The 66,839-nt window shown below is 53.0% G+C and overlaps 5 protein-coding genes and 3 long non-coding RNA genes across 16 annotated transcripts in view; 3 read left to right on the top strand and 5 right to left on the bottom strand.

The window, feature by feature from the left end:
* Positions 1-2,567, top strand: part of TTYH1 (tweety family member 1) — an 8,961-nt gene extending 6,394 nt beyond the window's left edge. The window contains exons 11-14 of one of the 3 annotated variants that reach the window (XM_074307366.1): positions 1-101; positions 410-455; positions 684-764; positions 2,235-2,567. The exon at positions 1-101 is cut by the window's left edge and continues 42 nt beyond it. In XM_074307366.1, the coding sequence (XP_074163467.1) occupies positions 1-101; positions 410-455; positions 684-725 (189 nt within the window). In that variant the 3' untranslated portion in view covers positions 726-764; positions 2,235-2,567. The remainder of the gene's footprint in view (positions 102-409; positions 456-683; positions 765-2,234) is intronic. The other 2 variants (XM_074307367.1, XM_074307365.1) reach the window with 2 other exon arrangements.
* Positions 2,568-10,742: 8,175 nt separating this feature from the next.
* LENG8 (leukocyte receptor cluster member 8) lies at positions 10,743-22,313 on the top strand. Of its 4 annotated transcripts, XM_074307358.1 has the most exons (16): positions 10,744-10,979; positions 11,488-11,575; positions 11,772-11,946; positions 12,061-12,162; positions 12,249-12,362; positions 13,279-13,531; positions 13,698-13,839; positions 13,931-14,134; positions 14,322-14,603; positions 14,716-14,856; positions 14,999-15,287; positions 15,407-15,508; positions 15,595-15,663; positions 15,771-15,900; positions 15,978-16,185; positions 20,898-22,313. In XM_074307358.1, exons 1-16 carry the CDS (start codon positions 10,850-10,852, stop codon positions 21,058-21,060), a joined length of 2,592 nt encoding a protein of 863 aa, XP_074163459.1. In that variant the 5' UTR covers positions 10,744-10,849; the 3' UTR covers positions 21,061-22,313. The 4 variants fall into 4 exon arrangements, with proteins under 4 accessions (XP_074163458.1, XP_074163459.1, XP_074163461.1 ...); XM_074307357.1 differs by lacking the exon at positions 20,898-22,313 and having other exon boundaries at positions 10,743-10,979; positions 15,978-20,679; XM_074307359.1 differs by lacking the exons at positions 10,744-10,979; positions 20,898-22,313 and adding an exon at positions 10,984-11,038 and having other exon boundaries at positions 15,978-20,679.
* Positions 22,314-22,418: 105 nt separating this feature from the next.
* On the bottom strand, positions 22,419-23,863 carry LENG9 (leukocyte receptor cluster member 9). The gene has a single exon (XM_074307369.1). It carries the CDS (start codon positions 23,656-23,658, stop codon positions 22,468-22,470), a length of 1,191 nt encoding a protein of 396 aa, XP_074163470.1. The 5' UTR covers positions 23,659-23,863; the 3' UTR covers positions 22,419-22,467.
* Positions 23,864-23,968: 105 nt separating this feature from the next.
* On the bottom strand, positions 23,969-25,481 carry CDC42EP5 (CDC42 effector protein 5). 2 transcript variants are annotated; one of them, XM_074307374.1, is made up of 2 exons: positions 25,359-25,481; positions 23,969-24,638 (listed from the first exon to the last, which is right to left on the bottom strand). In XM_074307374.1, exon 2 carries the CDS (start codon positions 24,636-24,638, stop codon positions 24,138-24,140), a length of 501 nt encoding a protein of 166 aa, XP_074163475.1. In that variant the 5' UTR covers positions 25,359-25,481; the 3' UTR covers positions 23,969-24,137. The 2 variants fall into 2 exon arrangements, with proteins under 2 accessions (XP_074163475.1, XP_074163474.1); XM_074307373.1 differs by lacking the exon at positions 25,359-25,481 and adding an exon at positions 25,113-25,223.
* A 1,298-nt stretch (positions 25,482-26,779) lies between these two features.
* On the bottom strand, positions 26,780-31,355 carry LOC141564644 (platelet glycoprotein VI-like). Its single transcript, XM_074307370.1, is given in 10 exon segments — positions 26,780-27,069; positions 27,393-27,443; positions 27,832-27,876; positions 28,218-28,262; positions 28,710-28,758; positions 28,760-28,995; positions 30,021-30,308; positions 30,414-30,449; positions 30,829-30,939; positions 31,034-31,355. Coding segments are annotated over 9 exon segments (957 nt in total). The 5' UTR covers positions 30,863-30,939; positions 31,034-31,355; the 3' UTR covers positions 26,780-26,896.
* Positions 31,356-34,560: 3,205 nt separating this feature from the next.
* On the top strand, positions 34,561-50,447 carry LOC141564649 (uncharacterized). The gene is made up of 3 exons (XR_012488676.1): positions 34,561-34,806; positions 47,623-48,713; positions 50,309-50,447. It is a non-coding gene; the product is annotated as an uncharacterized LOC141564649 (long non-coding RNA).
* On the bottom strand, positions 48,168-51,551 carry LOC141564648 (uncharacterized). 3 transcript variants are annotated; one of them, XR_012488674.1, is made up of 3 exons: positions 51,252-51,551; positions 49,787-50,445; positions 48,168-49,024 (listed from the first exon to the last, which is right to left on the bottom strand). It is a non-coding gene; the product is annotated as an uncharacterized LOC141564648 (long non-coding RNA). The 3 variants fall into 3 exon arrangements; XR_012488675.1 differs by having other exon boundaries at positions 48,168-49,075; positions 49,838-50,445; XR_012488673.1 differs by having other exon boundaries at positions 48,168-49,177; positions 49,940-50,445.
* Positions 51,552-58,079: 6,528 nt separating this feature from the next.
* Positions 58,080-59,094, bottom strand: LOC141564647 (uncharacterized). The gene is made up of 2 exons (XR_012488672.1): positions 58,829-59,094; positions 58,080-58,376 (listed from the first exon to the last, which is right to left on the bottom strand). It is a non-coding gene; the product is annotated as an uncharacterized LOC141564647 (long non-coding RNA).
* Between the last annotated feature and the right edge of the window lie 7,745 nt (positions 59,095-66,839).

The raw sequence follows: 66,839 nt of genomic DNA, 5'->3' as shown, positions 1-66,839 counted from the left end.
GAGGGCCTCCTCTTCCTGCTCCTCTTCTCCCTGCTGTCCGCCCTGGCTCTGGCCACGGCTTTGTGCAGCCTGCCTGGTGCCTGGGCCCACTTCCCACCCAGGTAAGCCACTGGAAGTGGGAGACTGGGAGAGGGTAGCCCAGTTGGGTAGGTTCCCCAAGTGCAGTACCATGGACAGAGCCCCAACCATTCCCCACTAGGTGCAAAAGAGCCAGTTTAAGATGGTTCCCCTGAAGGAGGATGGGGGAAATTAGGGATGCATAGGACCCCTACCAGATCACCAGACAATGATGAGGAGGGCGCACAGGATCTGGAAGGGGCACACAGTATTCTAGGGGTCCCCATCTATCAGAAGGGGAGGGAACTTCCCCTCCTGCCACCTTCCCAGCTCTGTGCCCCGCTCCCCCCAGCGACGACTACGACGACCCAGAAGATGATGATCCCTTCAACCCTCAGGCATGTGGGGCACTTGGACACCTGGGTTCCCAGGCGGGCATGGACTATGGGGGCGAAGGGGGAAGACGGGGATCAGATGCATGCCTATGTCTGAGGGGCCAGAGACTGAGGGCTATACCCCTGCTCTATTCCCAAGGGGCAGGGGCTAAGGGCTGGACTTGTAAACCATGGGATGGGGAGAGCATCACCTGGAACACCTTCTTAACTTTCTCCCCTTTTGTGGATCAGCAGGAATCCAAACGTTTTGTCCAGTGGCAGTCATCCATCTGAGACTCCTTCCTCGGGCTGGGTCTGCTATCCCCACCTCTGGTGAGCTTCAGTCCACTCACTTCTATGCTTCAGGTCCCATTTAGCCCTGGACTGCTTCTAGAGTGCATCTCTGTGCCCATTCTGTCACCAAGGCTCTCTGTTTATCTTCCGCCCCTAAATCTTTATCAGCTTCTCTATCCATCCATCTTGACATTCTCTCCAAACATTATCCTATTACTGTTTCTGACCTTTGCACAGTCTCTTGGCCTTTCCTCTCATCCTGTCATCAAGGCTGTTTATCTTCCACTCCTAATCTTTATCAGCTTCTCTATCCATCCTTCTGTCCATCTCTCTAGCCATTCTCTCCAAATATTATCCTATTACTGTTTCTGTCCTTTGCTCAGATTCTTGGCCTTTCCTCTCATCCTTCTGTCACCAAGGCTGTTTATCTTCCATACTAAATATCAGTTTCTATATCCATCCTTCTGTCCATCTCTCTAGCCATTCTCTCCAAATATCTTATTGCTGTTTCTGTTCTTTGCTAAGTCTCTTGGCCTTTCCTCTTATCCTGTCACCAATGCTGTTTATCTTTCACCCCTAAATCTTTATCAGCTTCTCTATCCATCCTTCTGTCCATCTCTCTAAATATTATCCTATTGCTGTTTCTGTTCTTTGCTAAGTCTCTTGGCCTTTCCTCTTATCCTGTCACCAATGCTGTTTATCTTTCACCCCTAAATCTTTATCTGCTTCTCTATCCATCCTTCTGTCCATCTCTCTAGCCATTCTCTCCAGATATTATCCTATTACTGTTTCTGTCCTTTGCTCAGTCTCTTGGCCTTTCCTCCCATCCTTCTGTCACCAAGGCTGTTTATTTTCCACTCCTAAATCTTTATTAGTTTCTATATCCATCCTTCTATCCATCTCTCTAGTCATTCTGTCCAAACCTTACTCTGTACTGTTTCTGTGTATTGCTGTCTCTTGGCCTTTCCTCCTATCCTTCTGACACCAAGGCTGTTTATCTTTCACCCCTAAATATCAGCTTCTCTTATCCATCCTTCTGTCCATCTCTCTAGCCATTCTCTCCAAATATTACTTTATTATTGTTTGTCTTTTACTAAGTCTCTTGGCTTTTCCTCTTATCCTGTCACCAATGCTGTTTATCTTTCACCCCTAAATCTTTATCTGCTTCTCTATCCATCCTTCTGTCCATCTCTCTAGCCATTCTCTCCAGATATTATCCTATTACTGTTTCTGTCCTTTGCTCAGTCTCTTGGCCTTTCCTCCCATCCTTCTTTCACCAAGGCTGTTTATTTTCCACTCCTAAATCTTTATCAGTTTCTATATCCATCCTTCCCTCTCTCTCTCTAGTCATTCTGTCCAAACCTTACTCTGTACTGTTTCTGTGTATTGCTGTCTCTTGGCCTTTCCTCCTATCCTTCTATCTCTGAAGTTCATTCTCCGGCATGCATCCATTGTCTGTGTTTCCTCTATGCCTCAATTCTTATGCTCTCTGTCTCTCATCATCCTTAGGAACCGCCCACCCACCAGAGAAGTTTCCCCTTCCCTACCAGGATTCTTCTAGCTATGACTAACACTGCCATACTCTGCCTGGCTCAGGAGAGTCTGAGTCCTTTCTGCCCTGAGGAAGTGACCAGAAGATAGTTCCCTGTCCTCCCTAACCAACATTCAAGGCTTGGGCCCAGGGATCCCAGCCAGGGTGCCAGGTCACACAGGGCCCTCCTGGGAGCAGTTGCCCTGGAGAACCTCCCCTTGGCCCATTCCTTCCAGCCCCCTGGGCCCAGAGCTCCTTGTGCTTAGAACCAGCACCACTAACTCAGATTTGAAATAAAAAAGACGACTTTATTTTATATGTGTCTGGAGCTGTTTTTTGGTTTCTGTCCACTATCAAGGCCCAACTCCAATTCCACCTTCTCTAGGAAGTCCGAATAGAGAGCAGCATTTATCCTCAAGTGGCATTCAAACACTGGCTGCCAGGGGCCCTACATGGTAATGGGATCCTTCAAAGTGCATTCTAGGGTAAATGCAATTGGAATTGGAGGCAGAAAGCATGGGCTGTAATTAAGTATTAATTTTTGACCACAGGCAAACTTTTGAAATAAATTGGGTCTTTCTCCACCTGCAAAATGAAAGTAAAATAAGACTCTTTGGGTCTTTCAAGTTCCAAGTGTCATCATCAGTGCCCAAGGCCACCCATCCTATTCAGGTATTACACCTAGTCTTTAAGAAGCCCTACTCGGAACTCCCTTGCTGGCTCCCAATGGTCAAAGCTCCATTCCTCAGCCTTGGCCATTGTCTGTGTCCTCAACGTCCAGCGTCTCTCCTTCCATCCTTCCTACTCCACCCTCAGTGCCCAGCATAAAGAGGTGCCAAATCTTCTTCCTTTCTGTCCCTTCAATAGCCAGCACATGACTTGGGTCTCTGTTTCATGCCCAGGACTATATCCAGATCTCTTTCTGCTCAGGACAAAAGACAGTGTCTCAATCTCTTCCATTGTTCCTTTTGAGCTTCTTCCATTAGGCCTATTGCTCTAGTCTGGGGACAGAAAGGACTCGGCATGGAACTAATAGAATTCCTCCTTCTTGAGGACAAGGAGCCTTTGGGTTTGCATTTATTTCTTTAGCATCTAGGTGCCTAATGGGGGCCACCTTGCAGACTCTGAAGTTGGAAGAACAAATCTTTCTGTCCCTACCAGCCATTTCTCTTCCCTTGACATAGAGGTTCTTACCTATTCCAAAACTGTGACCCATAGGAAATATTTCCAGTACTAAGTAAAGTGTCCAGTAGATGTTCAGTGTTTAATTGATCAACTGAAATAATATTTTAAAATACCTATCTTTTTTAAGGTCCTGTGCTAGGATTGGGGATTGAAATCAGTGGGACAAATAGTCCTGCCCTCAAGGAGATTATTACCACTTTCTGGGGGACAATCCATAACAGGAAAATTTAAGGAGGAAGACAGTTGAGCCCTCAGAAGGACCAGGTATGACTTTACAGAAGTGAAGGATTCCAAAAGACTTCTAGAATGCAAGTCCAATCATGTTACATACACCCCACTCAATAAGCTCCAGTTTGTGGTGGGGAGAAAGGGCCTTCTGCAAGAGTTGGCACAAAGAAGTGACAGGCCTTGGCAAAAGATTGAATATGGGGGATAAGAGTGAGAAGTCCAGGATGATTCCTAGATTGTGAGTCTGAGCAACCGGGAGGATGATGTTGCCCTCTACGGTAACAGGGAAGATAAGAGGGAGGCAGGGTTTTGGGGAAAAGATGAGTTCTGCTTTGGACAAATTGAGTTTAAAATGTCTACTGAACCTCCACTGCAAGATGTCTGAAAGGTATATTTGGAGATATGAGACTGGAGGTCAGCAAAGAGATCGGGACATGGATAGATTTGATGGTCATCAGCATAGAGATGGCCATTACATCCATGCTTTCTGAGGATATCCCCAAATGAAGTTGCACTATATAGAGAAAGTGCAGAACAGAATCCTAAGGGCTACCTATGCTTAGAGGGTATGATCTGGAAGAATATGTAGACAAAGAATGAAAAATTAGAGAGGTGGGAGAATCAGGAGATAGGAGTGATCTGAAAACCTAGAGAGAAGGGTATCAAGGAGGAGAGAGTGGTCAACAATGTCAAAGACTGCAGAGAAGTCAGAGAGATTGGAGTTTGAGAAAGTCATTAGCTTTAGCAATTGAGATTGAGGAGCCAATCTATTAATTGCAACTCTGCTCATATAACCAGTCTAAATCCACCTTATTGGGGCTATAATTTAGCTTGTATCTCCATTGTATTCATAAGAATACACTATTTTAAATGTGGTGCTGAAATCCATGCTAGGTATCTGATCCAAGCTAGGGTAGTTAAAGGAGAGAAAGGCCCTTATTGTGCATAACCTTTTCAAGGAGCTAGTCACAAAGGGCAGAAAAGATAAAGGATGGGTTAGTGGGGAATGGAAGGATCAAGTGGGAGTTTTTTCCAGGATGGATATGGGCATGCTTATAGACAATAGGATATGAGCAGCCAGTAAAGGAGGAGAAATCAGATAAGTGAAATAGGTGTGACACATGGGAAGATCTATTGGAGATCAGGTGGATTACCAGAAGTAGGGGGGTCAACCTTGATAAGGAGTAAGGTGACTATCACGTGAGAAAAGGGTCAAAGAAAACAGTGGCAGAAGGCCCTCGAGTGATAGATAAGAAGGGAAGAAAGGGAGTTCATGACCTCAATTTTTTTCCAGTAAAACAAGACAAAATCCTCAGCTGATAGAGTGTAGGGAGGAAGTGCCATAGGAGGCTTGAAAAATTTTGTATGAGCTGAGTTTAATAAGGACAGCATAGTAACATTGCTAAGTGGCAGTGAAGGTCCAACTGAGGTTATGTAACCTAAATCTGTAGTGGATCCAGTCAGGTTTTCTTCATCTTTGTTCAGCATGTGTGTAAAGTCAACTACTGGTGAGAATGATCCATGGCATAGCTGGGCATGATTGGAAATATGATAAAGGAGGTAGAATTCAAGAGAGGAGAATAGTATAGAAGTGAATTGGTTCAAAGGAGTCAAGATGGGGTAAAGAATGACTAAGGCAGGGAAGATATCTTAGAAAAAAATTGAAGGGTCAAGGGATTAGAGGCATGAAGATGAAAAAATGAGTTATGTAAGGAAGACAAGAGTCGAAAAGCTAATTAGATTATGGTTGGATAAGTGGATTTCTGAATTCCTGTGTGTAGATTTGGTACATTTGTGGGTGATGGCAAGATCAAGGCGTACCCATCTTTGTGTGGAGCTGAGATGGTGTAGCAGGGTAGCTCATGAAGAGTTGACTGGTCAGGGTAGTTGAAAGAGAATCCCCTAAGTGGAATTAGGAATGGGGTTTGGATGATGACATGTAAGAGATCAGTGGGGTTGTGAAGGATATGACCAGGTATGAGAATTTTCCTCACATTTTTTGCTTTGGGGGCAGCTGAAAGATGCTGGCCTAATTCCACCCAGACATTCTATTGTGTGCTCTAGAATGTTGGTTCCATAAGCAACAAACTCCCCTCAAATCTGCTTTTTCCCTTTTCTTTCCATGTACTGGCTCCAATCCCCAGGAAAACTATCTAGTCATGTGTGCTCCTTCTGATGAAGCTTTATTTTTAACCGAAGCATCAGAATTTACATCAATTCCTTTTATATTTCATCTGAGTAGTTTCAGCTCTGCCTTCTTACCTTGGGAAGTTTTTTTAGATATGGATTCACTCATCTGATGGACTAACTCTCCCTTTTCCATGTAGTTAGCAAGCATTCCAATTTGTACTAGGGTAAGCATGTTAACTAAATCACTGATAACAATGTTTGAGAATAGGGATTAGTCCCTGTGACCTTTTTCCAAGTTGGCATTGAACACTTACTGCTACTCTCTGGGTCTAGCTGACCAACCAGTCATCTTACTCATATACATCATCTATCTTATTCATAATAATAGCTGAGAGATTTTGAAAGATTCCTCCCTAAAATGTAGGCGAATGCTTTCTCCAGCTCTGACAGATTAGTAGCCCTGTCAAAAAAAAAAGATTTTAGGCTGGTAGGATCTGTTTTTGAGAAGCCATGCTGAACTACTACAATCACTACTTCCTTTACTGTTTTTTTTTAAATTAGTAATTCATTGTAGAAGCTAACCAGGAATCAAAGTCCAATTACAGATTCAATTGTCTTTTTCTTCCTGGAAAACTGGGGCATTTTTCTTCCTCATTCTTTCAGGACCATACCCATTCTCCATCAGCTTTCAAAAATAGTTACCAATTTGTTCAGGATCCCAACTTTTACTTCATTTGGCCTAATGACCAGAACTTAACAAGGATGGCCAGGGACTCTAGGTCTGTCCTTTCTTGTCCTTGGGAGGAAATATCCCTGACAAAGAACTGAATATCTCTTTCTTCACTCCATCTTCAATTACCATCAAGTCTTCCATTTACACAATAGAGCTATCCTTCCTTTGACCTCCTTCCTGCCCCACCCCATGCTCACTACTGCTAAAGACAAACCTTTTTCTTAAGCTACTTGACTCTCATTCTGCTTTCTGACATGCCTGACTGGACATACTTATCAGACTCTGCCCCACAGTTAGAATCCACACTCCATACTTAATCTTCCACACATATTTTTAAGATCCAAATTTGTGGGCCAGTTCCTTTTGCAGCCAAATTGGTGTATTCAGAAAGCACTCCCTTTTCCTTTTTACTATGATTGTTTCTCTTCATGGAACTTCATTCTGAAGAGATTTCTCTGATTCAACCTAATCTAACCACACCAAGATTTTAGTTCTGAGCATCCTCTTATTTCCCAGGACCACTGAAAACCTCTTCCCTAAATCTAAGGTGTCCTGCAGACTGTGTCTGGCTTTCCTCTCCTTTTCTAACAAATTTCTAAAATTTCCCAAAAGGTTCCCATCTTTCCCAAACCACTGACCACTTTCCTTCACTGTGGTGACAGAACAGAATGGAGGCTCCCTCATCAATTTGTTCCTTTCTCAAAGGATGAAATGACGTAGGTAGGCTAAAAAGTCACGGCCTACTTTGTTTTGCAGAGAAAGTGTTCCGATAGGTGTAAGGAGAGCTGATGTCCCCAGGGTACCACTCTATCAAGCCCCTGTATAAGCCAGTGAAGTCAGAGAGCCTCAGATATTAAAAGGTCCAACCCTTACTCATACAGACTTCACTTGAAGACCTCCACTGATGGCCAATCAATTTCTTCCCAAGGCAGTCTTGCTTCTCAATGATAGGAAGGTTTTTCAAATTCTTTTCTGACTTATAGCCTAAATTTTCCCTCTGCCTTCTGGGGACAAAGAGAAATTTCTAACTGTTCCTTCACACAAAAGTCCTTCAAATATTAGCAGGCAGCTCTCAGGCCTTTCCTGAGTCTTTTCCTTTGGATAAACCAACTTTCACCTAATGTCTCTGCTTTAAATTGCTTTGTATTTACTTGTATATCTATTATAGTTTAATAAAATGGAAGGTCTGTGAAAAAAAATCCCTAGGACCTAGCGCACTGCTTCAAACATAGGAGGCACCAGCTGCTTGCTGAGGTGCCCATCATTCTAGTTGTGTTACCTCGATCTCTCCAAATCAGAGTCCTTCCTGAGAGGAGATGTGCAGAACTGAATGTAAGACTCCCTGACAAATGACAGGAATTTTCTCTCCTTAGAGACACTGATCAGGGGATACAGAAGTCCAGCTTGGACTCGAGATTTCAGGGGTCTAAATCCAGCCCTGGATTCTGAATCTCTCTGGCCATCACTTTTGTGACTGGATGGCTCCTGAGATCCCTTCCACTTGTCATTTCTGGATGCTGTCTGCTTTAATGCATTCTAGGATTGGACTTCCTTGGCTGCTACAACTCCTTGTTGACATAAATCCAGTTCACAATCACTAAGACCCCCAGCTCTTTTTCAGGTGGATTGCTGCCTAATTATGGCGCAGCATATGGCTCATGAAACTTGGAGTAGGAAGACAAATTCAAATCTTGCTTCATGAGTAGCACCAAGAGAACAATGTACATGGCAACAGCAAGATTATATGATCAATTCTGATGGATGTAGCTCTTTTCAACAGCGAGAAGATTCAGGCCAGTTCCAATGGCCATGTGATGGAGAGAGCCATCTTCACCTAGAGGACTGAGTATGGATCACTACAGAGTATTTTCACTTAGTTGTTGTTTGCTTTCATTTTGTTTTCTTTCTCGGTTTTTTCTTTTTTAATCTGATTTTTCTTCTGCAGCATGATAATTATGGAAATATGTATAGCAGAACTGTCCATGTTTAACATATATTGGATTACTTATGGGGGAAGGAGGGAAAAATTTGGAACACAAGGTTTTTCAAGGGTGAATGTTGAAAATTACCTATGCATATGTTTTAAAAATAAAAAAAGCTTAAATAAAAAAAAGTTATAAAGCCCAAATCTTGCTTCAGTCATTTTCTAGATGTGTGATCCTAGTAATCACTTAAATTCTCTGTGCTTCAATTTACCTGAAAAATAGGAACAGTGACCACACCTGCCTCATGGGGTTGTTGTGAAGATCCAATGAGAAAACATTTATAGCTAATCTTAACATGCTAATAAACTTTAATTACGACTTTCTTATACGCATGAAGGTTTAAAAAAAATCAAAACGTTAAGATATTACTTTATCTCTCAAATTTGGCCTTATTAGACTTTGTCTGGTGCTCAGCCATGTCAAGGTTTTGTAGAATCTCGTCTCCAGAATTTTCTTTTATTTTACAAGTTTAATTGGAAACCTTGGTTTTATATCATTTTTGGACATAACACGCTGTTTTCTTCTCCATCCTCATTAAACTACGCTTTGTAATGAAAAACATTCAAATGAAACAACTGATACAGTGACAGCATCTGACCGCGGGTGAAACCTCCGGCCCTCTTGGCTCAGGAGGGAGGGATCCGGAGGTCTGACTAGTCTGTTCTCTGGAATCACAATTAGTTTTTCAGCTACTCCGCCTGGGTATTGCTATCACGGGACAGGGTAGTAGGGGCTCTCACTTATCAGTTTCTAAATGATCTACATCATCTCCCCAGCGGAGGAGGGGCCACTTTTCCGGTTCTCTGGTAATGTTTCAGAGCTGCTGTGAATTTGGTTATGCACGGGGGTTCCTCTGTCTGATCTCTGGAGGACACATTTCTGCATCACCAGGTTTCATAAGGAACCATGCAGGCCCATATTCAGTTACAAGCCCGGATTAACCACCAGATTCGGGAGCGCGCCTGTGGATAAAAGGGGGCGGGCCCCGAGCTCAGGGAGAAAGCAGCCTAGGGAAGGAAGATACACGTAAATCCTACCTGTCCACGTGACACATACAAAAGTAGCCTCCCAAGGAAGGCCCGGCCAGTGGGGACTGGGGAGGCATCGGAGAGGACTCCTGCAGAGGGAAGGCAGGCGGGGAGAAGATTCCAGTATGGGGAGAGAAAGGGCCCCAGACGGGGCTGGAGGTTGTGTGCCCGCCCTCCCTGGAGCCAGCTGACAAGCTAAGGAGGCCGGCTTTGGGGAGTCCCGGCACCGGCCAAACCGCCCTGGAACCAGCCTCTCCGTCTCTACCTTTTCTACAAGAGAAGGGAAGAAAACAATTAAGCCCCGTCCTGTGCTAAGCGCTTGAGATATTGGGAGGTGGTGGCGGCGGGTCTATTGATATCCCCATTTTGCAGATGAGGAAACTGATCTGCCCAGTCTCTGGTGGGTTCCATCTGGATTTAGTTCCTGTCCAGGGCTGGATCCGCTGCGCCCCCTGGTGGCCTCGGGTTGGCTTTGCCCACCGATTTCCCAGAGGGCGGGGCGGCAGGGGAGGGGGCTTCTTCTCATTATCCCTTCTACAAGCTGCTCCGAAAAACGGCCGCTGCCGCCTCAGCGGTCCCCTCCGGCAGCTCTGCCCGTGCCCAAGGCCGCCCGTTCCAGGACTGACCCAGGGCAGCAGGTGCCCCTTCTAGAGCTTACAAGAAGGCGAGGTTTTTGACGCGCCTTTGCCACTCACCTCTCCCTGCCCCTTTCTGTGCCAGCTCACAGCGGCGTCTCTCCTCTGTACTCCAGCTCAGAGCCCAGCCCCGCCCGCGGCCCCTCCTCTATACCACTTTAGTGCCCAGCTCAGGGCCTGGCTCTCTGTGTCTCCCCCCGCCCCCCCCGTGCCCGGGTCTCTTGTGTCTGTGCCCCGCCCCCCCGTGCCCGGGTCTCCTCAGTGCCAACCACCCCCTGAGCTCCGGTGCAGATCCGGAGTGCCTTCCTGCTGTTCCTGCTCTCCCCCCTCTGCACTCTTCCTCCCTCCTTCACTCCCACTCTTCCGGCTAAAAACTTGGCGCCCCGCCTATTCTTCCGCCCCGACCCAGTAGAGGTGTGGCTTACCCCGGGGGCGGGCCCATTGAAGCCCTCTAACTCTCATTGGCTGAGACTTCCTGTTTTCCCTCCCCTTTTTGGCCTCCCGGAAAGGAGGGCCTACCAGAATGGGGCCTTAGAAGGCGGGAAGAGTGAGATCACTGGCTCTCTTCTCATTGGTCCTTCTCGTCATTCCGAGTCCTTTAAAGCTTCGGACGGGGGAGGGGAGCCTTCGGGAGCTGGCCTGGTTCGGAATGTCCCATTGGCCCTTGCGATGGCTAAGGGGCGGGGCGCGCGGCGGCGTGCTGACGTTGTGCGCGTGCGCTTCCTCGCCACGTCCCTTCCTCCTCTGCTGCCGTCTCTCGCGCATAGGATTCAGCGCCGGAGGAAGAAGCCGTCGTCAGGTGAGGAAGCCTTTGGTGCCGCCATCTTGGGCTTGGCCGGGCCGGGCGGCGGGCGCAAGGTGCGAGAGTTGGGGTCCTGCGGCGGTGCTTCCGTGCGTCTACAGGGTTCCGCCGGGGCTCGAGACCCCGTCCGCCCTCGCGGCCCGGGCCAACGGCCCGGACGCTCGCCTCAACGGCGGGGTGGCGGCGCCACCGCGCATGCGCGATTTCCGCCACTTGGGCGTTTGGGTCTCGGTGGGGACGTGGCGCATGCGCGGACTCCGCCCTCTCCGGGCAGTTTAGACCCCGAGGTCTGGAGGCGCGCGCCCGTGGCGGGGGCGGTGCGGGGGGAGGGGGGAAGAAGGCCAGCCTGGCCCCGGTGCGCAGGCGCAGAGGCGGGGTGGCGGCCCGCCGGCCCTTCGCCTCCGGAACCACAGCCCTGCCTCCCGGCCTTAGTGTGGGCGGGCCGGGGGCGCCCCCGCCGTCCCACTCTCCGCGCCCCCTCCTCACCTCCGCCCTCTCCCCGCAGTGAGCAGGGGGCCGCGGTCCTGGGCCCCCCGCGCCCAGCCCGAGGTCCGGATGGCCGCCAATGTGGGGGACCAGCGCGGTGCCGAGTGGTGAGTGGGGCGGGGGCGGGGGCGGGGGGGGGGGGGGGGGAGGGGGGCGGCCCGACCTGCCTTGGGTCCGGGGGAAGGGGCCGCGCGGAGGCGGGGCCCGGAAGAGGGAGGGGTCACCGGGCCCCGCCCTGGCCCAGCTCGGGGTTCCCCCCCTCGGAGTTCCATGAGTCTATGAGGTCACGTCCTGTGTCCGCAGGGCAGCCCAGTACAGCCTGGGCAGCGGGCCAGCCCGGGAGAGCAGCATGGAGGCGCCGATGCACGAGAATCCCGAGTGGGAGAAGGCTCGCCAGGCCCTGGCCAGCATCAGCAAAGCCAGCGCCACGGGCAGCTCGGCCAAGACCAGCAGCAACGGCCAGGTGGCCACGGCCCAGGTGAGGCTCCGGCCGGCCCGCTTCTCCTGGGGGGGGGGGGGGGGCGCCCACCCGAGGCCGGGAGGGGAGCGGAGCGCCCGTGTCCCTCACTCTGTGCCCCCTGCCTCCCTCCAGTACGTGGCTCAGGCCGACGCGGCGGCGCTCCAGCAGCAGCAGTATTACCAGTGGTACCAGCAGTACAACTACGCCTATCCCTACAACTACTACTACCCCATGGTGAGGGCGGGGCCGGAGGGGGCGGGGCCAGGAGGGGGCGGGGCGGCAGCGGGACTGACCCCCCACTGACCCGGCCTGTCTCCTAGAACATGTACCAAAGCTACGGCTCCCCAGGCCAGTACAGCCTGACCGCCACCTATGCCACAGCAGCCCCGCAGCAGGCGGCGACCCCGGGCCAGCACCAGGGAGGCCTCACCCAGGTAAGAACCGGCCTCTTGTCCAGATCCCCTCCCTGGTCCCTGGGGGCGCGGTGACTTCCAAGGCTGCTCTCTGAGGAGAGCCCTGGCTCCTTCTTCTCAGCAGAGGGGATTTGGATGTTACTGGGCTGGGGGATCCCAGTAGTCTGAGAGCTAAGGGTCCCACGGCCCGAAGCTCCGCCCCCTCCGGCGCTTACTGGTGCCAGCTCCCAGGGGGTGGCGCTTTGGGGCCTGTTTCCCCCCTCGGGCTGGGTGGCCTCCAAAGTTATTGCTGTGGGACTGAATTTCAGCATGGATAAGTTCTCTGCTGGGGCCCGGGGTGCTCTGGAAGGAAAACCTGCAAGTCTGAAGCCGCCCCCTTGATTGGTGTAGACAGACACCTGGCCGGACTTGCTTCTGGTGGGTGGGGGGAGGCGGGGAGGCCGCTGTCTCGAAGGCCCCGCCCTGCTTTGATTTATGAAACCGGCTGTTGCCTTCCTTTGGCTCTTTTTCAATTCCACCGTCAACAGCAAGGGTTCTTATCTGTGGAGAAACTTTTGGTGATTCTGAATTGGATGGGCAAAAAAGAGGGGGTGCCCTTCGGAAAATCCCCTGAGGAAATGTAGCGTTTTTGTTCAAGGACTTTAAAAAACACCGGCCCAGCAACCTTCTGAGGGGAGTCCCTGGCCTTCAGCAGGGTCCAGAAGTTCTCCTCGCCCCTCACGCTGGCCAAACTTGCAACAGTGGCACCGGACAGAAGCAGATCCGTGGGTCCCGGGTTAACCCAGAAAGGCAGCTGCTTGCCTTCCTGCTCTGTCTCCTTGAAGGTTTCCCGGGGCTTTTCCATCAGTTTCAGGCCGCCCTCACGAGTCGGGGGCCGAGTTTGATGTCTGGTTTAGATGGGGGCTCCCCGCAGTAACCCTGTTTCTCGCCTTGCTAGCCTCCGGTTCCTGGCATGGAAGAAACGATGTCTTATCCGACCCCTCCTCAGCAGTTACCAGCAGCCCAGCCCCCTCAGCCACCCCCACCCCCTCAACATGCAGGCCACACGCTGGGGAGCGGGGCTCAGCCCGGGGCCTCGTCGGCCCAGCATGGCCAAGCCAGCCCGGGCCCCGGCCAGGCCTACGGGCAGCACGGTTACTCCGAACCCCCCAAGCCCAAGAAAGGACAGCAGCTGTGGAACCGCATGAAACGTGAGTGTCTGGCTCCTCGGCCGGTCTGGGCTCGGAAGGCCCCTTAGCGTGGGGGTTGTGGCGATGGGCGGCGTCCTCCTGTGGGAGCCTAACGGGGCATCCTCTCTCCTCCCCTTTGGAGACAGACGACCTCGGCCCTTAGGGTTCTGTTTTCTGCCTTTTCCAGAAGCCCCAGGAGCAGCCAGCGTCAAGTTCAACATCCAGAAACGGCCCTTTGTGGTCACCAGCCAGAACTTTAACTCTGGCTCTGAGGGACAACACGGCGGCTTCGGGGTCCAGGCCAATGTGGAGAAGTCCCAGAGCCACAGGTGCCTCCCCCCTCTCCCCAAGTCTGGGAGTGGGCGAGGGTCGGGGCGGCTGAATTTCCTTGACGCGTGTTTGTCCCCACCTTCCCTCCAGCGGCATGCCCCCAAACCGGAACTTATCGGGGAAGCCCGAGGACTGGCCCCAAGACATGAAGGAGTACGTCCAGCGCTGCTTCACCGCCTGCGAGTCTGAAGAGGACAAGGACCGGACGGAGAAGCTTCTCAAGGAGGTCCTGCAGGCCCGGCTCCAGGACGGCTCGGCCTACACCATCGACTGGAGCCGAGAGCCGCTGCCGGGGTGAGAGCCGGGGGGGAAGGGGCCGGGGCCGCGGGACTCCCCTCGGCAGCAGAGCAGGGCAGGCTCCCACGGGACTGGGCCCGGGCTGGTGTCTGGGGGGGGGGGGGGGCGCTCTCGGTCGTTGGCCGACTCCCCTTGGAGTGCCACGATCCAGAGCTAGAAGGGGTGACTTGTCCTTTCCCTTCAGGCTGAGCCGGGACGCTGTGACAGAGAGCCCCAAGAAGAAGCGGTGGGAAGCCTCCTCCATCCTTCACCCCGCCCGAGGAGCGGGGGGGACACCTCGGGGTGGGGGGACGCAGCCCCAGCGGGGGGCAGGTGGCACCGGGAGTGCTGGCCGGGGGCGCGGCAACAGCTTCGCCACCAAATTTGGGAATCGGAATGTGTTCATGAAGGATAACAGCTCCTCCTCAAGCACAGACTCGCGCTCTCGGTCCTCCTCCCGCTCTCCTTCCCGTCATTTCCGCCGCAGGTAACGGGAAGGGCATCAGGAGGGAGCCCTGGAAGGGGGCCAGCTGACAGAAGCCCTGAGCTTGGCCTGAGCCCTCTTGTTTTCTCCCTCCCTCCCCTGTGTTATCTTGTAGTGACTCGCACTCAGACTCTGATAGTTCCTACTCGGGTGGTGAGTGTCACCCAGGGGGGCGAAGAAACCCACCACCTAAAGGCCGGGGCGGCCGAGGCGCTCACATGGACCGGGGGCGAGGGCGAGTGCAGCGGGGGAAGAGGTGAGGTCTCACCAAGGGGGAGGAAGAGGAGAGCACGGGAAAGGCGGGGCGTCCCCTCCATCTTCCCCAAGAACTTCCTCTCCATCCCCAGCACCTTTGTCCGGCAACCGGCTGCGCGTCTAACGGCCGCCCTCTCGTACAGGCACGACCTCATCCCCGCCAAGCGCAGCCGCAAGAAGCCGGCGGCCGCCATGGAGTGTGAGGACCCCGAGCGGGAGTTGAAGAAACAGAAACGGGCAGCGCGGTTCCAGCACGGGCATTCCCGGCGCCTGCGGCTGGAGCCTTTGGTGCTACAGATGGGCAGCCTGGATGGCGGCAGCACTGACCCTGACTGGAACGAACTCAAGATTGTGGGCACCTGCCCGGACATCACCAAACACTACCTGAGGCTTACCTGTGCGCCAGACCCCTCCACCGTGAGGCCCGTGGCTGTGAGTGCCCTATGAGACCGAGCCCGGGCCCTCCAGGCCTGGGGGGGCCCGTTGGGGGTGGGGTCCTCCCTGCACTCTTCTCCCTAGACCTGGGCTAAGTAGCATCTCTGGCCTTTCAGGTCCTGAAGAAGTCGCTGTCCATGGTGAAGTCTCACTGGAAGGAGAAGCAGGATTACGCCTTTGCCTGTGAGCAGATGAAGTCCATCCGCCAGGACCTGACTGTGAGTCCTGGGGCCTGGGCAGCTGGGGCGGGGGGGGGGGGGGGCAGGCCCCAGGTCGTGCCTCCAAGCTTTCCTTCCTCCTTCAGGTCCAGGGTGTCCGAACTGAGTTCACAGTGGAGGTGTATGAAACACACGCACGCATCGCCCTGGAGAAGGTGAGCAGGGCCAGGGCCCCCTCCCTCCCCGGCAGTACCCTTTGCCCCCCCCCCCCCCCTTGGTCCCTCATGACTGCTGGAGCCTCATCTGCCCTCATCTCCCTTAGGGCGACCATGAGGAATTTAACCAGTGCCAGACACAGCTCAAGTCTCTGTATGCGGAAAACCTGCCGGGCAACGTAGGGGAGTTCACTGCGTACCGCATCCTCTACTACATCTTCACCAAGAACTCGGGGGGTGAGCCCGGGGAAGGGGGCCTGCGGGGTGGGGCGACTGCTTGAAAGGCGCCGCTCACTCCCTCTGCTCTTCCCCAGACATCACCACGGAACTAGCTTACCTGACTCGAGAACTGAAGGCGGACCCCTGTGTCGCACACGCCCTGGCGCTGCGGGCGGCCTGGGCTCTGGGCAACTACCACCGTTTCTTCCAGCTCTACCGAAACGCGCCCTGCATGTCAGGCTACCTTGTGGACAAGTTTGCTGATAGGGAACGGAAGGCTGCTCTCAAGGCCATGATCAAAACGTATGTGAGGGCCGCCCAGTCCCCCCATGTGCTCATTCCTGTGCCTGCCCCTCCCCTCGGCCTGCTCTTCATGTGTCCGCTCCTCACGGGCGGGCCCCTGCTCCTCTCCCGGCCACTCTGTGCTTTCTCTTGTCTCCTGGCCCCTCCTCCGTCCTCCCCCAGCTCCCTGGGAACCTCCTATTTTTGTCCTTTTGTCTCCCCTCTTCCTCCCAACCCCCTGACTCTTTCCTCTCATTCCTCCCAAAGCCTCCATTTATTTGTTTCTGCCCTGTGCTGTTAGCAAGTCACTTTAGAAGTGCCGTTGAGCAGTCCCCAGGCTGAGTCATGTGAGGAGATCCCCCAGCCCGAGGCCCCCTGGGAGCCTCAGAACTTCAGGAGGTCCTCATGAGCCATCTAGCTCAGCCCAGACCCAAGAGGGAACCCTTTTCTGATGTCTCCCAAAGCCGGCAATGTTGCTCTGTTCGCTGCCGCAGCCTGCTCTTCAGCCTCAGGCAGCCCGTCGCTCCCGGGCCCCCCTCCTAAGCCCTCATTCCTGGGACAAGCCCAGGAGGCCTTGCAGCCTGTTCTTCTGCACCCCCCCCCCCATGCTTTCATTTCAGGGTAGGCGTCCTCCCAGCCCCCTTCCCTCTAGTGTGGCTTCCAGGAGTGCTCCCACATGCTCCTTGTAGCTGAGTGTTGTGCCCCAGATTGTTGATGGGGTGTAGGGCCCCCAGAAAGGTGACCAGCAGCCCAGATCGCCTTTTGTGCTGGACCTTGTCCTTGGGGCTTCCGCTGCCTCTTTTCAAAGCCACTGGTGGGATTATTGAGCATCACTGAGTCCCTAAGACTTTCCTAGAGATGGGCAGCCTGGGGCACACCTCAGAGGGCTTGGGTTCAAATTCCACCTCAGACAGTTGTCTGTGGCTGTGACCTTGGGCCACTTACTAAACTCCCTGGGCCTCCGTTTCCTCATCTGTCAGAAACAGCCCAAACACAGAAAGGTTGGACTAGCTAGTCTCGGAGCTCCTTGAGGTGAAGCTCTGGGTGCTTTGAGCCTGCCAGCCACTTGGCAGCCAGGGGGTCTCCTCACGGTCCCAACTAGGCTAACCTGCACCTTTTTTCCTAGTCAACTGTTAAAGGCTCAGTTAGAGTCTAGGTAAGCTAGAGGCAATTTCCCTGATGGACCAGCTTAGGAGCAAAGGGAAAGTTGATGGGACCGGATCTTTTGGGGGAAGCTGCCTGGGCTGCTGGTTCTTGCACCTTCTCCAGCCCGCCAGTGCTCTCGGCGTTCACCGTGACCCTGAGCTCATCCAGCTCAGCAGCCCCCAAAAGGGTGGTGTTCCTGTGGGTCACGGGACGTGGTCTCAAGGACACTCGGGCATCCCTCTCCTGGCTGGGAACGTCCTCTTAAGCAGGAGGCTCTCTGCCCTTGGCAGAGCCCAGAAGTTCAGCCCCTTCCATGCTTCTGTCTGTCTTTGTGTTTGTGCCTCTGTCTCACATTCTCCCTCTTTCTTTTCTTTTTATGTTAATGAGCCCAATCCCTTCCATCCATTCTCAATCCTCTTCTCCACGACACCCGCTGAGTGATCTCCCCATTGGTTGTCTTGTGTGTGTCTCATCATCATCTCCCTCAGCACCTGCTGAGCTTTTCTCATGTCTTAGACAGCCAGCCTGAGATTTCCTGTGGGTCTCAAGGCACTTTGCTCTTGTGTCTTCTGTGTCCTTTGATTTTTTTTGCATTTGGTTTGTTAGAACCAGGGCTTACTCAACTATATAGCCCTTGGGCCTAAGCGGAATTTCTACTTCTTAGTCCTAGTTTTATTTAAAAATTCCAGGAAGGAAGGAAACTTTCTAAGTGCCCACTGTGTGCCAGAGGCTATGCTAAAAACTTTTATCTCATTTGACTCATCTTGATGCTATTGTTTTCTCATTCGACACGTGGAGGAACTGAGGCAGAGATGGCTTGCTCAGGGTTGTGCTGCTAGTAAGTGTTTGAAGATGGATTGGAACTCAGTTCTTTTTGGAATCCTGGCCTGCTGCTCTGTACACTCTGACCCTAAACACTGAAGGAAAACAGCAGTGTGTGCAGCAATGAGATCCTCACTTGCTTTTGAGGCCTTACTATACATGGACCTAGGAGGATCTTGCCTGTTGAAGCCCCTGGTCATCTGCGCAGATTTATTTATTTTTTTAATTCAATAGTGGTTTATTTTTCCAAGATAGTTTTCAGTTTTGTAAGATTTTAAGTTGCAGAGTTTTTTCTCCTTTCCTTCTCCCTGCCCAAGACAACAAGCAAGCTGATATAAGTTATACATGTACATTCATTTTAAATATTTCTATATAAGTCATGTTGCGGGGAAAATCAGAACTAAAGAGAAAAACCATGAGAAAGGGAAAACAAGATGAAAATATTACATCTTTATCCACATTCAGTCTCCATAGTTCTTTCTCTGGATGTGGAAAGCATTTTCACCCCCCAAGTCTCTTGGATTTGCCTTGGAGCATTGCTGAGAAGAACCAAATCTGTCTTAGTGGGACATCGAAGGATCTCGTTCCTGTGTACAATGGTTTTCTGGTTCTTAATGCTTCATTCAGCATCAGTTCCTGTGAATCATCCCAGGCCTTTCTGAAACCTGCCTGCTCATCATTTCTTACAGAACAGTAGTATTTCGTTACATTTATATACCACGACTTGTTCGGCCATTCCCCACTCTTTTTCCATTTCTTTGCCCCCATAAAAAGGGCTGTTAGAAACTTTTTTCTTTTTCCATCTTCTGTGATCTCTGGGAACTGGTAGTGAGACCACGGGATCAAAGGGATGCATAATTTTACAGCCCTTTGGGGCAAATTGTTCTCCAGAATGGTTGGATCAGTCCACAACTTCACCAGTGCGTTAGTGTTCCAGTTTTCCCACCTCTCTGCCAACATTTATCATCCTTTCCTGCCGTCTTAGCTAATCTGAGAGCTATGAGATGATAACCTCGAGTTATTTTAATTTGCATTTCTCTAATGATTTTATAGCATTTTTTCATATGACTATATGGCTTTAATTTCTAATGAAAAATTTCATTTCTTTTTTCTTTTTCATTTCTTTTGACCATTTATCACGTGAGAAAGTGCTTGTGTTACAAATTTGGCTTGTTTCTGTACTTTAGAAGTACGGATGTCATCAGAAACACTTGAGTGTAGCCCAGTTTTTTTCTTCTCTTTTAATCTTGGCTGCATCGGTTTTGTTCATGCAAAAATGTTTAGATTTACTGGAATCAAAGTTGTCTGTTTTGCACGTCAGAATGCTTTCTCTCTCTTGTTTCATCCTAAATTTTTCCTTTCTCCAAAGACATGACTGGTAGACTACCTCTTGCTCTTTGAATTTGCTTTTAGTATCACCTTTTAGGTCTAAATCGGGAACACATTTAGACTATCTTGTTATAAGGTGATCTGTCTCAAATCTCCAAGTGTCCTTCAGGCCATCTCAGCCAATCCCCTGCAGCATTTTAGACGTTTTGTGAGCCTTTGTTGGAGGCGTTGGCAAGCTCCCCAAACCGGATTGGCTCATGGGGCTCCGGAGCAGGTCCTAGCCCCCGAGCCTGCACTGAGGAAGCATCTTTCTCTGTGGTGTGTGGTTCTGAATCCTGATTTTTCTGCCAGCAGTTTCTCTTCATGTAACTGATGCTGCCCCATTAGCTGGTCTGTCTGCTGGAGACGAGGGCAGCCTTTCTGGTCGTGGTTCTCGTGTTAGCGAGGCTCGGGATGCTGGGTGGTCTTCGGTGTGTGCTTCCTCACTTTGGTGGGCATTTGGCTAGTTCTCGAAACTGCTCCTTTCTCTAACTTTGGTGACTGTCTCCTTGGGGAGTCTGGGACATTGAGCCCCTACCTTCGGTTGGTCAGGCCAGTGATTCCTGCAAGCCCCTGGCTGGGCTCCTCCTGTTCTCAGGCTGTAGATGGATGTGGAAAGTTCTTTCCAATGCCAGCTTGTGCCCAAGGAGCACCCGGGCAGAATTGGGCTGCCAGATGAAATCGAGCCTCTTGGCCAAGGTTGCTTCCTTTGGAAGACCATCGGCAAGGCCCGGGTTTGCATTGTAGGTCTCCGGGGAACATCTGGCCTGACGGCCCCTGAAGGGGCTGAAGGTAGATTTGAGCCCAGGTTTTCTGACTGGGGCCTCTCCCAGGTGGAGCTGCACCCCTCTATCTGTGTCCTTCCCTGTGAGTGTGTGCGTTGTCCTCTGGATGGGCGCCTCCTTGTGGCCTGTGTGCTGCGTGTGTCTATCCCGCAGTTCCTGAGCCTGGGGCTTCCTTTTGCTCTCCTGCTGCTGCTCTGTCGGGAGCCTCTCCCCCTCCCTCCGTGCCCTGCCTCCTCCCAGCTCCACAGCCAGAGCTGTGCTCCCCTTCCCGAGGGCCGGGAGCCTCGGACCCCTGGTTCCTCATCTCTGTTCTTGTCTTCCCCCCTCACTTTCCCCTACCTCCCTGCACAGGTAAGTGGGAGTTGGGGTGGGGGGGTCACGGGGGCCGGTGGCCGGGGGAGCTTTTCTCCTCTCCCCGGCCCGAAGTGCTCTGGGGGGGAGGGTGTTGGGGCGGGGGGCCTCCTCCGGGCCTACAATCCTGGCCTTGGATGCATCGGGTCCCTCAGCTGGGACCAGGAGGGAGGGGTTGGGTGATAGTACCAGTTGCCTGGGGGTCCCTGGGCCCCGTCTCTTCCCCCCACCCTTCATCCATGTCTCCTCTTGTCTCCATAGCTTCCGCCCGGCGCTGCCCGTCTCCTTCGTGCAGGGGGAGCTGGCCTTCGAGGGCGAGGCCGCCTGCCGAGCCTTTCTGGCCCCCTTGGGCCTAGGCTACATGGGGCCCGACAACACCAGCATCGACTGCCGGCTCAGCGTGGCGCAGCTGCCCACCTTCTGAGCGCCTGCAGGGGGCGGGTTGGGGCTGGGGCCAGGGCCCGGTCGCCTGCCAGGGCCAGCAGGGGGTTAGGAAGGACAAGACGGGGCTGGTGGAGGTCTCTCGCCGCCCCCGCCCCCCACCCTCAATCAGCGTTTACTGGTTTAAACTGGTTTCTTTGAGCCACAGACTGGGATGTACATATGGGAGAGGCGGGGCCGGAGCCTTTGCCTCCCCTCTCCCCGCCTTTGAAACCCCAGGGATTTTGTACAGAGAATTTTTCTACGTTTTTATTTTCTTGAGTGGGCCTCGGGTGGGAAGTGGGGAGGGTTTGGATAGTGGGTGGTGGGCCGGGGGTCAGTAGGTCTGTCTGCCCTGATCTCGCCCCCCCACTAACACTCTCTCAGTGTTTTCTCTCTTTCTCTCCTGAGCTCGTCCCAGGCGCCCGGCCGGTGCCCCATGCCCCCCCACGCAGGAGGGGGCTGGGGGGAAGAAGGAAGAGGGGGTACCTTCAGCCAGCTCTGGGGGGCAACGACCCTGCCCCCATCCGCCCTGCTCTCACCCCCCACCTTGAAGAGACTCTTGCCGCCCTTTGCCCCGAAGGGGGGGGCTTCATCTTGTCTGGGGCTTGGGGGGGAAGTTGCTCCGGACTGTACACCTGCACCCCCCCACCCCGAAATGCTGCTGTAGTCAAGAGGACGTCACCCCGAATGCCAAGTCACCGCCGCCGCCGTGGGAGCTGCCGGGACCACAAGTCTGATGCATCTCAAGTTGTATTAAGTTGTCTCCATGTCTTACCCCCTCCCCCTTTTTTCCTCCCTTCCCAGTGTCTGTTTTGATTTCTTTCCCCTCCCCCTCTTCCCCCCTCCCCCTTCTGGTTCTGCACAGGTAAAAAGGTCATCCCTCCTTTCCTCCCCCCCCTTGCCTCCATGGGTCACCAGGTCGCATCATTTCTTCCTTTGATATTTTATTTTTTAAATTATTTTCTCCCCCTCTTTCTTTTCACCCCCCCTTCTCCCCCTCCCTTTTCTACCATGTAACTCAATAATGTGCAATGAGATCGAAAACAGCTGGACTGTCAGGCTGCCTCTCCTTTCCAGATGTTCCTGTTTCCTCCGACCCTCCCCCTCCCTTCCCACCGTTCCCTCCCCACCCTCCTTCCTTCCTCCCTCCCTCCTTCCCTGCAACCAAGGAGTGCTGAGCACGGTTTGGGAAAAAAAAAAAAAAAAAGAGAAAGTTAATTAAAGAAAAAAGAAGAGAGAAAGAGAGAGAATGAACCAAGTCTGGACGTGGTTGGCTTTTTTGTTTTGCCTGTTATCCCCCTTCCTGCTTTAGGGGGTGCCCCCCAAGGGCTGCTGCTTGGGGTGGGCGGGCTCGGCCCCCACGGAGGAAGCAGGAGGCAGGAGGTACCTTTGGAGCGGCCGCCTGGGGCTAGTGCAGAGCCCCTGGCAGGGTGGAGGGCGCTAGGGGCACCCGGGCTAATATCGAGGAGCCCCCCTCGGGCCCCTGCGCCCCCCCCACGGAGCACAGCTGGAACTCTTCCACGGATTGGCTGCCGAGCGCGGCCGCCCCCTGGGCCTCGGGCAGCGACAGGCGCCCGGGGCTCCCCCGAGGCAGTTTGGCCAAAGTGAGGTGGGGGCCGAGCGCCTGGCCCGCGGCTTCCAGGACCTGAAGCCCCTGGGCCTCGAGGCCCCGGGCCAGGGTGTGGGCCACACCCTCGAGGCTCGGATTTGGGACGGAGTAAATGAGTCTGTGCTCTAGGCATGCCAGGTTCCCGAAATGCACCGCTCTGGGGTAGTGGAAGCCGGGGCTCCGGACCACGTGTCTCAGGGCCCCCGCGGCCGCGGCCACCTCCCCGGGGCCTGCGAGGCGCAGCAAGACCAAGGTCAGGTGCAGGGCCCCCGGGCTCACGGCCCCGACCAGGCCGGCCTGGGCCCCGGCTACTGCCGCCCGCAGCTGCGGCTCCGTTATCGGAAGGGCTACGAAGTGTGTGGGGCGGAGGCCCTCGGCGGCCCCTCCCCCGCTGTCAGAGCGGCCGCTCGGCCCAGGGGGTTCGCCGTCCTCTTCCGGGGCTCCGGGCCCGCCCTCCTCTCCCCGGCCTTTGAGCTCCGTCCCCGGCCCGCCGTCCTCTTCCGGGGCTCCGGGGCCGCCCCCTTCGCCGGCTGTGGCGAGCCCGTCCAGGATGGTGGTCCCCCGGCCGGCGGCCGAGCCGAAGACGAGGTCGGTGCGGGACGCGCGGTCCCACACGAGGCGGCCGCGGTGTCGGAAGTAGCGGATGCGGTGCTGGGGCACGGCCAGCACCCCGGGGCCCAGCGCAGCCAGGTCCTCGTCCCAGCAGAAGGCGGGGAAGGGCTCCTCCTGCACGCCGCGGAAGCGGTCCAGGTAGCCCACGGAGAAGTCGGCGGGGTCCAGGTGAGGGTCCCAGCGGATGCGGTCGATCACCGCCTGGGCCGTCTTCATGGAGGGCTTCTTGCCCCCGGGGCTCGAGGCCGGCCCCGGCAGAGGCTCGGCGGGAGCCCGGGCCTCGGCGCCGGGGTGGGGGAGCCGGCAGCGCGCCCCGAAGTGGCAGCGCCCCTCCAGGTAGAAGCGGCAGACGGGCTCCGGGGCCCCCCCTTCCTCCATGCCGCCGCCGCGCCCAGGGCCGAGGGCTGGCTCCCGGGACTCCGGTGTCCCCGGCTCTTCCGGCCTCGCCGGGCACGCCCCTTCGGAGTCCGTGCGCCTGGGGTGAGGCTCTTAAAGGGGCTCGCCCGGCCAGCCGGGCCCGGCTCGTTCCCTCTCTCCGCCGGGGAGGGGGCGGGGTTCTCGAGCGGGCCCGAAAGGGCGGAGGTGTGGCTGAAGGAGGGCGTGTCCCGGAGCCCTACCCCTGGGGACCCCGAGGCCCAGAAACAGCTCCCGAACCCCCGGTGCCTGCCAGAAACACGGACGCGCAAAGCAGCGGAAATAAATGATTTTTATATATAAAGACTTCTGGGGGGAGGGGAGCATTGGCCGGAGGGGAAGGGGCAGGGAAGGGGTGCTATACAGGGGGCGTCGTATAAAAACTTGGGGAGCCAGGCGGGGCCGAGGCGGGGGTTCCGGAAGAGGGCCGGCTCCTGGCGGCCCTAGAGCCCGATAACTTCATCCAGGTCCTCCTCGGAGCCGAAGCCCCGCGGCGCCGGCAGCAGCCCTCCGTGGGGGGCCCTCGAGGCGGCCCCCGCCTCCGCGAGGGCCCCGCCTCGATCCATCACGCCCAGCACCTCCTCTAGGAGGGAAGGGCCCAGGTCCAGGTGAAAGGACAGAAACGGGTCTCCGGCGGCCGGCCGGGCCTCGGACTGGCCCTCGGAAGGCCGCGGGGGCTGGGGAGCCGTGGGAGGGGGCAGGGCGGGGCGCGCTGGGGACGGGGCGGCGGAGGGGGCAGGGGACGGGCCCGGGGAGGGGCCGGGGGACGGCCCGGGACCCCCGCCCCCGCCGCCGTGGCGACTCAGGAAGGACGTGTCCCCGAAGGCGTCGCCCCCGCGCCCCACGTGCATGGTGTGCCGAAAGTCGCCCAGGGGGGCCGAGATGGCATCGCGATCCAGGCGCTTTTTGGGCCCGGCCGGGCCCAGCTGTTTCAGGATGGGCATCTGGAGGAGAGGAGAGCGCGGGTTAGCCCGGGAGCCCGCGAGGGGGCGGGAGAGCGGCTTCCCTAGAATCCCAACGGGCCCCTCTGCGGCCAGGCTACCCAGAGTCCTCCCGGGCTCGCCTCCAACGGGAGGAGGGAGCGGCCCCCGGCCGGGCTCCAGGAGCCCATTCTCTCTGCCCCCCCCCCCCCCCCCCCAGCTAGGCCAGCTTCTCCACTCCCTCCAGCTGGCTCACCTCCACGTGTCCCCGGTTACCCCTCCCCCTACAAACATCTCGGGCCCTCCCAGGCGGAAATCACACCCACCTGGATCCCGCTGGACTGGTTCTCCAGTTCCAGGAGAGGCTGGGGGTGGGGAGCCCAGCCCCGTCGGAGCCGGGCCCTCCGCAGCGTCCCCAGGCTCCCTCCACCCCCACCCCGGCCGCCCACGTGGCTTCTTTGCCCCGGGCTGGCCCCCCCACCCCACTGTCCCCCTTACTCTTTAGGGGGATCCTTGCGCCCCGGGAGGGTCCTCAGTCCTGGCCAGCTCCACTCTGCAGGGGCTGGGCCCCCTGGAGTCCGACAACTCCTCAAGCACCCCTCCTTTTACCTGGCAAGGGGAGAGCCAGGAGGGGCCTCAGGGACCCAGGCGTCCGAGCCCCCGGGCCTCGCTCCATCGGGGATCCTGGGGTCCAGCCTGCAGCCCCACCCCCTTGGGGACCCCGAAGCTCCCGTCCCGTCCTACCTGGCCCGGGGGTCAGCCCCAGTTGGAGGGGGCCATGCCAGAAAAGGAGACCGGAGCGGGAGCCCGAGGATCCGGAGCCGACGCCCAATCTGGCCCCTCGCGGGGTGGGGAGGGTTAAGTCCCTGGCCCCTCCTCCCCATCCCTCCCTCTGTCAGCCCCGAAAGTTTGGCTCTGGGATTTAAAGGGCCAGCGGTCCAGGAATTCCCCCCTGGGTGCTGGACCGACCTCAGATTAGGGATAAGGGCGAGAGAGAGGAGGCTGGAATTTCTCCTGGGGCTCCGGAGCTGGAGGAGGCTTTGAGCGGCTGGAGGAGATGCCCGGGAGCCCTGGGACCTGCCCCTCCCCCTGTGCCCCCACTGCTCTGCTTCCTGGCCTGGAATTTCCTGGAGCCTGGCTTGGGAAGAGTAATGGCTTCCAGATTCAGCTGAGGGGGGGGGGGGTGTACTAGACAGGATGGAGTGGGAGGAAGAGGAGCCTGAGGTCCTTCCGCGGCCAGGAGCACAGGCCCCTCGGCCTCCCTCCAGCTGGAGAGGTGCTGCGAGCTCCGCCCCTCACCCACCCTCTGCATCCCCAGCCAGCTCACACTCCCCCTTTCCCAGGCTCAGGGTCCTCCTCCACAAAGGGAGGCCTCCCCGGCTCAAAATGCTGCCGGCCTTTCCCTCCTCCTCGGTGTTCAGGTCCTGGCTCTCCCCTTCTGCGTCTACGGCGCTGTGGGGGGGGCTGGGGGGGGCCCGCCCAGAGGAGAGGGGCTTACACAAACCAGCTCACAGAGCAGCCAGGCCGGGCTCCTCAATTCTGCCCAGGGACCTTGAGCCGTCCGAGCCTCGCTGCGTGCTGGGGTCCCAAGGGTCCCTCCTGGCCAGAGCCACCTCCCGGGCGGCCTCGCCTCACTTTCCTCACTTGTAAGATGGGGATGAGCCCTCTCCCTCCTGCCTGGGCAGAATGGCTGCCATTCCAACCTTAAAGTGTGTGGGGGTGAATCCTCAGTCCCCTTCTCCTCCTGGGGTGCTGGCTGGGGGAGGGGACAGGAAGGGAAGGAGGAAGGGGCCCCGGGCCCAGGATCCAGGTTAGGGCGGCCTGACCGGATGGTGGAAGGCGGGGGCGCCCTGGACTAAGGCGACCTTGGCAGAGCTGGGTTCTGCTGGGGAACCTGGGAGGAAGAGGCTGGGGGGGGGGCTGCCATGGGGCCAGGGGGAATTCCTCGGGTGGAGCAGACGTGTCCATTATTTGGGTAATCTCTTCCCCCCTCTGAAGGCTCCGTCTGTAAAATGGGTGTATAGGTGTCAGCACTGGAGGGTTAGGTGGGGGCTCCCTGAGGAAATGGCTCTGTGCTTCTGTTTGGAGCTGATATCGCCGGCCCCAGCCGGTCTTTGAGGAGGCCTGGACCGGACGCTGACGGACGGATGGACGCACAAAGGGGCTCACCCACACACAGCAGGCTTTATGAAGCTACAGCTGAGGCTCCCAGACTGTTTGCCCCTCCCTCCCCAGTCTCTGGAGCCGCTGCAGGATCCGGGATCACTGTGGAGACAGTCCCTTCACCTGTGGGGCTGCTGGGTCTGGGGCCTGGAAAAGCGGCCCGAAAGCCCGCGGAACTCCCCCCTCCAGGCCAGCCAGGCTTCGACCAGAAGCCCCCCCAGGGCCGTCACCACCACGGCGGCCAGGCCCAAGCGCACAAGGTTGGATACGGTGTAATCCTGGGGGCTGGGACCTGCGGAGAGAAGGGGGTCATGGGCTGGGTGCAGAAGGCTCCGGGAGCGGCCTCCGAACTAGGGCTCTCTCCTCAGATGGGATCTCTGGCGGGGAGAGGGGGTCCTCCCCTTACCTCAGAGCCCTGGCTGAGATCCCAGGCACACCGAGGCAGCCAATGCAAGGGGTGTCTGCCCTGGAAACCAGCCTCTTGGCCCCTAAAACCTGCTCCTCCCAGGTCCCTGGGCCTGGGGGGGGGAGAGTGGGGGGCCCTGACTCAGAAGGGCGTCAAGGCCAGGGAAATGAGGCAGTGCCTCCCGGAGAGGGGAGCTCTGGCTTGCTCACCTGTTGGGACGTCCACCTTCTTTGTGGAAACGTGGAGGGGTATGAGAGCGCCTGGAAATAGGAGAAGAGAATGGAGAGAAGGCCACCTCCCTGTGTCTGCCACCCGCGGGGTGCTCTCCTCCATTCTTGTCTTTAGCAGAGGAAACCCAGGGGTTCCATTTGGAAGGCAAGAGCCACGGACTCCAGGCCCCTCATTTATAAGCCTGGACAGAGGAAGGCTGCCACGCTGGGCACCCTGTGTGACAGCCGTGCTTCAGGATGCTTCTCCCAGGGACCACCAGCCCCTTCTCCAGGCCTTCTCCCTGGAGACCCCCCGGCTCTGACCCCCACCCCTGCCCCAGGGAGCACAGCTGAGGAAAGGTGGGGCCCCCAGTGACAGCTGGGGGTATGGAGGCCCTCCGTGGGGAGCCTTTGCACAGGAGCCTGGAGATGGCCTTACCCGCCGGAGTGTCTGACTTTGTTGGGGAAGGGGCTCGAGGGGCTCCTGGGAATAGAGGAAGTAAAAAGTGTTGTCTTGTGTCCCCTTTTTTTCTTCCCCCTCAGAGCACAGGCTGGTGGGAGCTAGCCCAGCCCCCCTTTTGCAGATGTGCCACAGAATGAAGGGAGCTGCCAGCAAACCCTCAGCTGGCAAGTGGCAGAGCCCCAATTCTGACCCGACACTGGTTCCAAAGCCGGGGCTCTTTCCCCCTCCCCCCACACTGCTACTTGAACCCCACCCTGCTCTCAGGGAGCACAGCTGAGGAAAGGTGGGGCCCCCAGTGACAGCTGGGGGTATGGAGGCCCTCCGTGGGGAGCCTTTGCACAGGAGCCTGGAGATGGCCTTACCCGCCGGAGTGTCTGACTTTGTTGGGGAAAGGGTTCCAGGGGGTCCTGGGAATAGAGGAAGTCAAAGTTATTGTCTTGTGTCCCCTTTTTTCTTCTCCCTCAGAGCACAGGCCGATGGACGCTAGCCCAGCCCCCCTTTTCAGACCCTCCGCCCGCCAGCGGCAGGACCCCAATTCAGATCCAGGTTCCGGATCCAGGGCTCTTTCCCCTCCCCCGCTCTGCTTCTGACGGGTGCCGAGTCTCTGCCCTCAGCTCGGCTCAGTCTCAGTTCAATCATCTCATGTCAGCTCAGCTCAAGGAGCCACAGGGGGTGTGAGGGGTGAGGGGGCTTGCTAGCTTGGGGCAGAAATGTTCCTCCTCCCTGTTCTCCGAGGCTCCCTGCCTCTGTCCCCTGCCTCAGGTTCCCTTGGGAACCACGCGCCTTCTGCACTCTGACCTCTGGGGGCCTGGGCCTAGCGGGAGAGGGCTGGGGACGGCTGGCGGGGGCCGCACCTTTGACCCGGAGCTCCAGCGGTTCACTGGGGAATGTCCACAGGTAGGGGGGAGTGACTGTCAAATCCGTAGCACCGGTAGGTGCCTCCGTGGCCGGCGGTCACCGCAGGGACGGGGAAGTGCACAGGGGACTTCCCCTCCTGGGTCTGCCAGATGCCCGCTCTGCCTTCCTTGACCAATACAAACACGTCAAAGCCCTGTTCCGAGCCGCAGGAGAACGTGACTTTCTCTCCAGGAGACACCTCGGCGCCGGGTAGGATGGAGAAGAGGGGTTTGTCGAACAAGTCTGGGAAAGAGGAGGCAGGATGTTACAGGGGAGCCCCCCTCCAGGGAGCTGTGCGCATTTGTACGGGGAGCCCCCCCTCCGGGGGAGCTGTGCGCATTTGTACGGAGAGCCCCCACTCCCAGGGAGCTGTGCGCATTTGTACGGGGAGCCCCCCCTCCGGGGAACTGTGCGCATTTGTACGGGGAGCCCCCCCTCCGGGGGAGCTGTGCGCATTTGTACGGGGAGCCCCCACTCCGGGGGAGCTGTGCGCATTTGTACGGGGAGCCCCCACTCCGGGGGAGCTGTGCGCATTTGTACGGGGAGCCCCGCTCCTGGGGAACTGTGCGCATTTGTACGGGGAGCCCCCCTCCGGGGAGCTGTGCTATTTGTACGGGGAGCCCCCCCTCCGGGGAGCTGTGCTATTTGTACGGGGAGCCCCCCTCCGGGGGAGCTGTGCGCATTTGTACGGAGAGCCCCCACTCCCAGGGAGCTGTGCGCATTTGTACGGGGAGCCCCCCCCTCCGGGGAACTGTGCGCATTTGTACGGGGAGCCCCCCCTCCGGGGAGCTGTGCGCATTTGTACGGGGAGCCCCCACTCGGGGGAGCTGTGCGCATTTGTACGGGGAGCCCCGCTCCTGGGAACTGTGCGCATTTGTACGGGGAGCCCCCCTCCGGGGAGCTGTGCTATTTGTACGGGGAGCCCCCGTCCGGGGAGCTGTGCTATTTGTACGGGGAGCCCCCCTCCGGGGAGCTGTGCGCATTTGTACGGGGAGCCCTCCTCGGGGGAGCTGTGCGCATTTGTACGGAGAGCCCCCACTCTGGGGGAGCTGTGCGCATTTGTACGGAGAGCCCCCCCTCCGGGGGAGCTGTGCGCATTTGTACGGTGTCTGTCTTATGTGTGCGCCCATACACCCCTGAGCGCTCACCCCAAGGTTCAGTCTCCCTTTTCCTTCCCCATCTGTGATCTCGCTCCCCTGAGCGCCCCTGGCTCCCCCACCCCAGCTCCCGCTTCTTGGCTCCCAGGCTTCCTCAGGGTGTCCCCTCACCTGTCACCACCAGCTCCAGCTTCGTGCTGGGCTGTGACCAGCGGCTCCCAATACTGTAGGAGCATCTGTACTTGCCGGCAATGGTGGCCGATGCGCTTCCCAAGGGAAACCGAGCCTGAGCTCTCGGCCCCGGAGGGCCGGGCTGGTCCTTATATTCTCTGGAGGAGTCCAGTCGCTCCAGGCGGTACATGTCAACTCCAGGGGGACCCTGGCACCACAGGATCACGTCTGTCCCCCAGGCCACCATGGACCTAGGCTTTGCCCAGAGAAGGGGTTTGGAGAGTAATTCTGGAAGAGAATTCGAGTCCTGACTGAGCTCCAGGCCTGTGACTCCCCCTGCTCCTCCCCACCTGCTCTGGGGACGCCTGTCGGTGCTGACCGGGGGACACTCACCTCTTTGCGCTTTGATCCCCAGGCTCAGACCCAGGCCTAGGGGAGAAGATCTGGTGAGAGGCAGGTTTCCCTCCCAGGGGTGCAGAGATGGCCCCGGGGTCTGAATCCTGGCTTTCTCGGGGCCTCCAAGAGTCACCAAATATTTGCTGGAAGGAACCTTAAGATCATGGAGTCTGACCCCCTATTTCACAGAGGGGGAAACTGATGCTCAGAGCAGGGCGATGACTTGCTCAGAAGGGCACAGCTGGGACTCGGCAGCCAGGGCTAGACTGTCCCCTCACTTTCCTGTCCAGCCCCGAGTTTTCCAGCCCCCTCCCCAGTCAGGCTTGCCCCACCCCATCCCACCTGGTTTCCACCCTATCTCCCAGGAGATCCCGTCTCCATGGAGACCCTCTCCCACTTTCCAGGGACTCACCAAATAAAAGTAAGGGAGGGAGGGAGGAGCCCATGGTCCTGATCCGGGCCTCCAGGGTGGGAGGGAGGCAGCTGGAGCTCCTCACACCCCGAGGAGGCTCACCAAACCGGGCTTCTGAGGAGGAGAGCCCTAATCATCTCTGCCTTTGGGAGGAGCATTTATCTCCTGTGGCCAGGGTTACCCCGCTTCCTTCTGGGATGCTCACCAACTTCCTCCTCGGATGTGGCAGCTCCTTCCAAGGAGGACGGCCTCTTCTAGCCTCTCCTCGTGCACTGACCCCCTGCACCCTTGGTGGTGGGGTCCCAGGCCAGACAGCAGGGGGTCTGAGCAACCGTTCTGATTGGCTGCTGCGCCTGGGCAAGGCCGTGACTCCGGGCCTCCGTTTCCCCAAGGCACTTATTTGTTAAAGTCATTTGGATCTGGAAGTCTGATTATCCCCTCAACTTCGGGGAGGGTCTCCTCTCCCTCTCCTTGCACTTCTTTTCTCTCCTCTCCTCTCTTCCTTCTTCCCTTAACTCTTTTCCTCTCCTCCCTCCCCTCCTCCCCTCTCCCTTCACTCCTTTCCTCTCCTCCCCCTCCCTTCACTCCTTTCCTCTCCTCCCCCCTCCCTTCACTCCTTTCCTCTCCTCCCCTCTCCCTTCACTCCTTTCCTCTCCCCCCCCCTCCCTTCACTCCTTTCCTCTCCTCCCCCCTCCCTTCACTCCTTTCCTCTCCTCCCCCCTCCCTTCACTCCTTTCCTCTCCTCCCCCCTCCCTTCACTCCTTTCCTCTCCTCCCTCCCCTCCTCCCCCCTCCCTTCTGCCCTTTCCTCTCCTCCCCCTCCCTTCACTCCTTTCCTCTCCTCCCTCCCCTCCTCCCCTCTCCCTTCACTCCTTTCCTCTCCTCCCTCCCCTCCTCCCCCCTCCCTTCACTCCTTTCCTCTCCTCCCTCCCCTCCTCCCCTCTCCCTTCACTCCTTTCCTCTCCTCCCTCCCCTCCTCCCCCCTCCCTTCACTCCTTTCCTCTCCTCCCCTCTCCCTTCACTCCTTTCCTCTCCTCCCTCCCCTCCTCCCCCCTCCCTTCACTCCTTTCCTCTCCTCCCTTCACTCCTTTCCTCTCCTCCCTCTCCTCCCTCCCCTCCTCCCCCTCCCGTTTTCTCCCTTCTCTTCTCCCGCGCGCACACAGCAGGGGATTTAGCCGGAGAAAGTCCCTTCTGGGGGGGCTTGGAAATGACCCTTTGTTCTTGCCACTAGGGGCGGGAAGCGGCCTCGGGTGTGCGGGGCAGAGCTCGCGGCGGGTTCGGGCCCAGCCGATCCTGGGCCGCAGGGCAGGAGTTGTGGGGTTGGGGGCTCCGGGAGAAGAACCATCTCTCTGTGCCGACTCCGGAGCGGGGATTGGGGGCGCCTGGGCCTCGGGGAGTAAGTGCCAGGCGCGCCCTCTGTGTTTGCCCTCCCGCCGGGACGCTGCCCCCCGTCCCCTCCCCCCAGCTCCATCAGCTCCGCGCCTGCTCTTCGGGGCGGGCGGCGGCCCCTCGCCGGGTGAGCTGCTTTCTCTCTAAGCCTGCCTTGGCTCCCCCCTATTTTATCAGCACTGGCTCCAGCCCCCTCCCCCCCTCCCCTTCCTTCGACAGCTCGAGGAGAGCTCTGCTCCCTCAGGGGCCCCCTCCCCCCGGGACCGGCCCCGCCCGGTTCTCCTTTCCAGGCCGCGGCCGAACAGCTGCAGAGCCCCCGGGCTGGGTCGCGAGGCAGGCGGCAACCTGCCTCCGCGCGGTCGTCGGCGCTCTTCTGCCGGCCCCGCCCCAGGCCGCCTCCCTCTCGGCTTCGGCCCCCGAGTCCGTCCGGTTCTAGTCCGGGCGTGTCGTCGTCCCTCCCTTCCACCTAGTGCCCCCTCCCCCACTGGGTGCGGGGGGGTTCTGGGAAGGGGAGCCCGTGGGGGGTGCGCTTTTACTTCTGACCTCGAGCCCTCCGGCGGGGGCCTCCCATTCATACACTACCAGCCACAGCCGACCCTGCGGACTTCCACGTTTCTCCGCACCCGCGGAGTCACTCAACATCCCGTGCAGCGAGAAGGGGGCACAGGAGTATCAGACAAGGAAAAGGACTGTGGGAGCCAGAGCGGTTCCCGTAACCCTCTGCCATATTTCCCTTTTCTTTTAATTTTTAAAATTAATTTTATAATTATATATTTTTTGACAGTACAATATGCCTGGGTAATTTTTTTCGCAACATTATCCCTTATACTCCTTCGGTTCCGAATTTTCCCCTCCCTCGCCCCCCCCCCCATGGCAGGCAGTCCCACACATGTTAAATGTGTTCTAGGAGATCCTAGATACAATCTACGTGTGCACAACCGACTTTCTTGTTTGGACAGGAAGAATTGTAAGGTAAAAATAACCTGGGAAGAAAAACAAAAATGCAAACAGGTTGCACCCATTTCCCAGTGTTCCTTCTCTGGGTGCAGTTATTTCTGTCCATCATCGATCAGCTGGAAGTGAGCCGGATCTTCTTTATGTTGAAGATTTCCACTTCCATCAGAATACATCCTCATACAACATTGAAGTGTACAGCGATCTTCTGGTTCTGCTCATTTCACTCAGCATCAGTTGATGTCAGTCTCTCCAGGCCTCTCTGTATTCCTCCTGCTGGTCATTTAATACAGAGCAATAATTTTCCATAACCTTCATATACCACAATTTACCCAACCATTCTCCAGCTGATGGGCATCCATCCAACTTCCAGTCTCTGGCCACTCCAAAAAGGGCCGCCACAAACATTTTATCTGCCTTATTTTCCGGGCCATAGCCAGCGTCTCTGGGGGAGAACGGCCCGGGCGGAGGGAGAGCTGCGGGCGGCGCCTCTGCACGCGGGGCCGCCCCTGACCGCGCTCTGGCCTCGCTTCCGCTTCCTTAGGGGAGGACTCGTCCCTAAGTCACCCACTGGGCAGCTCCTTTAAAATCCGTTGGCTTTTCGGCCTCCGGAGCCCCCTTCCCGGGCCAGGCTGCCGCGCCTCGTTCCCCGCTGCTGCCGCAAGGAAACGCTGTCAGGCCGCGGCGCCGGGGGAAGCGCGAAGCTCGTTCTGAGCCAGGCGGGTCCCGGGGCCGAGGATCTGCGGACCTCCCAGACTCGCTCGGGCACCCGGCTGGTGCAGTGGGAGGGGCCCTGCAGCGCCCCCTAGCGGGCTCCTCCGTTCTTCCCTCAGCAAAAAGGGTCTGTTTTCACCTCTCAGCAAAGCTGGGCAGCGGACGTGGCCCCTCTCTCAGTCCCGTTTCCGTCAGTCTCTTCTCCGTAGTCTCCGCGTGTGTATGTCTCTGCCTGTCATTCCGTTTCTCTGTGTGTCTCTCTCATCTCTGTCTCTGGCTCTGACACACACACCCGGCACTCAGATCTCTGAGAATTTTCCCCTCTCGGGCTGCGGAGGGTGACCCAGCTCCCAGTTCAGTGGCGCCTTGCCCTCCGCAGTCCCAGGGAAGGCGCGTACTCTTTTCCCGCGGGCCTCGCTCGGCGCCTGCGGGAGGGCTCCGGTCCTCGGCCCGCGGGCGCTCTGCCCCTGTCCGGCTTCTCTTCATCCGCTCCTCTCCCGTTCCTCCTCCTCCTCTAGCTCCGATCGGTGCTTCCTCCCCCGCACAGAGCGACGCCCCTCCCCCCGTGACTGGCGCGGCGCTGGCCGGCCGGTCCCAGCCTTCCCCCAGCGCTCGGGCGTCGACCCCGTTTCTCATTCACCAAGTCCCTCCAGACCCTCCAAAAGTCGAGGGCCCGCACCCGGAAGCCGCCCTCGCTCCGCCCGCACAGGCGCTCTGGGCTATCTGCCCGAGGCCCGGGCCTCTCTCGGGGCCCCGGAGCAGCGCCGGGCCGCCGCGCGTCTTTCCCAGCGGGACCGTGGGCGCCTCCCAGACCGACGCGGCGGTTCCGTTCCCTCCCCGCTCCGCCCGCGGCCGGCCGGGCTAAACGCGGCTCCGCCGATGGACCGCTCGGTGGGCTGAGAGGAAATCAGACAAGTTCAAGGTCCTTGCCAGACTTGAACAAGTGCCATTCCTGGGACTCAGAGCCAAGAACGGACCGGGGCCGCGGGGCGGGACGGGCAGCCTGGGACCCCCAGGGACGGCCCGCGGGGCGGGACGGGCAGCCTGGGACCCCCAGGGGCGGCCGCGGGGCGGGACGGGCAGCCTGGGACCCCCAGGGGCGGCCGCGGGGCGGGACGGGCAGCCGGGGACCGCCAGGGGCGGCCGCGGGGCGGGACGGGCAGCCTGGGACCCCCAGGGGCGGCCGCGGGGCGGGACGGGCAGCCGGGGACCGCGGCGGTACCCCAAGGGGCTCGTCCCGTTTGGGGTCCCCAGGGGCGGCCGCGGGGCGGGACGGGCAGCCGGGGACCGCGGCGGTACCCCAAGGGGCTCGTCCCGTTTGGGGTCCCGAAGAGGGAAGGAGCGCTTGGTGCCGGGGTCTCGTAGCGTTCGCCCCTCCCCCGCCCGCGCCGTCCCTGGCCCGTTCTCCTTTCACTTTCCTCGCCACTTGCTCCTCCTTGCTCGGTCCTGCCGAGGGGCTTCCTCCCGGGACCGAACGAGCTTGCCCCTCCCCCCGACATTCCCTCCGGTCTTTGAGGGTCCGAGGCAGTCTGGACGCCGGAAAGGCCGCGGATTGGACCTCCGAGGGCATGGGGGAGGGGCGAGGAGTGCTTCTCCTCCCCGCGCCTCAGCGATCTCTGCGGCTCTCCCCGGAGCCTGCGTGCCCGAGCGCCGCCGGGCCCTGGGGCCAGCTCCGGGCCAGAAGGCGCCGAGCCGCGGAGCGGGCGCTGCCGCCGCACGTGCCGGGCCTTGTTTAGTCTCACTTCGCGCCAGCGCGGGATCTGGGCTCGTGTGGCGAGGAAACTGCCGAGCCCGAAGCCGCCTCCTGAGAGATGGAGGAAGCCGGAGCCTCGGCTGGAAGGCTTAGACGCGGCTCCCCGAGCCCTTCCCCGGCGGACTCCCTGCGGCCTACCGGGGGGGGGGGGGGGCGGGGGGAGGGAGGGATGTCCTGCTGCTCTGCGCCGGGCGCCGGAGGCTGTAACCTCGCATAGATCTGCTGGGGGGCGCGCTCCGAGACAGAGTCAGAGCCCGAGAGAGAGGAAGAGAGAAGAGAGATACAAAGACGAGAAAAAGCGAGGGAGGGAGGGATGGAAAGAGAAATAGTGAGAGAGACACAGAGACAGGGATAGAGAGAAAGAGACAGACACAGAGGTGGATGGATAGAGAAAGATCGAGGGGAGAGAGAAGAGAGGGGAGGAAGGCAGAAAGGGAGAAAGGGAAGGAGGAAAAGAAAGGGAGGGAGAACCCGTCAGGTTCCCAGGGACCCCTGCTTCCCTCTGCTTCCCAGGTTTTTCTCTTCAGTCATCCCCGTGGGGTTTTAATTGAAAGGAAGAAAAAGGCACGTGTAGCCACTGGCTCACCCTCCCTCCAGGCCCCGGATGACGCTTGTGTGGACGTTCTTTACTTTCTCTGGTAGTCCCTGGGGAGGTCAGGCTTTTATCTGTCTTCCCCTTCCCTTCCTCCCGGCGGTCCCTGCTCCGGGGAGGGATTTCGGCCGCTACCCCGTCTGGGGAAGACGTCCCTCTTCCTCACCCTCCGGCTCCGGGGGCACTTTGTTTTCCTAGGCTTTTTAGATCACGTGACTCTGAGACTAACTGTGGTGACCTGGGAAAGTAAAAAGGCTGAAATGTTACAGGTTCAAGGGCCACCCGTTCTCATGACAGGAGCCAGCTGGAAACGCGGTTTTTAAATTTATTTTTAATTAAAAAAAATTTTTATTTATAAATTTTTTGACAGTATATATGCATGAGTAATTTTTTTATAACGTTATCCCTTGTATTCATTTTTCCAAATTATCCCCTCCTCCCTCCACTCCCTCCCCCCCATGGCAGGTAATCCCATACATTTTACATGTTACAGTATAACCTAGATACAATATATGTGTGTGAATATCATTTTCTTGTTGCACAATAAGTATTGGATTCCGAAGGTATAAATACCCTGGGTAGATAGAGAGTAGTGCTAACAATTTAGATTCTCTTCCCACTGTTCCTTCTCTGGGTGTAGTTATTTCTGTCCATCATCGATCAGCTGGAAGTGAGTTGGCTCTTCTTTATGTTGAAGATATCCACTTCCATCAGAATCCATCCTCATACAGTATTGTTGTTGAAGTGTACAGTGATCTTCTGGTTCTGCTCATTTCACTCAGCATCAGTTGATGTAAGTCTCTCCAGGCCTCTCTGTATTCCTCCTGCTGGTCATTTCTGACAGAGCAATAATATTCCATAAGCTTCATATACCACAATTTACCCAACCATTCTCCAACTGATGGACATCCATTCATCTTCCAGAAACGCGGTTTTTTAGCCAAGCTAAGACTGAAATCTTGCTTTATATTTTATGGGAGGTAGAAATAAAAGGCTTTTTAATATTTATATTTTCAAGTAAGTTGTAGTTGTTAATTTAAAAAAAGCTAGATTTGGTTATATTTTAACTTCTTTAGTTTGTAAAAAAAAAAATCATGCTCTTTATGACTGGTCTTCAGTAAATGCTTTTTAAACTCTTATTTTTGTTCTATTTTAAGTTCCCAACCTCCCTACCTTGTACGCGAGAAGACCACTGTCTGCCGCGGACACACACACACAGGCTTATTTGTATGTAGGCATGTGTGTATATGTGCACACCTACATGTGCAAAGCCTACCAGGCATTCTCCTGCCTACCAGGTTTTTCCCTGGAGGTGGGCAGCAAGTTCCGGTCTTGTGGAGATGACGTAAATATTTACTTAGTCAATCGGAGCAGTGTTTCCGAAGTTTCCCTGTCACTGTGTACAATATTCCCCCGGTTCTGCTCGTTTTATACTTCATTTTTCATGCAAGTCTGAACATGTTTTTCTAAAATCTACCTGCTCATCATTCCCCCCTCCCCCCCAGGCTGGGGTTAAGTGACTTGCCCAGGGTCACACAGCAGGAAGTGTTAAGTGTCTGAGATCAGATTCGAACTCGGGTCCTCCTGACTTCAGGGCTGGTGCTCTGTCCACTGCGCCCCCTAGCGGCCCCCAAATCTTTACATTTTCCAAGCACAAACTTACTGTAATCATTTACTGCCATGTATTCTGTTCCACTGATTCACCTTTCTATTTCTTACTTAATACCAGATCATTTTGGTAATTATTGCCTTAAAATATAGTCCAAGACTTGGAATTGTCGAACCTCATTCCCTTACGTTTTCCCATTCATTCCTTTGGTATTCTTGACATTCTTGTTATGCCAAATGGATTTTGTTATTGTTTTTCCAGTTTGATAAAACGATTTCTGCTAGTTTATTAGGGAGGGCATTGAATAAGTTGATTGGTTTTTATCATATTGGCTCTACTCCCCCGCGACCAATGACTATTTCTCCCGTTATTTGAATTTGACTTTCTTTGTATCAAAGTGTTTTAGAAATAGATTCATGTAGTTGCTGGACTCGTCTTAGCAAGTATACTCTCAGACAGTTTATACTATTTATAGTTCTTTTCAATGGAGGGTCTTTTATTATCTCTTGTTGGTGACATCTAGAAATGCTGATGATTTATGTGAGTTTTTTTTTATCCTGTTACTTTGCTAAAATCATTCATTGTTTTCACTAACTTTTTAGCTGAATCTCTAGAATTTTCAAGTATATCGTATTGTCTGTAAAATGAGATCCTTTTATTATCTCATCGTCCATTTTGATTCTATCGGTGTATTTTACTTCTATCACTATTGCTGGCATTTCTAACAGACTATTGAATAACATTAGTGATAATGGGCATCCTTGCTTAACTTCTGAGCCTATTGGGAAAACATCTAGCTTGTGATTTAGGAAGATGCTTCTTATCAGTTTAAGGGAAAATCCATTGATATCTATGCTTCCAAGTATTTTTAAGAGGAGTGAATGCTGTAGTTTGTCAAGCTTTTTCATATGATTTTTTAAAAGACTTTTTATTATTGTTAGAATCAATTATGTTCACAATATTCCTTATGGAAAACCATCCCTGCATTCCTGGAAATCTCCCTGGGCCACCATATATGACCTTTGTGACATATTGTAGACTCCTAGCTAGCACTTTATTTAGGGTTTTTACATCCACATACATGGGTGAAATTTGTCTGTAATTTTCTTTCTCTATTTTTGCTCTTCCAGATTTCGGTGTCAGCTCGTTTTTGTTTCACGCAAAGATTTGGGTAGGACTCCTTCTTTGCCTGTTATTCCAAGTTGTTGTTTTTTTAAGATAGGAATCAGTTGAACTTGAAATGTTAGGTAGAATTCACTTATATATTCATCTGATCCTGGTGCTTATTTCTTAAAAAATTAATTTCAATAAACTTCCCTTAACAAACAAAGTTCTTTGGGTGCAAACAAGAGATTACAGTTAGCAGAGAAGAGTCAGTTGAGTATTTTTTTAATTAAAATTTTTTTAAATACAAAAATTGTTTTTTTCTCCCCCTTTTTCCATCCCCATCCCAAATGGGAAACATTTTTGTATCTTTGTAACAAATATGCACAGTCAAGGAAAGAAATTCCTTCTTTGGTCAGGCTAAAAAAATTGGTGTGTGTGTGTGTGTGTGTGTGTGTGTGTGTGTGTGTGTGTGTGTGCACGAGCTTGTCTATCTGCTTCTGCATCCTGGGTCCATCACTTCTATGTCAGAAGAGAGGAAGCCTGGGTTAAAACCTAGAGAGAAGAGGATGATCGAGTGATGTAGATTCCAGAGACATCAAGAAAGAAGAGGATTGGTTTAGATTTGCAATTAAGAGACCACTGATAACAGTTTGAGTTAAATGAAGGTAGAAGTCAAGTGGCACAGTCTTAAGAAGGGACTTAAAGGAAAAGTATTGTTTTAGGTGGCTCTCTTAAGGAGTTTTGCTAGGAAAAAAAAGTGATAATAGTTTGATGGCTGCATCAAGTAATAGGCTTTTAGGGATGGAGGGCAAATGGGTGCATTTTAGGCAGTAAGGAAAGACCCAGTAGATAGGGAGAGAGATGAGTGAGAGAGTGGGGATGTAGATGGGAAATCTGCTAAAGAAGATAAGATGGAATGGGACCACATGCATGTAAAGGGGTTTGTTTCGACAAGGAGAAGGACCATTTCTTTACGTGAGAGAGGGATGAAGGAAGAGATGGCAGAAAGCATTGGAGTGAAGTGAGATCAGGAAGAAAGAAGAGAGATCTCCTTAAGAAGGCCCTCAATTTTTTTTTTTTTTTAGTAAAATAGGAAACGATTCTCAGTTGAGAGGGTAAGGGGAGGAGAATCCTTAGAAGTCACAAAGAGGGTTGTTTAAAAGGTTTGAAAATCTTTTGGTAAGTAGGATCAAAGAATCGTCTTTCCTTAGTGAAGGCAAGGGGTTAGGAGAATGAAGAAGTGGGTCAACGTCTGTAAAATAGAGGGAAAGAAAATGATGAAATGTTATGATAAAGGAATTTTAGGTTCACAAATGTGTCAGTCAAACACTTGTGGATGATGACAAGGTCAAGAGTCTGACCATCACGTGGCGTTTTCCAATAATAAGGTGATCCAGGACAATTCCAATAGCTTTGTGATGGAAAGTCCAACCATATCCAAGGAGAAAACTATGGAGACTAATGTGTATCAAAGCTCGGTGTTTTCACCTTTTTTGTTGTTATTTACTTGCTTTTTATTTCTTACGTTTTTTTCCCTTGTGATCAGATTTTTCTTTTGCAGCATGGCAAATATGTTTAAAAGAAATCAGGTTTAACCTATATTGGATTGCTTGCTGTCTTAGGGGAGAGGGAGGGAGAAAGGGAAAAAAAATTGGAGCACAATATTTTGCAAAAGTGAATGTTGAAACCTATCTTTGGAAAAATAAAATACTGTTTTAAAAAGAGTATGATGATCTCTGTATGTAGTTGAGATGGTCGTGAGAAATAGCTGTATATTAATGAGACAAGACCTGACTTTTTCCCTCAGAAGAGGGAGTGGAGATTGACCTTGAAACCTTGCAGAGCTTGTGAAGCAGAAAATAAATTTCTGGCCTGAAGCTTAGCATGTGACCAGGCAGTGACTTAAAGCAAAAGTCTGCTGGAGGGATAAGGGTTTCCTCTCTTCCTTTATCCCAGGACAGCAGAGCAGATCAGCTTCAACCTATTAAACAGCCCAGGACCAAGCCCAGATTCCTGGAGCTTGAAGGATGATTAATGATTGAAACTGCTTTGATTGCTAGCACCACCTACTGCTTACTTTGCAAATAGAATTCGTAGCTATAATGCCAAGAATAGAATAATCATAGTTAGAAAAACCAATGGCCATGCCTACCACCTGAGAAAGAAAAGACAACATGTGATCCTTAATCCATTCCTAAGAAATGATGAGCACCATAGAGAGTCCTTTAGTGGTCCCCTAAAGTGTATGTCCCCCCTTAAAAAGATTTTTTTTCCCACCTCTTGATGCTGTCAGGCACTGGAGATTATATCCAGTGACATCTTCATTGATTTTATTCTCTATCTCTTCCTAATTCATTTGGTGTCAGGTTTCCCATTGATATTAGTTAATACCCCTATCCTTATACCGTAGCTAGCTCTTAATCCAGGAGTCTGAATCTTCTAAGGTCTATTGTACACACTGTTGTTGTTGTTTGTCCTCCTCCTCCTCCTCCTCCTCCTCTTCCTCCTTTTCTTCCTCCTCCTCCTCCTCTTCTTCCTCCTCCTCCTCTTCCTCCTCCTCCTCTTCTTCTTCCTCCTCCTCCTCCTTCTTCTCCTTCTCTTCTTCCTCCTCCTTTTCTTCCTCCTCCTCCTCCTTCTTCTCCTCTTCTTCCTCCTCCTTTTCTTCCTCCTCCTCCTCCTCCTCCTCCTCCTCCTCCTCCTCCTCCTCCTCTTCCTCCTCTTCCTCTTCCTCCTCTTCCTCTTCCTCCTCTCCCTCCTCCTCCTCCTGCTCCTCCTCCCCTTCTTCCTCCTCCTCCTCCTTTTCTTCCTCCTCTTCCTCCTCCTCCTCCTCTTCCTCCTCTCCCTCCTCCTCCTCCTCCTTCTTCCCAAAAAAACACAATAGGGAATTTCTATGCAAGATAAGTGGTGAGAGAGGAAGAGATTTTCCACATGCCCTTGATGAATTTTTAATCCTTGATGCAGATGAATGACATCCTTTAAAGAACTGGCAGGTGTGATTGTGGAAGCACTGCTAGCAAATCTTGCTGAGAGCAAGTGGAGTGGGAGAGCTACCTCGAGAGAAAAAAACTGGCAAAATGGCAAAAGATATTAATGGAACATGAAAATAACTGGCTAGATAATTTAGCCAGTATTCTTGGCCAAAAAAAAATCAGGAACACTGGAGTGACTGATTAGGGCAATGCTCTAGAGAGAGTCTATCTTAGTTTTGGCAGAGCATTTGGCAAAGGCTCTCATGATCTTGCAGGGAAAAAATGGAGAGAGATGGGTTCAGTAATGGTTTGGTGGATTCAGAATGGCTCGAATGGTTAGACCCAAAGAGGAATCATTAATAGTCTGATATTTCAGGGGAGTCTCCAGAGGAGTGCCCCAGATAGCTATGCTTGGAACAGGACTGTTTAACATTTTTGTTAATGATTTGATCCAAAGCACACGTGATTGGGGTGACAGCCAGTATTTTAATGCACTTTAAGATTTTGCAAAGTGCTACAAAAACCCTCATTTAATCCTTCCAGCCACCCTATGAGTAGGTGCTGCTATTATCAGCTCCATTTGGAAGATGTCCAAAGTCACACTTGTATCAGATTCAGGATTTGAATCCCTTGTCTTCCTGACTTCAGATTTTGTACTCTATCCACCCTGCTTTTTAGCTGGTGGTTTGGTCATAAGATCTGCAAATGACATAGAATTGTGAGGGATAATAAGAGTCAGAATCCCCCTAAAATCTCTCAAATTAGAATGTTGGACATAATTTCACGATAATAATTAGAGATAAATGTTAAGTCTTAGCCTTGAGTTAAAAAGAACTAATCTTGAGATGAGGGAAGGGGAAGCTAGGTATCATTTTATCTCAAAAAATATTTGAAGGTTTGTTTTGTGGATTCTAAACTCAGTGTTGGTCAAGACTTCATGGGGAAAAAAATTCGCGCTATTGTGATCTTGAGAATGTCCAGAACTAGGAGGAGAAGTGTTTCTCTCTTCAGGTTTGACCAGGATACATTGAGATTGCTGTGCGGTTTTGATGACATAGGGGCAAGACAGGTGGAAAGGTCAAAATCTTCTGTTAGACATTCAGAGCCCTCCAGAACTTGCCCCACTCCCTTCTTTTCCAGTCTCCTTGCATTTTATTCTCCTCCATGCACTCTATGATCCAGCCACTTTGGTCTCCTTGTTTTTCCTCCATTTCCAGAGTAACCATTTCTACTTGGTGTTTTCCCCATGCCTAGGATGCTCTTCCTACTCATCTCCACCTCCTGGCTTCCCCGGTTTTTAACAAGTTCCAACAAAAATGCAATCTTCTATAAGAAGCCTTTCCTTTCCTCTGAGGTTACCTTCAATTTATCCTATTTATGCAAGGTTGTTTCCACTTTGTCTTCCCCATTAGACTGTGAACTCCTTGAAGGCAGGAACTGGGTTTTGTTTTTGCCTTTCTTTGTATCCCTAGCGCCTGGCATATAATAGGCACTTAATAAATGCTTACTGATGGACAAAATACTGGATAAAAAAGAAAATATTCACGTGGAATGGGGGTGGAAAGTCCATGGAGGCGGACTTGTTTTAGATATGTAAGTATCAGTTATATTTTGCTAGGCTAATGCCTATACTTTCAGACATAAATCAGTTGGTTGATAATATTTCAGAGAGGCTTTCTGTTTGGGGGGTTTAGTCAGGACCCCTCATTTTTCTCCCAGATCTGAAATGATGATTCTGTGAAAACTCTTCTCAGGAAGAGTCAGCTCTCAAGGAGAGCTGTGGTCCACTCCTCCTCTTTTCACAGGCTCTCAGCACCCCATGTCCAATAGGAACTTATTTCACTCCCAGGATGTCCTTGCTTCCCTCCACTTCTAGTCCTTAGAATACCGGACATTTGGAACTGGAAGAAGCTGTGCACTTTCTACTGTCCAGTTTTTTAGCCTGGGGGGCACTCAGTGCCCAACATGAAGGTACTTGGGTAGGAGAAGCAGGGGCTTGAGGTGGTGTTGGCCCTTTGGCATCCACTCCTCAATCTAACATGGCAGCTGTGCAAGGATGGTTTTCTGAGCTGGGAGCCAGGGTGTATTCAGTCTTGTCCATGAATGACTCAGTGGGAAGTTGCCAGAACTTCCTTCCTTCCTTCCTTCCTTCCTTCCTTCCTTCCTTCCTTCCTTCCTTCCTTCCTTCCTTCCTTCCTTCCTTCCTTCCTTCCTTCCTTCCTTCCTTCCTTCCTTCCTTCTTTCCTTCCTTCCTTCCTTCCTTCCTTCCTTCCTTCCTTCCTTCCTTCCTTCCTTTTCTCCCTCTCTTCCCTCCCTCCCTTCCTTCCTTCCTTTCCTCCTTCCTTCCTTCCTTCCTTCCTTCCTTCCTTCCTTCCTTCCTTCCTTCCTTCCTTCCTCCCTTCCTCCCTCCCTCCCTCCCTCCCTCCCTCCCTCCCTCTCTCCCTCCCTCCCTCCCTCCTTCCCTCTCTCTTTTCCTTCTTTCCTTCCTTCCTTCCTTCCTTCCTTCCTTCCTTCCTTCCTTCCTTCCTTCCTTCCTTCCTTCCTTCCTTCCTTCCTCCCTCCCTCCCTCCCTCCCTCCCTCCCTCCCTCCCTCCGTCCCTCCTTCCCTCTCTCTTTTCCTTCTTTCCTTCCTTCCTTCCTCCCTCCCTCCCTCCCTCCCTCCCTCCCTCCCTCCCTCCCTCCGTCCCTCCTTCCCTCTCTCTTTTCCTTCTTTCCTTCCTTCCTTCCTTCCTTCCTTCCTTCCTTCCTTCCTTCCTTCCTTCCTTCCTTCCTTCCTTCCTTCCTTCCTTCCTTCCTTCCTTCCTTCCTTCCTTCCTTCTCTCCCTCTCTCCCTCCCTCCCTCCCTTGTTTCCTGTTGTGGCAGGGCTGTCAGCTTCCTAGAAAGGGCTGCCTCTGTGATGTGAGCATGGCTGGTCCCCTCTCTCTCCGAGGGCCGGTGCTCGTGGCTGGAGATGCTCCGGGGGTTCCTAGACATCCTCTGGGGCTTCCCTTGCCTGATGGCTGCCGGCAGACAGGCCTCTCAGATGGGGCGTGTGGGGAGGAAGCGGCGTCTGTGGCTTAGTGAGCCCCCCACAAGTGTGCCGTGGTTCAGACGCGAAAGGGGAACGTGGTTCACCGCGGATACTGAAGTAGACCAGAGGGAAGTCAACAAGGTGAAAAAAGAGTCAGTCAGCCCATCAAACAGCCTTAATTAGGCGCTTACTGGGTTCCAAGCCCTGGGTTAAGAGCCAAAGGAGTGCCCCACGATCTCTGACCTCGGGGAAGTCCCGTGCTGAGGGAGATAAAGACCGGGCTCAGACAAGGTGTTTGCAGAGAAGAGGAGCACAGGCCGCCCGGAGACAGGTCCGGAAAGGCTGAGCCTTGAAGGAAGCAGATGGAGCAGGAGACAGGGGGAGGGGAAGAATGGGAGGGGAAGAATTTCAGCCATGGGGAGGGGGGAAGACTCTCTGTGCTGCGTTTATTTTTCTCCTGATCTTTTCCCTCTGGATCTGATTTTTCTTGTACAACATGACAAATACGGGGGCAGCCAGGTGGCCCGGTGGGTAGAGCACAGCCCTGAATTCAGGAGGACCCGAGTTCAAATCTGGTCTCAGACACTTAGCACTTCCTGGCTGTGTGATCCTGGGCAAGTCACTTAACCCCAGCCTCAGAAAAAAGAAATTAAAAACATGACACATAGAAATATGTTTTAAAAGATTTCAGCCTATCCAAACTATTAATATAGATCTAATTAATAATAGATCTAATGATCGCTTGCTCTGTCCTGGGGAAGGGGGAGGTAAGGGAGGGAGGAAGTCTTACAAAAATGAACTGCTGAGAGGAACCAAATCAGCTCCAGAAGAGCAGTAAGGAACTGAACCAGCTACACCCGGCGAAAGAACTCGGGAGATGAGTGTGGACCGCTACATAGAATTCTATTCCCTCTATTTTTGTCCGCCTGCATTTTGGATTAACTTCACAGGCTAATTGTCCACTGTTTCAGAGTCCGATTCTTTTTGTCCAGCAAAACAGCTGTTTGGACATGGATACGCTACATTGTACTTAATGTATACTCTAACATATTGAACATGTATTGGGCTACCTGCCATCTGGGGGAGGGGGAGAAGGAGGGGAAAAGTTGGAACAAAAGTGATGAGGTAAATACCTAATGAGGAGGTTTATACCTCATTAAAATTAGGATTGATTGAGGCCTAGTGGCAGGATTGGGGTACAGGGAGTCCCACGCAGCCCCCCTGCCACCCTTAGGATTCGGCGCAAGGATACAAAGTTAAATGAGGTCTGGCGGCAGCGAGAGTCCCCTGTAAATTACAGCCCGAAAACCTAGCTGGATACAAAGGTTTATTGCAGGGTGTGGAAGCCAGGTTAAAGTCTGGTTAGTAAAAGCATTAGATAGAGGAGGAAATGCGCCGAAAGCCGTGGGACAGTCTCTGATGGAAAGCATGGCTGCTGGCACCTTTCAGTTCTCCGCCCAGGGACGACTCCACCTCGGCTCTTTTATCTGCTTCAAGGAGCCTAGGGCAGTGGGCACATTCTTGGCGGGCTTTTCAGATAAGGAAGAAACTGTTTTGGGGAAACCTGAGCAGATAAGGGGGGCTGAGAACCCAAGCCAGCTCAGATCCGGTGGGGGCTGGTACGAGCCCAAACTGGCTCAGATAGGAGCTCTCCCCTTACAAAAGGGGGGTTTTGACCAGATCTTGTAAATCAGAGATTAGTCCCAAAGGAAGTTGGAGATCAGACAAGGAATCTTAAAGGGGCTATCGCCCCCATCAAAAAGGTTTTGCAATTGTCAGTGCTGAAAAATTACCCATGCATATATCCTTAAAAGCTATAATAAAATTTTAAATGTTGAAAATTTTATGTATTTGGAAAAATGAAATACCACTGAAAATTTACAAAGACTCCACGTTCCTCACTAAAAGATGCCTGATACACAGTAAGTGCTTAATAAATGCTTGTTGGCTGTTGGTTGACATGGAGCTCTTCCCTTTGCCACCATCACTCAGTGGCTTCTGTTCCTTTGAGGTTGCTCAGGTGGGTTCCATGTTGCAATCCAAACCATGCCCCCGAGGCAGTGCCCTTTACCCACTTCCAGCCTGTGCTTGAAGTGCTCCAGGAAGGGCCCCCCCCCATTCCGAGATGGCCAGTTCCACTCTAAGAGCTGACACGCCGAGTGGGAAAGTAGCAGAGCCTCCGTTTTGGCCAGAATGTATGGCAGGGATGGTGAGCTAGAGCCACACTCTGGAGAGGATTTCTCGTTCTGCCTGGAGACCAGGGGTTCGAAGCCCTGGATGTCATCCTCCTGTCCCCCTGGGAGCCTGGGGAAATCGCCACCTCTAAATGATGTTAGATGCCTAAGGTGAAACAGAGACTTACACAGGAGAGGGGAAGGCTCATGGGAGGAGATAATTCGCTCTGGTTTGTATGTCTGCTTCAAGCTAATTTGAACAAGTGGATCAAGTTCTGGTCCCGGTCTCAGGAAGGTCTGAGTTCAAATGGAAACTCAGACACTTATGAGGGAGTCCCTTAAGCTCTGCCTCAATTTCCTTGACTGCAAAATGGGGATAATTATAAACCTATCAGGGCTGTTGTGAGGCTCAAATGAGATGTTTGTAAATCTCTTAGCGTGTGATCTGGCACATAGTGGTTATTCAGTTATTTTTTAGCTATACCCATCTCGTCATGACTGCATTTTGTGGTTTTCTTGGCAGAGGTATGAATGGTTTGCCATTTCCTCCTTCGGCTCACGCTGCAGAAGAGCAAACTGAGGCAATCAGGATTAAGTGACTTGACCAGGGTCACATGGCTGGTAAATGTCTGAGGCTGGATTTGGACTCGTCTTTGTGCCTGAGTGAGGGGCAGCATTCTATCCAGTGTTACCTGATGCCAGAGGGCAGCGACTTCAGTACAGCCCCGATAGCTCCTGTCTTAGCTCCCAGCCAGTGGGTGACTGGAAGAAAAGGGGTGGGACTTTGTCCACAACGGAGAGAAAGAAGAGAATTATCTGACCACACTGCAGTTGGCTCTGTTCTCTCCCTGGCCACGTCTGACCCCCTCCTCCTATGTGACTTGTACAAGAAAGATGAAGTGACACTCAAGGACTGGACTCTCAAGGAGGGGGCAGGGTTCGGGGAAGGGGCTGCAGCTCTACCTTCTGCCCCTACCCCAACCCTTCAAGACCCAGGCGAAAACAAAGGGCCCTGCCTGGGGTCTGGGGACACCACACAGCTGAGGAGGAGGAGGATGATGATCATCATCATAATAAGCATTTATATGGTGCTATAAGATCGGCTGCTCTGCTTCCGCTAGAAATTCATTTGAGACATGGAGGACCCCTGTCAAGAGGCCATGGAGACGGATGTTATGTACTAGAAATAGTCCCTGGGCCGCTGAGACTAAGAATGGAAAGCACATGAAAGGAGGAATGTGAAATTAGACCGGAGACATGGGTGGATGCCGTATAGTGCAGTCCCCTAGGACTGGGGAGGGAAGGCACTGAAAAAGCAAATAGGAGGGAACATCTCCATCTTGACGAGAGATGTCTGTCAGTGATACGGTCAGCCCGGAGAACGGGGACTATGCAAAGAGAGGGAGCTAGAGATGGTGGGGAGGGGTAGCAGAGTGGTATGCATGTGTAGGGGGGAGCTGAGTTTTAGAAGAACTTCTCGGCCAGGACTGTGTATGGGCCACAGGACCAGGACTTCCTAAATGGTGCTCCCACTCCCCATCCTTGCAGGGGAAGCCCAGGAGGTCTGTGCTGGCAGCCTGGCCAGAAACCTCGGGAGAAGGGAGAGACCTTGGGGTAAGAATCAGGAGGCAACAGGAGAGTGAGGACCCCCGGGCTCTTCCGCTTCCCTTCCAGACACATTCCTCATACCCTCCCCTTCTGAATTCTGAGGGAGCAGCTTAGGTGCCACGGGCCTCCTGCTTTGGACACAGTAAGGGTCAGTAAGAAGCTGACCAAGGTAGGAGATGGGGCCATGTGCAGCCCGTTCTGAGCCTTCTTCTTCAGTTCTGGCAAGGAGCAGGATGGCATTGGGATGGGGGGACGGGGAGCACAGTCTGGGGGCGGGGAGCAGGATGGCTTTGGGATCGGGGGACGGGGAGCACAGTCTGGGGGCGGGGAGCAGGATGGCTTTGGGATCGGGGGACGGGGAGCACAGTCTGGGGGCGGGGAGCAGGATGGCTTTGGGATCGGGGGACGGGGAGCACAGTCTGGGGGCAGGGAGCAGGATGGCTTTGGGATCGGGGGACGGGGAGCACAGTCTGGGGGCGGGGAGCAGGATGGCTTTGGGATCGGGGGACGGGGAGCACAGTCTGGGGGCAGGGAGCAGGATGGCATTGGGATGGGGGGACGGGGAGCACAGTCTGGGGGCGGGGAGCAGGATGGCATTGGGATGGGGGGACGGGGAGCACAGTCTGGGGGCGGGGAGAAGGATGGCTTTGGGATCGGGGGACGGGGAGCACAGTCTGGGGGCGGGGAGCAGGATGGCATTGGGATGGGGGGACGGGGAGCACAGTCTGGGGGCGGGGAGAAGGATGGCTTTGGGATCGGGGGACGGGGAGCACAGTCTGGGGGCGGGGAGCAGGATGGCTTTGGGATCGGGGGACGGGGAGCACAGTCTGGGGGCAGGGAGCAGGATGGCATTGGGATGGGGGGACGGGGAGCACAGTCTGGGGGCGGGGAGCAGGATGGCATTGGGATGGGGGGACGGGGAGCACAGTCTGGGGGCGGGGAGCAGGATGGCTTTGGGATCGGGGGATGGGGAGCACAGTCTGGGGGCGGGGAGCAGGATGGCTTTGGGATGGGGGGACAGGGAGCACAGCTTGGGGACAGGAAGCAGGATGGCTTTGGGATCGGGGGACGGGGAGCACAGTCTGGGGGCAGGGAGCAGGATGGCTTTGGGATGGGGGGACAGGGAGCACAGCTTGGGGACAGGAAGCAGGATGGCTTTGGGATCGGGGGATGGGGAGCACAGCTTGGGGACGGGGAGCAGGATGGCTTTGGGATGGGGGGACGGGGAGCACAGTCTGGGGGCAGGGAGCAGGGAGCAGGATGGCTTTGGGATGGGGGTCGGGGAGCACAGCTTGGGGACAGGGAGCAGGATGGCTTTGGGATCGGGGGATGGGGAGCACAGCTTGGGGACGGGGAGCATAGGGAAGCCCGGGGAGGCGGCAGGTGGCCCTGTTCTGGGGATGGCCTTAGGTGAATTGAGCACTTGAGTTTCAAGCAAAGATTTATATCCTAGAAGGAGAGTGGTGCCATGGGGTGGCCGGCGGGTGGCTGCTTAGGGCTTAGAGCCGTCCCTTTTTCCCGTGCCTGGAGATGGTGGAAGACTTTCTCCAAGACCTTCCAAACTTGGCCTTGATGTCTGAATAACTTGGTTTCTCAAACAGGATGTCCCCTGGATCCTTCTCAGGATCCTTCTTGCTGTGCCAGTCCTCGGCCAACAAAATCCCCAGTGCCACCAGAACCAGAGAGGCCAGCCCGACGCGGATGAAATGGCTGAGTGTGGGGTTGTCGGGGCTTAAATCTGCGGAGACCAAAGAGCGTGGGGCAGTTAGGTACACCGGCGGGGCTTCCGGCCCCCATAGCCCTCGGGGAGGGGGGAAGCCCTCCGAGCCCAATCAGCCTCCCCGGTTTCCTGCCACATCTCCCTGGCTCGAGCCTTGGGCACGTCCCCCTCCGGCCCCAGCCTGCTCTTCTCCAGGTCCAATCTCCTTAACTCCTTCGCCACTCCCCATTTACCACGACCCCCTTTACCATCTGGCCACCCCCTGGCACTTTCCAGCTTCTCAGACTCTGCTGCCCAAACTGCCGTCTGGTTGTGGTCCCCCGGGCCGGGCTCAGGCAGGACCACCCCATTGTGCTGGGGACCAATTGCTTGGCCAGCGGCCCGATCCCATCCCATTTCTATCCTATTTTGAGCTTGTGGTCCACCCAAAACCCCAGATCTTTTCCATTCCCAAAGGAGCAAGGTTCTCCCCTCCACTGTCAAGCTAACTTTTTTATACTGATGTGTTTACTTTGGTCAATGGGGTATACTCCATCAAGCCAGAAATCTCGGCATTCAACTCTTGTTCTTGGCACTTACTTACTAGCTGCGTGTCTGTACCAAGCAACTCCTCTGTTTCCTAGACAGCACTGAGATTTTAAGTCGCCAGCTGCGTGTCTACACCCCTGGGACTTCCCTCCTGGGAGCTGCCCGGCCCAGGGAAAGGACAGGTCCAGATACCCTTCCCCGCTGCCCGGCTGCCCGTCTCCTCCGCCCTAGTTTGGGGATCTCGGGCCCGCCGTCCCCTCCAGCTCTGTGTCTCCCAGCAGCCTGACAAAGAATACCTTCCAGCCAAGCCATTGATGAAAGTGAAGATGGCCGAGGCGCTCAGCTAGCTGCCTCCGAGCTTTCAGGGACCCATTTCTGAACGCTTTCCAGGTCTGCTCAACAATTCCTCCCGAGTCCATGCGGCTACATTATTGCCCAAATGGCCCTTTCCCTCCTTGCCCACAGGAGAGAATGAGCCACTTAAGCAGATGCTTCCCTGATCTCCAGGGACTCCAAGGCTAGGCCATTGCTCTATCAGCCCCGCCAAAAAGGGAGATGAGCCGGGGAAGTTACGGCCCGCTGATTCGTCCATCCTGGCGCTTAGGGATGACCCTCCCCTTTATACGGTCTCACAACCGCCCCTTTCAGGATACATTCTAGAATTTTGCCTGAAGATTCTAGTCCCACCTAGGACCTTCCCTATTCCTGGAGGCCTTCCTCGGCCCCGTGGCATTAGAGCTGACGGTGATTCATCCCCGCTCTGCGCCCCTTTCCTATCACCTTCTGTTTTCTCTGCCAGGGCAACTAGGGAAAAATGGCCAAAGTGAGCCCCGGGAAGTTGGTGTCCATGATTGGTAGGGAGAGACAAGAGCAGCCTTAGGTGGCTGCCCGCTGGGGCCTACGGGCCGGCCCTGCTGGCTGCCTTTGTCCCGGAGACGCCCCACGGTCCAGCCCCTCGCCACCGGCCCCACGGTCCAGCCCCTCGCCACCGGCCCCACGGTCCAGCCCCTCACCACCAGGCTGTCTCCTCCGCCTCTCCAGGAACATGGCCGGACTCGTTCTCGTAGACCTGGCGCTGACTCCCTGGGAAGCCAGGCTGGGCCTCTAAGCTCCTAGAGGCTCGGCTCCCCGGCTAGTGAGCCAAGGACAGAGTCGGGGGGGGGCGTCTCAGCCTTCTTTCTGGGCTGGGGCTTCAGGCCACAGGCCCCTCTCCCCCTCCTCAGAACTGTCCCATCAGCCTGTCCTAGCAGACCCACATCACTGCCCTCCCACTGATCTCCTCCACACACACATAGCCCATGGGGACCATGGATGGCCACTCGGGTCTCCAGCCTCAGAGCTGGTTAGCCTTCACTCTCCCTCTTCCTCAGCCCCCGTCCAACGATGAGGATGCCATTTTAACCCAGACCTCTGCCCCCTCCTCCCCTGATACGATGGACAAGAATCGTAGCTTTAGGAGCAGAGGGGCTGGGGCCAGGCCTGGTGAAGCCAGTGACTTCCCACAGGACCCCAGGCAAGTCATCAGACCTCATTTTCCTTGTCTGTAAATCCAGGGGCTTGGACTGGAAGACCTCTGTGACCTTGGGATCCACTCACACAGACCCCGTTCCAGGTCAGGTCTCCAGCGCCACTTGTCTGAACAGTTGAAAGAACCTTGTTCCTCTTCCAGGGCAGAGACTGTTATTTTTGTGTCTCTCTCCAACACTTAGCAAGGTACCTTGTATACAGCAGGCACTGAATAAATGGTGATTGAATCAAATCAAAGTGTTGAATAATCTCATGGTACACAGCAAGCACTGAATAAATGCTGATTGAATCAAATCAATGTGTTGAGTAGTCTCATGGTATTCTGTACACAGCAAGCACTGAATAAATGCTGATTGATTAGAATCCATGTGTTGAGTAATCTCCCTGCTTCCCAGTCACCCTCTGCACAGCTGGCAAATTAGCATTCAGAGAATGAGGGTCTGACCTGTTTCTCCTTACTCAGAAATCCGTGGTGGATCCCTGTTCCTTCAGCATAAACCCAAGCCTGGCACTGAAAGCTGATATAAAATGTTAGGGCAGGTGGGGGCCACGATGCCTAGAGTGGAGTCAGGAAGACCGGAGGGCAGATACTGTCTCAGCCATTAGCAGCTGCGTCAGACCCTAGTCACTTAATCTTGGCCTGCATCAGTTTCCTCAAATGTAAACTCATAGCCCCTGCCTTCCAGAGTGGCTGTGAGAATCAAGTGCTCAGCACAGTGCCTGACATATAGTGGGTGCTCAATAAATGCTTGTTCCTTTCCTTGTCCCTTCCATTGCCAAGGAGATCTTCCTCACAATAAGTCATCCCCTGGTGAAAGGGGCTGCTTTAAGAGCGCATGCTCTTCTTCGAGGACCTTCAGGCAGGCGCCGAATATCCACTTCCCAGGTTTGGATTCACCTGAAGTGCTGCAGAACGAAGTTCTCTGATTCTCAGGATTTTGCATGATTCCTAAGAGGATTCTCTGATTCTGATTTTTGGGATTTAGTTCAACCAAGATTTTAAAATATATATTTATTTTCCTAATTACAAGTTTAAAATTTTTAAAATTAATTTTATAATTATAACATTTTTTGACAGTACATATGCATAGGTAATTTTTTACATTATCCCTTGTACTCCCTTCTGTTCCGAGTTTTTCCCCTCCTTCCCTCCACCCCCTCCCCTAGATGGCAGGCATTCCCATACATATTAAATATCTTATAGTATATCCTAGGTACAATATATGTGTGCAGAACCGAATTTTGCTGTTGTTGTTGCAATGGAAGAATTAGATTTGGAAGGTAAAAAAAGGAAGAAAAACAAAAAATGCAAACAGTTTACCCTCCTAATTACAAGTTAAAATGAATTTTACCTAGTTTTTTTTTTTAGTTTTGAGTTCCAAATTCTACCTCTCCCTTCTTGCCCTCCCTGAGATGATGAACAATTATACACGTGCAATCAAGTAAAACACATATATTAGTAATTTTGTACAAAATGACTCAAAAAAGAAGGAAAGTGAAAAAGTAGCAGCTTTAGTTTGTATCCGAGCACTATCAGTATCTCTGGAGTGAATAATACGCTTCTTCATTAATCCTTTGCGATATCTGGTATTGTTGCATTGCTGAGAATAGCTAAGTCATTCACAATTCTTCCTCAAACGATATTGCCGGTATTGTGTTCTCTGCTCCTGTTCCCTCAGCATCAGTTCAGTAAGTCTCTCCAGGCTTTTCGGAAATTCTCCCACTTATTTCGCACAGCATAAAAATATGCCCTCCAATCATACATCACAGCTTGTTTGGCCATTCCGCACCTGATCGCCATCCCTTGAGTTCGGTTCTCAGCCACTGCAAGGAGAGCTGCTAGAAACGCTTTTGTACAAATGGGTCCTCCCCACCCCTTTCTTTTTGATGTCTTTGGGATACAGATCTAGTAGTGTTACGGTGGGATAAAAGGGTATGCAGCTTTATAGCCCTTTGGGCAGAGTTTCAAATTGCTCTCCAGAATGGCTGAATCAGCTTGTTGGGGTCCAAGTAGATAGATGCTGCGATGTTTTTGAGAGAATTTAAATCTCAGACCATCTCTAAATTAAATATATTTGAGAATTACGTAACTCAAGAAAGTTTAGCAGGACTTAGCAGCCCAGCAAACCAAGATAAAGATATTTATGGAAGTTGCCTACATCACAAGAGATGTAGATTTTGAGGTTACAGGAAGAATCTGGAATGGTCCTAAAGCCTTGATGGAATTATACATGTGGTTACCCAGAATGCATATAGAGAAGCTCATTAGGAAACATTAATGTATATTATTGTTATAATTAGCCTGACTGTATAAATTCATTCAAAGGAAAGCAAAGGATAGTTCACAGGTGCCGTGTCAGGGGAAAGATTTATTGAAGTTGGTAGCTCAATGTCCTGGTCTACATCCTGTTGGACTTTCTCATTGGCTGATATCTACAGTATCTATAGTATATGTAGGATGCCTAAACTTCTTGGATGGTGGTGGGATTGACTTGTATTTCTGTGGGGGTTGGGCTGGGGGCAACAATCAGAATCTGATCAAGTTCACAGCTCTACCAACAATCCACTGATGTCTCAGTTTTCCCATGTCCTCTCCAACATTGATCATTTTCGTCACATTAGCTAATCTGATGGGTATGAGATGGTACCTCAGAATTGTTTTAAATGTCTATAATCAATAGTTAGGGCATATTTTCATATGACAATAGCTTTGATTTCTTTTTCTGAAAATTATCTGTTCTTGTCCTTTGGCCATTTATCAATTGGGAAATGACTTGCATTTTTATAAACTTGACTCAGTTCTCTATATATTTGAGAAATGAGGCCTTTATCAGATACTTGTTGCAAACACTTTCCCCCTAGTTTTCTTTTAATTTTGGTTGCATTGATTTTGTTTGTGCAAAACCTTTTTGGGGGCAGCTAGGGGGCGCAGTGGATAGAGCACCAGCCTTGAATTCAGGAGGACCTGAGTTCAAATCCGGTTTTAGACACTTAACACTTCTGACTGTGTGACCCTGGGCAAGTCACTTAACCCCAGCCTCAAAAAAAAAAAAAAAACCCAGAGCCACAAAACCTTTTTAATTTTATGTAATCAAAATTATATTTTACAACTCTCTCTAGATTTTCTTTCATCTTAAATTCTCTTCTTCATAGATCTGATAAACTAGCCCATGCTCTCCTTCTTTGCTTATGGTATCACTTTTACTCATTCTGCCCTAATCTTGGTATATGGTGCGAGATACTGGTTTTTGTCTAGTTTCTGCCATCCTGTTTTCCAGTTTTTCCAGCAGCTTTTGTCCCAAAAGCTTGGATCACTGGGTTTATCATATACTAGATTACTATGATCATTTACTATAATGTGATGTGTACCTATCTATTCTATGATCTACCACTCTAATTTTTGGCTAGGACCAAATTGTTTTGATAATTGCTGCTTTATCATACAGTCTGAGATCTGGAATGGCTAGACCACCTTCTCCCAACCCATTACCCCCCACTGATTCTCTTGATATCTTTGACTTTTGTTCTTCCAGATGAGTTTTTCAACCGATGTTTATTAAGTGGTGACTGTGGGCTGGGAGTGTGCTAGGTCCTGAGAAATGGACACACACACTCCGGCTCCTGTCCTCCTGAAGATTTGCATTCTTCCAGATGATTGGGTGGAAGATTAAGGGGCAGAGAATAAGCAGGCTGGTCAATTCAAAGTAATGTCGTGAGAGACAGCCCTAATCCATGGCCACCTGGAGGGGGTGGAAGCCTCTGGGAGGGCGGATGCAGGTGTAAAGGCCTTCCAGGCCAGGGGGAGTACCATTGGAGGGGGATGGGAGGGGACAAGTTGTTGGTCTGGAATACGGAATGGTGGAAGGTGACCGGTCTGGAAAGGTGGGCCTGAAGCTTGTAGAGCTAAGGTATAGGGAGGTCTCAGTCTCCTGGCATCCAGACTGGCTTGTCTCCATCACGTGGCCATGTTCTGCTACATCCCAACGGGCCGAGCCCTGGGCCCCTTCCCCATTCACAGCCACCTGAAAGGTGAAGCTGGCTGCTCCTCCGCTCAGGAAGCCCCGGGGAAGGCTGCCGAGGCTGATGCTCACGGGCCGGCCGCCTGACCCCCTTGCTGAGCACAGGGCCTAGGGGGCAGGTCCCATCATCTTCCAGCTGCAGTTGCCCCCTCAGGTCAGATGCGCCAGGCCCTGGGTGTGTGCCCACCTAACCCTCATGGATGGATGGATACAGCCGGGAATAAGTGCTTGCTGGGGGGACCGCGAGCTGCTGGTAGTGGGGTGAGGGGGTGCTGCTGCCCATTGCCCCCCCCAGCCTCCTCTGTTCTCCTCCCCTGATTTGCTTCTCAGATCCTTGCTTTCTTTTTGCTTCTAAGCCATCTTCAGGAATTCGGGTCTGCTTTTCTGCCTGCTCCTTCTCCTCCCCTCCCCTGCCACTCCCCCTTCTCAGGACCCGGGGTGGGGAGCATCCATGGGAGGCACCTGGAGTCCCTGCTCTAAGTCCCCGAGCTCTTCCCAGAGTCCTGCTGTTGTCCTCTGTCCTACTCTGGGGAGTGCCCACCCCCCTCCCATGCCCTGCTCCTGTGGCCCAGACGTGGCCCTGGCAGCAGAGCCCCACGAGAGCAGAAGGGCCCTGTCCTGGCCCAGATAAGCTGCTGAGGGTCAGGTCCGGGCAGCCGCAGGTCTGTCCCTTCCAGGGCCATTCTCAGATTCTCCTTCCTCCCCCCAGCCCAGCTCTGGGACATGTGAGGAAGATGGGGGGGGGGTCATGGTGGACCCTTGTGTCCTCAGCTGGGAACAGCACAAGTTGGCGCAAGGACCAGAGTGACCCTGACCTGGGCCCTCCAATGGTGACCCCAAGGACCTTCCTTTTCTCCCGTTTCTGCTGCCCTGGGCCTCATCCCAGAGCTGGGGGTGGGAGGGGTGCCAAGGCCGGACCCCGGTCCCCGGTCCCTGATCCAGTCCGGAGGCCAGGCTGGGCCCATCGTGGCCGGGGACCAGGAGGTCTCCAGGGACCCTAGCTCCAGGCGGAAGGCCAGGACAAAGGGGCGTGTGGGGGGGGGGAGGGGGTTGTGCACAGCTGGAATGAAGAGACCGGCCCTGGGGGAGGGCAGGCACTGGCCACCCCAGCTGCCTCATGAGCACTTGGTGGGGGGTCCCCTACGGTGTCCTGCCTCTTCCCCTTCCTCTGGGGTCTAGAAGGGGACCCTCTGAAGACTCCTGGACTCCAGGGGCCAGAAGGCCGCAGTCACCATTGCCCCGTGCAGCCCAACTACTGTGACCTCCCTCTACCTTAGGTTGGGGGTTCAGAGAGGCGTGGGACCCCCAACAGCACCTATGGCGACCCCATCACTCAACCAAAGGGGGAGCCAAGGCCTCAGAGGGGACGGGTCACCCAGCGAGGAGGGGGCAGAGCCCGGACTCCGCTGGCTCGGGACGCGTCCCCGGTGGGGGGCCGTGAGGGTCCCTGCAGAAGAATGTATCCCGCATCCCCCACACTGCTCAGGGAGTGGGGCCGGGCTGCCCCAGGGGGAAGTGACCCACCTGCATAGCAATGCCATCCCCACCCTTGGGGGAGCACAGGGCAGGGCTCGGACGTCTATGCTCAGAGAACGTTTATGGCTCACACAGGGAGGAGTTACAGAGGGTACAGAGGGCGGGGGACCCCGTCAGGGAGGGAAGCCTCCCCTCCCCGCCTGCCCGCGCCGGCTGAACCACGTTATACCTTCTTCTTGGCCCTGGGAAACTTCTTATTGAGAGTCACGCCCGATCCCTTCTTGGTCCGGCTCTGGCTGTACCAGTCCTCGGCCAGCAGGGCCCCCAGGGCGGTGAGGGCCATGGCGGCCAGCCCCATCTTGATGATGTCAGTCACGGTGTAGTTCTTGCGGATGAGGCCTGAGGGGACAACAGCACGCAGGGGACGAGCGGTTGGGAGAGAATCCCTTCTGGGGGTCTCGGAAGTGCCCCCCCCCATAGCTCTGTGACAAGGTTTTGCCCTTTGCTCCTGGCCTGGGGGGCTCTCAGCATGGCGCCCACCCAGAGCACAGCCCGGGACACTGCACTCTTCCCTTCCCCAAACTCGGCACCCCTTCCTTTGTGCTCCCTCAGAGGGCCCGGCCCTGGGCCTCCCCTCTGCAGGTCTTTTGGCTTTTCCTGCCGCTCTTTCCACCCTTCCTGACTTTTCCAGGCGGGCTTTCGGACCCCAGTGGAGGCCTTTCCATTCATCCCCCCCGTGGGCCATGCGCTGCCCGGCTCCCAGCTCTGGGTGGCCCGAGCCGCTCGCCTTCCCGCCTCGCCTGCAGGTGAGGCTCTGGGGGAAAGCCCAGGGAGTGTCGGGGAGCACTCACTCAGAGGAGACTTTACAGGTTTATATTGGTCCATGTGTTGATGGCTCTTGCGGCTCTGCTATCCCGCCATGTCTGAATTCACTTAAGTGAGGCTTCTATATTATCCGCAGGGTCACGCGGGCGACTCTGCCAAACGCTTCCCGAACTCTAGGCATCCTGGAACCGCGGAGCCCCTTCTTTCCCGTCAGTCACCCCAGCAAGGAAAGGAGCAGAACCTGCTGTTGAAGACATCTTGCCCTCAGTGACCAGCACCTCTGTTCCTAAAAGGTCACAAACCAGGCCTTTCACAAGCATTCTAGAACTCTGCCAGGAGATTCTACTCTTGCCCAACCTCCTCCCCTCCTTCTCTGCTTCTCCCGCCGAGATGCCGAGCCCCTGGCTTTCCTCCCCTGTTGTCTCGGAGCGGGGAGGTCCCGGAGCTCCCCAGCCTGGGAGGCTCCCGGCCTCTACGGCTGGGTGCAGAGCTCTCCTAGCACCATTTCTCCCCTCCTGAAAACCTTCACGTTCCCTTCCAGCTCAGCCTCTTGGCCCAGCGTCTGGTGCACAGCCCTCTCTCCAGCCTTCTTCTCCATCATCATGTCGGAGGACTCCGATAATGGCCACCTTCAAAGTATCCCCCTCTTAAAGTCCGCCCCGGCAGCTCAGGCAGGGCCACAGAATCACCCACACGGGCTCTTCCTCAATTCCCCCCCCAAAGGACACCTCTTCTTTTGTCTTCTCCAGCCCCCAGTCCCTTCTTCTGCTGCCATCTTCTCAGCAGGAGGTTTCCCCTCCTAGAACCAAGACAATTTCTGGCCAGAGCCTCCCGTCCCTTCATGCCCTTGTCGTCCCTCTGCCCAGAGTCTGCCATCTTCTCTCCATCTTCTGATCTGGAGGCGGCCCTTTCTTCACTAAGAGACTACCCCGGCCCCCAGTCTTAGCTCTCCCGTCTCCTGGGAGCCCGTTGGCACCGAAGGCCCTTCTTCGCTTTCAGCCTCTCCTTCTTGAGCTTATTTCTTTTCTCCTGACAAACAAACTCAGGTCCACATCACCCTGAACTCTGCCCCCCCCCAACAATCCTGCTTTCCAGTGCCCCAAACTATTGACTTCTAGCCCTCTTTTTTGCTAACATGCTGGAAATCCCCTCCTGCCCCTTCCTCAGCTTTAGCTGTGTGGCAGCCCCTGCCCTCTGCCTGGAAGACTCCTCCTCCACTGGGAGGGTTCTGAAAGGCTGCTCCCCACCCATCTCCCACACTCTGATGGCCTTATGTCCCTCCTTCTCCACCTTTCTACTACGAATAAATAAATATAATTATACATTAGGGTTTTCTTTCAAAACCAAGAAGTATTTCTTTCAATACTTTAATAGTGGGGCTCAGGGGTTTGTTTTGTTTTCTTAATTTTTTTAAGCCTCCTCCTGCTCCTTCTCCTCTCAAACTCTCTTTTTTCTTTTTCTTTCTTTTTTTTTTCACCCCTGAGGCTGGGGTTAAGTGACTTGCCCAGGGTCACACAGCTAGGAAGTGTTAAGTGTCTGAGACCAGATTTGAACTCAGGTCCTCCTGAATTCAGGGCTGGTGCTCTATCCACTGTGCCACCTAGCCGCCCCCTAAAACTCTCTTTTTTCTTGGCTTCATGACATTCTTCCTTCTTTCTTCACCTATCTTTCTGGCCTCCCCTCACACTCCATTGGGAGATACTTATTTCTTGCCCCTTTGGTGTGGGGTGCGTCTGGGACTCTGTCCAGGACTCTCTTTTCTTTTTCTCTTTGTGAGTTCCTCAGTTGCCCGGAGTCCATGGATCAGCCATGGAGATTGCCCCCACATCAGTAGATCTAGCTCTAGTCCCTCTCCTGATCTCCAAATCCCCATCTTCAACATCTCACAGGCATCTCAAAGGTGTCAAATGGGACCCTTATGTTCCCTCCCCCAGACTCCCCTTTTAGGTACCATCATCTCCCACTCTGCTGAGCTGGGACTCTTCCTCTCATCTCCCATCCCAACCCCTTTGGCCCCATCTAGTGCAGACTCTGCCGCCAGGACACTACTTGAATCCATCTCCTCTGTGTTCACAAAGGGACCGGTGTGACTTCTTTTAAAGATTATCAAGAGTGGATTTGGATCTTTTCAACAATGTCGTGATTCGAGGCAATTCCAATAGACTCGGGATGCAAAATGCCATCTGCTTCCAGAGAAAGAACTATGCAGACTGAATATGGTCAAAGCCTAGAATTTTCACTTGTTGTTTGGCCTTTCTTTCTCATAGTTTTTTTCCCATTTGGTCTGAATTTTCTTGTACAATGTGACAAATATGGAAATACGTTTAAAAGAGTTGCACATATTTAACTTGTATCCAGTTATTTGCTGACTTGGGGAGAAGGAGATAAGGAAGGGAGGGAGAAAAATTTAAAACACAAAGTCTTACAAAAACAAACGTTGAAACTATCATTACATTTGTAAAGCAAAATACTATTGAAAATTAAAAAAAAAAAAAAGATTATCAAGAGGTAATGGGCATGTGTGAACACCACCAGTGTGAAGAACACCAGTGCTTATATCCCACCTCTGATCCTTACTTCCAGTGTGACTGTGGGCAAATCCACCTTCCTTCACCTCATTTGTAAAACGAACTAGATTGTATCTGAAAGCCCACCCAGCTCTTCACCTACATGTCTGTTATTTTTATGTAAATGGAAGCCCATGAACTACCTCATCCCACTTAAAAATAATTACTTTTGTTGGGTGAGAACTCTTCTTCATCGAATTAATCAATTAGAACTAAGTGTGAATAAGAACTGCACATTTCCTTGAATAAATACAATATATTTCAAACTGAGGAGGACCAGTATGAGCACCCCCAGACAAAGGATGTAGAAGAATACCACAAATTGTACCTGTATCCACTGAAAGATTACGGGAAATTCCAAGAACAGAGCTGATCTTTCCTTACCTTCCCCTCCTAATATGTATCAACTAACAAATGGTCAGCAATTGACCATTACTTCAATCACAAGGAGCTCAGGTGCACTAGCAATAAATATAATTATACATTTGGGTTTTCTTTCAATTCTCCAATGCTGGGGCTCCGGGTTTTGTCTTGTTTGCTTGTTTATTTATTTATTTTTAAGGATGCTGGAGACTTGGACATGTGTGTAGGCATTTAGGAAGGAGTTGATAGACGAAGAATTAATGATTAGAGAGAAGAGATGACTGTAGAGAGCACTCAGAGGATTATTTAGAGAGGAGTACAAGGATTGTCTTATTGACATGAGGGCTTGATATTAGATATCAGATTTACAATAGGCCAGTTCCGTGGCACATCACTAGGAAACTACTGGATGATTTCAGGGAAAATGTTAAAATTTTGTTTTAGAAATTAGTGGCACTATTGATCAGAGAAATGCAAATTAAAACAATTCTGAGATACTACTACACACCTGTCAGATTGGCTAAGATGACAGGAAAAGATAATGATGAATGCTGGAGGGGATGAGGGAAAACTGGGACACTGATGCATTGTTGGTGGAGTTGTGAAAGAATCCGGCCATTCTGGAGAGCAATTTGGAACTATGTTCAAAAAGTTATCAAAAGTTATCAATACCCCTTGATCCAGCAGTGCTACTACTGGGCTTATATCCCAAAGAAATACTAAAGAGGGGAAAGGGACTTGTAAGTGCCAAAATGTTTGTGGCAGCCCTTTTCATAGTGGCTAGAAGCTGGAAGATGAATGGATGTCCATCAATTGGAGAATGGTTGGGTAAATTATTATATATAAATATTATGACATATTATTGCTCTGTAAGAAATGACCAGCAGGACGAATACAGAGAGTCTTGGAGAGACTTCCATGAACTGATGCTGAGTGAAATGAGCAGTACCAGGAGATCATTATATACTTCAACAATGATACTGTATGAGGATGTGTTCTGATGGAAGTGGATATCTCCAACATAGAGAAGAGCTAATCCAGTTCCAATTAATCAATGATGGACAGAATCAGCCACACCCAGAGAAGGAACACTGGGAAATGAGTGTGGACTACTTGCATTTTTGTTTTTCTTCCCAGGTTATTTTCTTCTTCTGAATCCAATTTTTCTTGTGCAAAAAGAGAACTGTATGGGTTTGCACACATATATTGTATCTAGGATATACTATAGCATATTTAACACGTATAAAAGTGCCTGCCATCTAGGGGAAGGGGTGGAGGGAAGGAAGGGAAAAGTCGGAACACAAATGAGTGCAAGGAATAATGTTGTAAAAAATTACCCAGGCATATGTTCTGTCAATAAAAAGTTATGATTTAAAAAAAAGAAATCCACCTCCTGCAAAAAAAAAAATTAGTGACAATGACTATAGTAATCTAGTGTTCAATAAACCCAAAGACCCTAGCTTCTGGGATAAGAACTCACTATTTGACAAAAATTTCTGGTAAAATTGGAAATATGGCAGAAACTAGACATTGATCATCAGCTAACACTTTATACCAAGATAAAGTTGAAATGGGTTCGTGATGTAGACATAATGAGTGATAGTATAAGAAAATTAGAACAAAAGACAGCCTACCTCTCAGATTGTGGAGGAGGAAGGAATTTGTGGCCAAAGAAGAGCTAGAGCACATTATGAAATGCAAAATGGATAATTTTAATTATATTAAGTTAAAAAGGGTTTGTGCAAACAAAACCAATGGAGACAAAATTAGAAGGAAAGCAATAAACTGAGAAACAAATTTACATCCAAAGTTTCTGATGAAGACCTCATTTCTAAACTATCTAGAGAATTGACTCAAATTTATAAGAAATCAAGCCATTCTGTTAGGATTCTTACAAGGTTATCTAATTTAGCGTGGTTGATCTGATCCTACAAGGAGATGTTATGGGCCAGAACTTGAGACAAGGTACTTATGTACTTAGTTCACACTTTAAAGGAGTTTATACCTTTATACCTTTAAAGGAATTCATAAGTGATCTTTCTGCCATAGTCTGACCATGTCACACCTGCTTCATGAACTTAATTGGCCCCCTGTTACTTCCAGAATCAAATAAAAAATCCTGTTTGGCTTTTAAAGCCCATCATAAACTAACTCCCCCCTGCCTTTCCCATCTTCTTACACTTCACCAATGGAGAAATCCACTGACAATGGCTTCCTGCTCTTTTTCCCGCCTTCTTACTAGGGGATTTCAACATACATTTGGACTCTCCCTCAAACACCCTAATTACTCACTGAAGCCATTCCCGGTGAAATCCCTCTTCTCTTCTCTTTCTCATCTCCTAGCACTCGTATATGTCTCCTTCTTCAACCCTATTTCCCATGATGAGGTGGCCTTTCTTCTTACTAAGACTAACTCGTTTACTTGCTCAATGGATCCCATTCCATCTCATATCTTCCAACAGATTTCTCCCTCTCTCATCATTAATCTATCACTTATTTTTACTCTCTTCTTGTCTACTGGATCCTTCCCTACTATCTACAGACACGGCCAAGCTTTCTTTATCCTCGAAAAACTCTCACTGGATCATCTTATCCTCACTATCATTCTGTATTATTCTGCCCTTTGGGGCAAAACTCTTGAGAAAGACCTTCTACAATGACTGCCTCCACTTTTTATCATTTTTGGCTCTTCACGACTCCATTTGGGATTTTCTTGGCAAAGATTGCCATTTTCTCTTCCAGCTCATTTTAGATGAGGAAACTGAGAAAACAGGGTCACCCAGCTAGTAAGAGTGTGAGGAAGAGGAATCTTCCTGACTTTAGGTTCAGCCCTCCATCCACTCTACCACTTCGCTGCCCTTTTAGTTATCTCTTGTAAATACCCCCTTATGGCTAAACTCTTTCTATTATTATAAGAGCTCAGGACAACCTTTCCTGGCTCTGCTTGGTTGTTTGCGTGGAAGCTTTAGAGTCTTCACTTTGACATTGACCATCTTCCCTTCCCTTCCTACACCCATTTTTTTTTTTTTTTTTCTGGAGAAGGATCTTGCAAGTCTTAAAGTGTCTGGAGGACTAGGGATTTTACATCTTCCCTTCAGCTCTTCACATAGCCCCCTACTTTTGAGTCAGCAGTGCCTGTTTTGGGAGTCAAGAACAGGCTGGCTTCATGACTACACAAGAAGCCCAGCAGGGAAACTACCCCATGCCAGAAGGAAGCTTTTGGAGGAGCTATGAATTCTTGCTTTGCCACCTGTGTCTGAGTTTGATTTTGTGTGTCCTTATAGAAGAGTGTATCACAGATGTTTAGAATAAAAAGCTCTTCTGTACCTTCTTAGTAAAAATCCCTTTCTAGAACCTATTTCAGATTGGCTGACTAAATCGATACGCAGTGACTAATTTTGGAGGGAAGCACACTGGTCAGAGCGTGAGCCGATGGCATTAGAGAAAGTCATCCCATCACTCTCGAGGGGTACTCCTGGGATCCTGAGAGAGAACTCCAGGAGCCTAACTCTTCCATGAGAGCAGGAGCTGTGATAAGGGCGCCTCTGGGCTGTAGGGCTACGTGGACATGCTGAGACCCAGTCTAACATGGCCACGCTTTTCCACCCCTGGGTTTGGATGGCCGATAGGTATCACAAACTTGTCCAAAACTGAGCTTGCTGTTCTTGCCTCAAACACCAGACTTCCCATTGCTGTAGAAAGCACCACGTCCCTGTCATCCACTACTTATGTGTCATTCTGGATTCTTCACTCATATATCTAATTCAAGTTGTCATTTTTATTTCCTAAATAGGTGCTTGAGACCTGCTACAGAGTGGCAGTTGTATCTGGGGAGGGAAGGATCTCTTTTTTAAAAAAGAAGTTAAGAAGGCTGGATGTGGGGGTGGGTATTGAGAGAGTAATACATCCAAAATGGTCCTTGGATTGTGAGTCCGGATGACAGGGATAATGGTGCCCTTGACAGTAATAGGAAACTTGAATGTTAAGGAGGAAAAAGGGGAAGGAGAGGGAACAAACATTTAGAAAGAAAAGGGACAAGACCGAGAGAAGAAAGGGAGGGTCAAAAACTTGGACTAGTCTGTACCAATAAACTTAAGAGGCAGGTGGGTGATGCTTACCGCATTTCTGTGTTGCTTTTACATATCCCAGAATGGCTCATTTCCTCCTCCCCTCTATGACAAAAGACACTGCAGGGAGTTACTGCTACTTCTACAAGAGTCTGGCTTGTCCAGAACCAATGAGGCCCTGGAACTAGTGGTGACAGGTAAGGCAGGGCTCTATCCCCCCCTCTGCCAGGGCTGAGCCTGTGTCCCCAGCAGGTTCATCTCCTCCTCTCCCAATCTCTGCTCCTTGTGTGATGGTAAGTCAAGGTACCCTCTGTGTGTGTGTGTGTGTGTGTGTGTGTGTGTGTGTGTGTGTGTGTGTGTGTGTGAGATTGTGTATATATGTGAGTATGTGTATATGTAAGGGTATTATCTTGAAACTACCCTAACCAACTACTTGTATATTTTAGCTTTTAGAAAAGTCTTCAAACAACAATTTGGAATGTCACAGTAAAGAAATTACATTTTAGGGTCTGATTTATCTCTAATTGGCTTAAATTACCCTAAATGTCTGCAGTCAGAAAAGAAGGAAAACAAAATCCCTTCTTATCTGCTTTTCTTTCCACATTCTCCAACATGGCCAGCGATAGAAAAGTCAAGAGAAAGAAGTATTTTAAATACCGTGAACATTCCTTTTCCTCAGTCTGGGGGGAAGGCTCAAAATCCAAGCCAGACAGAGAATTCATGAATTTCAAATACCAACACAGACCACAGTCACAAAATAGACTTCAGCATTCCCAGGCAAAGTTTTTCCTTATCTCCAGGCTCACAATTTTACACACACACACACACACACACACACACACACACACACACACACACACACACTACTAATAAATAGACAGGTCTGCAATATGCACACAAAAGTTCCCTCTCTAGACCAATTTTCCAGGTTTTTGGATTATTTTTGTTACAATTTTAGTTGTTCTCTTGATTTTGAAGACCTACACATTGGGGAAAATTGGATAGAAAGGAAATTGGATTTCACACTTTTATATCCTTGA

The sequence above is a fragment of the Sminthopsis crassicaudata genome, chromosome 3 (assembly GCF_048593235.1).
Source record: "Sminthopsis crassicaudata isolate SCR6 chromosome 3, ASM4859323v1, whole genome shotgun sequence".
In the NCBI taxonomy this organism is placed as follows: Eukaryota; Metazoa; Chordata; class Mammalia; order Dasyuromorphia; family Dasyuridae; genus Sminthopsis; species Sminthopsis crassicaudata.
The sequence above is the reverse complement of the archived record's forward strand: the minus strand, read 5'-3'. Positions and strand labels throughout refer to the sequence as shown.

Bases quoted from the DNA above. Each gene is read 5' to 3' on its own strand.
- LENG8 (XM_074307357.1), top strand. From the start codon at position 10,850: ATGGCTAAGGGGCGGGGCGCGCGGCGGCGTGCTGACGTTGTGCGCGTG. The intron at 12,363-13,278 runs GTAAGAACCGGC...TCGCCTTGCTAG, and splicing joins ACCAGGGAGGCCTCACCCAG to CCTCCGGTTCCTGGCATGGA. The intron at 14,604-14,715 runs GTAACGGGAAGG...GTTATCTTGTAG, and splicing joins TCCCGTCATTTCCGCCGCAG to TGACTCGCACTCAGACTCTG.
- LENG9 (XM_074307369.1), bottom strand. From the start codon at position 23,658: ATGGAGGAAGGGGGGGCCCCGGAGCCCGTCTGCCGCTTCTACCTGGAG.
- CDC42EP5 (XM_074307374.1), bottom strand. From the start codon at position 24,638: ATGCCCATCCTGAAACAGCTGGGCCCGGCCGGGCCCAAAAAGCGCCTG.